General features: G+C 32.4%; 1 pseudogene; it reads left to right on the plus strand.

Moving 5' to 3' along the window:
* The first annotated feature begins 18,969 nt into the window (after nt 1–18,969).
* Nucleotides 18,970–30,204, plus strand: LOC143639286 (rab GDP dissociation inhibitor beta-like; annotated as a pseudogene).
* The last annotated feature ends 41,885 nt before the right edge of the window (nt 30,205–72,089 follow it).

Here is a 72,089-nt window from a genome sequence, read left to right on the forward strand (position 1 = left end):
CATCCTCGCCAGCACTTGTTGTTGTTTGACTTCCTAATGGCTGCCAATCTTACTGGAGTGAGATGGTATCTTAGGGTGGTTTTGATTTGCATTTCTCTGACTGCTAGAGATGGTGAGCATTTTTTCATGTACTTGTTGATTGATTGTATGTCCTACTCTGAGAAATGTCTGTTCAGGTCCTTGGCCCATTTGTTGATTGGGTTATTTGTTATCTTATTGTCTAATTTTTTTAGTTCTTTGTATATTCTGGATATTAGGGCTCTGTCTGAAGTGTGAGGAGTAAAGATTTGTTTCCAGGACATAGGCTCCCTATTTACCTCTCTCATTGTTTCTTTTGCTGAGAAAAAACTTTTTAGTTTGAGTAAGTCCCATTTGTTGATTCTAGTTATTAACACTTGTGCTATGGGTGTCCTATTGAGGAATTTGGAGCCCGACCCCACAGTATGTAGATCATAGCCAACTTTTTCTTCTATCAGACACCATGTCTCTGATTTGATATCAAGTTCCTTGATCCACTTTGAGTTAACTTTTGTGCATGGCAAGAGAAAGGGATTCAGTTTCATTTTGTTGCATATGGATTTCCAGTTTTCCCAACACCATTTGTTGAAGATGCTATCCTTCCTCCATTGCATGCTTTTAGCCCCTTTATCAAATATAAGATAGTTGTAATTTTGTGGATTGGTTTCTGTGTCCTCTATTCTGTACCATTGGTCCACCCGCCTGTTTTGGTACCAGTACCACGCTGTTTTTGTTACTATTGCTCTGTAGTATAGTTTGAAGTCTGGTATAGCTATACCGCCTGATTCATACTTCCTGCTTAGCATTGTTTTTGCTATTCTGGGTCTTTTATTTTTCCATATGAATTTCATGATTGCTTTCTCTATTTCTACAAGAAATGCCGTTGGGAATTTGATTGGCATTGCATTAAACCTATAGAGAACTTTTGGTAATATCGCCATTTTGATGATGTTAGTTCTACCCATCCATGAACAGGGTATATTTTTCCATCTTCTAAAATCTTCTTCTATTTCTCTCTTTAGGGTTCTGTAGTTTTCATTGTATAAGTCTTTCACCTCTTTTGTTAGGTTGATTCCCAAGTATTTTATTTTTTTTTGAGGATATTGTGAATGGAGTGGTTGTCCTCATTTCCATTTCAGAGGATTTGTCGCTGATATACAGGAATGCCTTTGATTTATGCGTGTTGATTTTATATCCTGCCATTTTGCTGAATTCATTTATTAGCTCTAATAGTTTCTTTGTAGACCCTTTTGGGTCTGCTAGGTATAGAATCATGTCATCTGCAAATAGTGATAATTTGAGTTCTTCTTTTCCTATTTTTATGCCTTTAATTTCTTTCATCTGTCTAATTGCTCTGGCCAGTGATTCGAGAACTATGTTAAACAGAAGTGGTAAGAGAGGGCATCCCTGTCTTGTTCCAGATTTTGGAGGGAATGCCTTCAGTTTTTCTCCATTCAGAATGATGCTATCCTGAGGCTTAGCATAGACTGCTTTTACAATGTTGAGGTATGTTCCTGTTATCCCTAGTTTTGCTAGAGTTTTGAACATAAAGGGATGCTGTACTTTGTTGAATGCTTTTTCTGCATCTATCGAGATGATCATATGGTTCTTATTTTTAAGCCTATTGATGTGGTGAATAACATTTATTGATTTCCGTATATTGAACCAACCTTGCATCCCAGGGATAAATCCTACCTGATCATGGTGCACAATTTTTTTTGATATGTTTTTGTATCCGGTTCGCCAGAAGTTTATTGAGGATTTTTGCATCTAGGTTCATTAGAGATATTGGTCTGTAGTTTTCTTTCTTTGAAGTGTCTTTGTCTGGTTTAGGAATCAGGGTGATGTTGGCCTCGTAGAATGAATTTGGAAGTTCTCCCTCTTTTTCTATTTCCTGAAATAGCTTGAAAAGTATTGGTATTAGTTCCTCTTTAAAGGTTTTGTAAAACTCTGCTGTATACCCATCCGGTCCTGGGCTTTTCTTAGTTGGTAGTCTTTTGAGGGTTTCTTCTATTTCCGCAATTGATATTGGTCTGTTTAGGTTGTCAATATCCTCCTGACTCAATCTGGGCAGATCATATGACTTAAGAAATTTATCGATGCCTTCACTATCTTCTATTTTATTGGAGTATAAGGATTCAAAATAATTTCTGATAATCTTCTGTATTTCTGAAGTGTCTGTTGTGATATTGCCTTTTTCATCCCGTATGCTAGTAATTTGATTTCTCTCTCTTCTTCTCTTCGTTAGCATGGCTAAGGGTCTGTCGATTTTATTTATTTTTTCAAAGAACCAACTTTTAGTTTTGTCAATTTTTTCAATTGTTTCTTTTGTTTCGATTTCATTAATTTCAGCTCTGATTTTAATTATTTCTTGCCTTCTACTTCTTTTGCTGTTGTTTTGCTCTTCTTTTTCTAGGATTTTGAGATGAAGTATTAGATCATTTATTTGTTGGTTTTTTTCTTTTTTTAAGGAATGAACTCCAAGCAATAAATTTTCCTCTTAGAACTGCTTTCAATGTGTCCCATAGATTCCGATATGTTGTGTCTGTGTTTTCATTTATCTCTAAGAATTTTTTAATTTCCTCCTTGATGTCTTCTATAACCCATTGATCATTCAGTAACCTATTGTTCATTCTCCAAGTGATGCATGATTTTTCCTTACTTCTTTTATCATTGATTTTTAGTTTCATTCCATTATGATCAGATAAGATGCATGGTATTATCTCTACTCCTTTATATTGTCTAAGAGTTGCCCTGTGACATAATATATGATCTATTTTTGAGAAGGATCCATGTGCTACTGAGAAAAAAGTGTAACTGCTTGATGTTGGGTGGTATATTCTATATATGTCAATTAAGTCTAGGTTATTAATTATGTTATTGAGTTCTATAGTTTCCTTATTCAACTTTTGTTTTGAAGATCTGTCCAGTGGTGAGAGAGGTGTGTTGAAGTCTCCCATGATTATTCTATGGTGGTCTATTAAACTCTTGAACTTTAGAAGAGTTTGTTTGGTGAACATAGCTGCACCATTGTTAGGGGCATATATATTTATGATTGTTATGTCTTGTTGGTGTATGGTTCCTTGAGCAGTATGTAGTATCCCTCTTTATCCCTTTTGATTAACCTTGGCTTGAAATCTATTTTATTTGATATGAGTATGGACACTCCTGCTTGTTTCCGAAGTCCATATGAGTGATATGATTTTTCCCAACCTTTCACCTTCAGTCTATGTATGTCTTTTCCTATCAAATCCGTCTCCTGAAGGCAGCATATTGTTGGGTCTTGGTTTGTGATCCATTCTACTAGCCTGTGTCTCTTAATTGGTGAGTTTAAGCCATTAACATTTAGGGTTATTATTGAGATATGGGTTGTTCTTCCAGCCATATTTATTTGTGTTACTAAACATGGTTTGTTTTCCTCTTTGATTATTCCCCCCCCCTTTACTGTACTACCTCCCGCTGTTGGTTTTCATTGATATTTTCCCTTTCCTCTTTCTGTAATATTTTGCCGAGAATGTTTTGAAGAGATGGTTTTATAGCTGCAAATTCTTTTAACTTTTGTTTATCATGGAAGGTTTTAATTTCATCTTCCATCCTGAAGCTTAATTTCGCGGGATACACAATTCTTGGTTGGAACCCATTTTCTTTCAGTGTTTGAAATATGTTATTCCAGGATCTTCTAGCTTTCAGAGTCTGTGTTGAAAGATCAGCTGTTATCCTGATTGGTTTACCCCTAAATGTAATCTGCTTCCTTACTCTTGTAGCTTTTAAAATTCTCTCCTTATTCTGTATGTTGGGCATCTTCATTATAATGTGTCTAGGTGTGGATCTCTTATGATTTTGCACATTCGGCGTCCTGTAGGTTTCTAGGATTTGGGATTCTGTCTCATTCTTCAAGTCTGGGAAGTTTTCTCGTATTATTTCATTGAATAGATTGCTCATTCCTTTGGTTAGGACCTCTATACCTTCCTTTATCCCAGTGACTCTTAAGTTTGGTCTCTTTATGTTATCCTATATTTCTTGAATGTTCTGCTCATGGTTTCTTAACAGCTTTGCTGAGCTGTCTATGTTCCTCTCCAGTTGAAATACTTTGTCTTCATTGTCTGATGTTCTATCTTCTAAATGTTCTACTCTGCTGGTAGTATTCTCAGTTGAGTTTTTAAGTTGGTTTATTGCTTCCTGCATTTCCAGGATTTCTGCTTGTTTGTTTTTTATAACCTCTATCTCCCTGTATAATTGATCTTTTGCTTCTTGGATTTGTTTATGTAATTCATTGTCAAAGTTGTCGAAGTGGTCTTTCATTGTCTGATTTTGCTGTCTAATGTCTTCCTTGAGACTCCAGATCATCTGAAGCATGTATATCCTGAATTCTTTATCTGACATTCCATCTGCTGCAGATATTACCTCTTCTAAAGTTGAGTTGACCTGCGTTGCTTGTGGTCCTTTCTTTCCTTGTCTTTTCATACTGATCACGTTTCTTTCTGCTTGGTGAAACTGTTGTGTCATTGATATTTCCCCCTATATATTTATATTGCTCTTGTCTAGTTGCAAAGTCTCCCTCGCAGGCTTTGGCGGTGGTTCTGCCCCTCTTCCAATTGTGGCAATGTGCCTACCACGCTGGCAGGCCGCTGGGCCTGTACTTTCGGTGGGCCTGTTGTTTCGGTGGTCACAGGTCCGCCTACCTTGCAGGCGCGAGCCACGGCTCTGCCCCTCCGCTGGCCGCTAGGCCTGTTCTGTCTGTCGGTTGCAGGTCTGTCTACCTAGCAGGCACGTGGGGCAGCTGTGCCTCTCCTCGGGTTGCTGGGCCTGACCTGCCGGTGGGTGTCAGGTGCGCCTACCTTGCAGGCGTGGGGGGTGGCGCTGCCGCTCTGCGAATTGCTGTGCTTGTTCTGCTGGTGGGTCGCGGATCCGCCACCTTGCAGGCGCCCGGTAGCTCTGCCCCTCCCCCAACTTGGGCGATGTGTCTGGCGGGCCACTGAGCCTGTTTTGTCAGTGGTCACGGTTCCGCCTACCTTGCAGGTGCGTCGGGCAGCTGTGCCCCTCCGCAGGTTGCTGGGCCTGACCTGCCTGTGGGTCGCAGGTCCGCCTACCTTGCAGGCGCGGGGGTGGCTCTGCCCCTCCCCCAACCAGGGCAGGGCGATGTTTCTGGCTAGCCGCTGGGCCTGTTCTGTTGGTGGTCATGGTTCTGCCTACCTAACAGGCGCGTGGGGCAGCTGTGCCCCTCCTCGGGTTTCTGGGCCTGACCTGCTGGTGGGTGGCAGGTGCACCTACCTTGCAGGCGTGGGGGGTGGCTCTGCCGCTCTGCAGATTGCTGTGCTTGTTCTGCTGGTGGGTCGCGGGTCCGCCAACCTTGCAGGCGCCCGGCGGCTCTGCCCCTCCCCCAACCGGGGTGATGTGTCTGGCGGGCCACTGGGCCTGTTTTGTCGGTGGTCACGGTTCCGCCTACCTTGCAGGCGCGTGGAGCAGCTGTGCCCCTCCTCAGGTTGCTGGGCCTGACCTGCCGGTGGGTGTCAGTTGTGCCTACCTTGCAGGTGTGGGGGGTGGCTCTGCTGCTCCACGGGTCGCTGGGCCTGATCTGCTGGTGGGTCGCAGGTCTGCCTACCTTGCAGGCGCCCGGCGGCTCTGCCCCTCCCCCAACTGGGGCGATGTGTCTGGCCGGCCGCTGGGCCTGTTCTGTTGGTGGTCACGGTTCCGCCTACCTAGCAGGCGCGTGGGGCAGCTGTGCCCCTCCACAGGTTGCTGGGCCTGACCTGCCTGTGGGTCGCAGGTCTCTTGCTTATTTATTATTCGAATGGAATATTTATTTTATAGAAAGGCTAGAAAGGTATTGAATATATTTATACTGTGAGAATATACTCACAGGTTATTTATAGCTCAAAAACGTTAGCATTTACCCAGAATTGAATACTATTTGCCTTAGATCTTAAAGAGTCAATATTTAATTTGGATTTAAAATGTAAAACTTAAGTAATATACAGCATTTATTATCCAAAAACAGAATAAGAAATTCATTTCATTAAAAAAAATCTTCTTTGGCGCTAACCACTATTTTAACCTCTGCTTTTGATCATTAAATGTTGTTTTAGTGTCATGAAGGATGGACTACTAATCATGATCTAAAAACATCTACTCACCACCCAAAAAGAAGATAATGAGGGTATAAGATAAGAGTAATGAATTACCATAGTAATCCTTATGAAATAAACTTAAGTATTCTACAGAAATATAGCAAATCCACCTTTCCCGCTTTCTAAAATTGTAACTTTGCAGAAACATTGAGTATGAAGTTAGTAATGTGTCCGTTTTCTGGAAAGGCTGTTTTATAATCCACAACTGACACAGGATTTGGACCAAGGAATGATTCTCTAATAAGGATGATGAGAAATAGCCTCTACCACCATTACTTTTATGATTCACCTCATTAGGTGAAGTTGCCTTTAAGTCTTCCTATAAATTTTTTTACTTCTTATAAATTATTTTTCATATTACTATGCATTGTATTTTCAAAATTGCAGGAAGACAGTCTCACTATTGCACAAAAATACATTTCATATTCAATTTTATCCAGGAATCTTGCTGCATTTATATTAATTATAATCATTTGTTTGTAGATCATTGTTTTATGTAAAAGTACATTATTATCATCTGTGATTAATTAAATTTTATGCCTTCTTTATGTTCCTTATACTTTTCTTTTTCTTAATTTAGAACACAATGATAAATAGGAATAATAATAAGAGGCACATTTGCGTCTTTCCTGAAATTAAATAAAAGCTTTCAGTTTTGTTGTATTTATGTATGATAGTTACTGTAGGGAATTTTAAAATTTATCCATTATAAGTATATAGAAATTGTCTTTCATTTCTATTTTACTAAGAATTTTTCTGATATTTTTGCATTCACCCCCATCTAAGTGCCTGACACCACAACATGGATGATTCATATATTCATTTTTACATACACACACACACACACACACACACACCCCATATTCATGAAATTTGTTATGAGCTGAATTGTGCCACCACCTACAAATAAAGATATCTTGAAGTCCTAACACCTATGAATGTGATTGAATTTGAAGATAGGAATTTTAAAAAATAAGGTTAAATAAGATAATTGGATTGCTACCAAATCTAGAATGACTAAAGGGGAGATTAGGACACAAACATGTAGAGTGGAAATACCATATGCAAACACAGAATAACAGCCACCTAAAAGCAAAGGAGATAGGCCCAAGAGGAAAAATAAAACTCCTCTAAGTTTAATCTTGGACTTCAAACCTCTAGAAAAGTGAGAAAATAATTTCAGTTGATTAAACCACCCAGATTGTGGTACTCCATAACAGAAGTCCCAGAAAATTAATATGGATTCCTTGTGTAAAGGTTTGTCATTTCTGCACCCACATCAATGTTTATAGCAGCTCGACTCACAGTAGTCAAGCTATGAAAAAAACCTAGGTGTTCTTCAAAGGATGAACATAGAGAGAAAATGTGGTATATATACATAATGGAATGTTAGTCATAAAGAACAATGAAATAATGACATTTTACAGTAAATGGATGGAATTGGAGATTTCATGCTAAGTGAAATAAGCCAATCTCCAAAACCAAATGTTCTATCCAATTTGTGGATGCTAACCCAAAACAAGGGAGGTTGGGGAGGGGAATAATAAAAATCCATTGGATTAGACAAAGGGAAACAAAGGAAAGGGAGGAGGGGAAGAATAGGAAAGACAGTAGAATTAATTGGACATAACTTTCTTACCTTTGTATTTGAATACATGACCAAGGTAACTCTGCATCATGTACAACCACAATAGTGGAATCCTAAATAGAATAAGTTATACTCTATGTATATATAATTTGCCAAAATACATCCTCATTCATGTATAACTAAAAAGAACAAGTTTAAAAAACAATTTGTCACATCACCCTATTTTTAAAATTAAGCCACTGTTTTATACCAAAATACTCAATAAAAATATCAATGTTGCACTTTACACTCAGAGACCCTACTGATAGATAGCCATGGAAGTATTCTCCCTTTAGGAGAGTAAATAATATGCAGGTTTGTTTTCTTAAGAGATGTGATGATATATGTAATTCTACTATTTGATGACAAGTATTAGTGATTCACCATTATTGCTGAAATCAAGTACTATAATCCTTGCAACTTTGTCCCTCCCTTTGAAGTTCTTTTGCATGTTTTGCTTTCTCAATGATATTTTATAGTTACATTGAATGATTCTGTTCATTCTATAGAATATTTGGAGAAAACAGTGTGAGAAGAGAGTAGAGGGAAAGGTAGAAATTGTTGAGACGAAAAAAAACATAAAGCTAGAATTGTGTACTCTGAAAGTGTCCTTCAGAAGTGAAATGGAAATAATAACTTTATCAAACAAAACTTAAGTAAATGTAGGTCTGTCTCACAAGCAATATTAAAAGAAATTCTTCTTCTGAAAGAATATGATATAGTTCAGCAATACTAGAGGCATTACAATACCAAACTTCAAATTATATTACATAACTAGTAACAAAACTTGATGATTCTGACATTAAAACAAACTCATAGACTAAAGGAACATAATAGAAGACTCAGAGATGAACCCACACAGATATAGTCATCTGATCCATGGCAAAGGTGCCCAAAACACACATTGGCAAAAAGAAAGTACTCTCAAAAAATGGTGCTGGGAAAACTAGATATCCAAATGTAGAAGAATTAAACTAGATCCTTATCTCTCATCCTACACACAACTCAACTCAAAATGGAACAAAGATCTAGGAATTTGACCAGATGCTTTGCAAATTATTGAAGAAAGCACAGGATCAACATTTGAAAATATGGCACAGGCAATGGCTTTTTTAATAGTATTCCTTAAACTCAGGATATATTGCCAATAATTACTAAATTTAATGGCATCAAATTAAAAACGTTTTGGCAAAAACAAAAGATACAAGCATGAAGAAAGAACCTATAAAACGGGAGAAAATTTTTTCCAGATACTCTTCTGACAGAGAATTAATATTTAGAATATATAAAGAACTAATAACAACAACAAAAGGTATATAATCCAATCAATAAATAAGCAAAAGAATTAAACAGATATTTCTCAAAAGATGTAAATGTGATCAACAAATATAAGAAAAGATGTTCAAAATCTTTAGGGAAATGCAAATCAAAACTACATTGAGATTTCATCTTACTTGAGTTGGGATGGAAACTGTTAGGAATAAAAATAACAATAAATACTGGAGAATATGTTGGAAGAAAGAAACACTTGTTACATCATTGTTGATACTGAAAATTAGTACACCCATTATGGAAATCATCTTGAAGATTCCTCAAAAGCCTAGGAATGGAACCACTGTATGATCAGGCCATATGACTCTTCAGTATTTATTCTAAAGAAAGAAAGCATACTATAGTGATGCATATATACTCAGGTTTATAACAATAAAATTCATAATTGCCAAATTATGAAACCAATCTAGGTGCCTGTCAATGAATGAATGAATAAGGAATATATATGTATGTGTATGTGTGTGTATATATATATATATATATCATTGAATTTTATCCAGCCATAAAAAATGAAACTATGCCATTTTCTGGTAAATTTATGGAACTGGAGAACATCATACTAAGTGAAATAAGTGAAACTCAGAAAGTGAAGTGTGATTTAGAGCAAAATAAGAAAGAAAGTGGAGAGATCCCACTAAAATCAGAAGGATATCAGTAGAGTAGAAGAAGGTGATTGAGAGGTATAGAGCAGGCGAGGGAAAGATGAGGTACTGGACAATTAAATTGACCAGATTATACTGTCATAGTACATTTATAAATGAATATGTAACAATGAATTCTACTGTCATGCATAATTATGATACATCAATAAAAAGAAGTATAATTATTTTTAGTATATTAATGTTACATTTTGTAACTTTGCTGAATTCATTTTATTCAACAGAATTATACAATTTCTAATTTTTATTATAGAATGCTTATTTGCTTATTTTATATATTCTATTAATTTGACTTTCATTCCTTTTTTTGTTTTCAAGGTTTATTTTTTCTCATTTTTGACTTCTTTGAAGTTTTTAAGGATTTTTTTATTGTTTGGAATTTCCCATTTAGAAATAGTCTTGCTGTCGACACATAAAGACAGATTTATTCTTCCCTTCATATCTGGATTCTTTTCACTTCTTTTGCTGGTTTCATTGTACTTGCTAAAACTTCTAGTCCAATGATAATAGAAGTGGCAAGAGCAGATATCCTTGCCTTATTTTTCACATTTGTGAGAAATGTGATATTCAGTCCTTTATTTAGGAAGTATTATTATAGCTGGGATATTTTAGGAAAAAAACCTCACTTTATTGGGTTGATAATGTTCCCTTCTATTCCTAAGTTGTAGACAGCTTTTAATATAAAAAGTAATTGAATATTATCAAATTATATTTTCTGTTTCCATTAAGTTTCTTGAACATCATTCTATTAATATGAATTACACTAATTAATTTTAAATGTTAAATTAATCTTTTATTCCTGGGCTTGATCCAATTATATATGGGTGTATAAGGGTGTATAATCCTTTTTATACAGTGCTAGATCATATTTGTTATTTTTATAAGAGCTAAGAGCATTATTGAGATAAATTCACATACAAAATCTCTCAGTTTTTTTTTTTTTTTTTTTTTGTACTGGGGATTGAATCCAGGGATTAGTGGATGCTCTGCCACTGAAATAAATAAATAAATTCATTGTGTTCTAGTGTATACAGAATTGTGTATATCAATAACTTGTTTTAATATTACTTTAGCCTCATTTCAATTGGATTATTTGTCTTTTATGATTGAGTATTAAGAGTTCTTTTTTTATATATCCTACATAAATCTCCATATAATATATGTATTACAAGTGATTTTTACCTTTCTGTGGATTATCCTTATGCTTTCTTGATGGGGTTCCTTGAAGCACAAAAGCTTTAATTTTGATGAAATCCAATTTATTCTTTTGATTTTGTCACTTGCACTATTTCATTTTAAGAAATTATTATATACTCAACAATGATAAATATTTACTCCTATGATTTCTACTATTTTCATACTTTTAGCTCTTATATTTGAGTTTTTCATCCAGTGTGAGTTAGCCTTTTTATTGGAACATTATAGTTACACACAGTAGTTCAGTTCATTGACAAAATCATACATGCATGAAATTTGATTTCAACCCTCATATCCCCCTTTTACTGCCCTCCTGCGTCTCCCTATTCTTTCTCCCCTCCCCCACTCTGCTGCTATTCCTTATGCCCATTTATTTATTTATTTAGGACTGGTAATTTCTATGTATATATAAAGGTGAAATTACCTGTGATATATTTATGTATGCATATAACATGATTTTGTTAGAGTTATCCCATATGTCCTCCCTTTTCTTTCCTTCCCCCCTACAGCTCTATTGAGTTAGCTTTTGTATATTGTGTCATATAAGGATCCAATTTCATTCTTGGATATATAAAACTCCATCCATAATTGTGGACCTTTTCATCATCCTTGTAGGGTTTTTAAAAATATCTTTATTTTTATGTGGTGCTGAGAATCAAACCCAGTTCCTCATGCATGCTAGGCGACCACTTTACCACTGAGCCACAACCCAAGTACCTCTTGTAGTTTTTAACAATATTTTTATTATAATCACAAATTATTAGGATACTAACAAAATTATAAAACTTTTGCATCTGATATTAGTATATCTGCAATTGTTTTCACTTCTTTAGAATTTCCTGGGACATGTTAGATTTTGATCTGTTTGTTAAACACATTGTTAATCTGCATGCATCTGGTAGTTACTATATACATTTGCGAGTCTGGTTGTTATTTAATTTTTCATCTGAATCTTCATGAGTTTTCTTATAGTGTTATTACCCTTGTAAGCTCATATTCATTGGCCTATTAATGGGAAGAACATTTGTGTCAGATGTCTGGAGACAATAAAACTCTGGAAGACTTCATATGAAACGTTTATCTTGCAATGTTTCATAACATTTAGGCAATCTTAATTTGCATTAAAACCCTAATGAGGAACATATATTTGGTCATAGATTTTCAGGGTAAATGATTATAATTTCCATCAATGCCAAGCCTTAAAACTTACAGAAAATACTACCTTCTTTAAGACGTGGCACTATTAGAAGTAATATATTTAATTTAGTAATTAGCTCTGTGAAGAGGATTTCAAGGCCCCTTTTGTGTGTTCTCTAAGCTTTCTGTCCTATAATAATTTTCTCTTGAAACTCTGACAAGTAACTCTAAATTTCACATGGGTCAACAAATGTACTTCTCTTGACTCTTTGATTCACTGTTTTCTGCTTGTAGTGTTGGGTTTAATTTCTCATTAAATATTTTACCATATTAGGTATGCATTTTTTATTATTATAAAATATGCATAGTATAAAATTTACCATTTTATCCATTTTAAGTCCATAATTCTAGGCATTAAATACATTAACATTGCTGTGAAAACATCACCAATTATTTCCAGAATTTTTCATCTTCTCCTATTAAATCTTAATATAATTAAACACTGACTCCCAAATCTCCAGCCCCAGTCCCTAGCAATCAATTGTCTACTTTGTATCCCTATGAATTTAATAATTCTAGGTTTGCATATAAGTGGATCATATGATATTTATCCTCTTGTGGTCATGTTATTTCATTTAGCATTATGTCTTCAAGGTTGATATATATTGTAACACATGCAGGAATTTCTTTCCTTCTTAAGTCTGAATTGTATTCAATTTTGTGCATATATAATATATACAATACCTAATTTATTCACCTGTTTATGAACTAATGGATTGTTTACACATTTGGTTACAGTAAATATTGCTAATGTAAACATGAATTTACTAATATTTCTTTGTATTCCTGCTTTCATATTTTTGACAATAGCTGAAAGTAGAATTTCTGAGTCAGATGGTAATTTACATTTTTAATTTTGTAACTGTCACACCTTTCTCCACAGTGGTTTCACCAGCAACATAACACATACAAAGGTTCCAGTTTCTCTACATTCTTGCTAACATGTGTTTTGTTTAGTAATAGTAATTCTAATGGGTATTAAGTTATATCTTATAGTTTTAATGGTTTTAATTTATATTTCTCTAATGAATGTTTTTCTAATGTAATATTGAACATTGTTTCTTGTGTATATCATTGGTCACTATCATAATATCTTTGGAGACATGACCATTCAAGGCTTTTCATCATTTTTCAATCAGTTTTTTTTATGAAGTCATGATATAGGAAATTTGTACATACTTTGGATGTCAAAATCCTGAGCAAATGTATTATCTGCAAACATCTTCTGTTATTTTGGTTAATTTTCACTCTGTTGATAGTGCTATTTAATATTAAAAGTTTTTTTTTATTTTGATAAATTTATCTCTGTTATTGCCTTTGCCTTTGGTATTAAATTCAAGGAATTGTTGTTAAATCCAATGACAAAACTTGTTTCCCATTTTTTTGAGTTTTATTACTTTTATTGCTATTACACATTGGATCTATTTTAGTTTTATTTATGTTATATGGTAAGGTTTCTATTTCACGTTTCTATATGTGGATGTTCATGTCTCCAAATATCATTTGTCAAAAAGAGTGTTCTTTCACTATCTGAGACAGGCAAACTAAAGTCAATAACTACTTTTCTAGTAGTCAAATAACTCAGAAGAATGTAGATAATGGATTGAATTGCTTTCTATCTTTTAAAAAATATTTTAGGATAACTTTAGTGTAGAGTGACTTACAGACACCATGTAGTTTTTCTTATTGCTAAGGAAAAGTTGGTGGTAAATATAAATTGTTAGAACTATTCTTATTTGCCTTCTTCTGAACCTATTAACTATAGCAGTGATAATTTTATTTAGACATTTTACATTTTATATTTCTGTATCATATTCTTACTGAAGAATGGGATGGGAAATTTTGTTGAAGATTATGAGTCTTTGTGATATACTTACTTCTGAACTATTCCACATAGATGATAAAATCATGCATCCTAAACTTGAATGAATTGTGTTTCTTATATTTTATGGATATACATGATGTACCTAGCCCCAATATGTACATAGGTTGCAAGAGAGACACAATAAATATGGAAGAATCATTATAAGCCTATGCCTACAATTTTTAGAATAGTTGAATGCTCTTTTGTGTTTGGATCAAATTGATGCTCATATTTTAAATGCTTATCAAGGAATAGATTTAGGTCTATAATTTGTAAATGTCAGATTATTTTGGCTGCATCAGAATTTCTCAGGATACATTTGAAACAACAAAAATAAAAAAAATAATTCAAAGAAAAATTCAAAGAAAAAACAAAAATAGTATAAGGAACAAAATCCAGCAGACCTATTTATTCAAAATCAGAGAGAGTAGACCCTGTGAACCTGTAACTTAATAAGTTCCTAGAACTATCTTGATAATATGCCAAGTATTGGAAGTACTTATTTAAAGACTAGAACTTGAGAAATGGGAAGATCTAAATGAATGTACATTATTTTCTCTTACTCACCAGTATCTTGGTAATAAAATGGATTTGAAAGCAGGAATATAAGAAGAGTTTCAACTATAATGGTAAAGATAATGAAGAGTGATACCATGTCAGAAAAATGTGACTATTTTGAATATTGTAGTAGATAATAAGTTGTACTTTCAACACCCTACACTTCAGTGCAAATGTATTCACTTCCCAGTTTCCAGGAGTATTATCTGCTTGGAATTCACAGCTGAATCTCTCCCCAGGAACTGTCCTCAGTTAAAGGTTGATGACATGGTTAAGATTGTGCTGACTCCTCAAGTACAGTTCACATCCAATGAATGACTAAAGGTAAAAGATTTCCACAGTGGGAGTTTGTTGCCCTGGCTCCATATACCACAGTTCAACTTAGGAATATGTCCAATTTTTATTCCCTCATTCCCTCCCAACTATTGGCTCCCAATAGCACTCACAAAAATACTTCCTGCATGAAAGTATCTCTCTTAATGTTTTTCTCCTAGGCTCCCAGGGAACATAACATAAAAGAATTGTTCCCCTGAGAAGTCTGCAGAAGCAGAACTTAAAACTTGATTTTTATATAAATCATTCACAACCCCAGTGTCAAGGAAGACCCCGTAGGTAGCATCTGACATGTTATGGAGTTTTTACATTTTTTTAATCACCATTGTTGAGTTGTAATCAGACACACCAATGAGACATAATACACTGCATGAGTATTATATCTCAGAGATATGAGAGATTTGGAAAAGTATAATTTAAAAGATAATGGAATTTTATGGCTCTTGCCAAGTGACAGAAGTCCTCTGAAGAAAAATGGTGAAATGTGATAACTCAATAATACCAGGCAAAGGGCAAAATCATTAGCCTTTTTGATTAGCATATAAGGAAATGCATTTATTGATAACCAGGCAAAAATAAATGTCAGGTTCAAAATTTAACTACAAGGGTAGTGGAGTTCCAGGTATGTTTGAATTCTCAGTGCATGCATGACATCTATGCCACTGTCAAGGCCCTGACTAGGAAGAAGAAGAACACTGAGATATTTAGGACAGAGGTATTCAAGGAAATGAACTTATAATTTTAGAATTTCCATATTGCAACTTAAACCTCTGGTTCTATAGAGGTGTTTCATTTTTCAGTGTTAAATGGTAGCACCATTAAGACAATATAGATATTTCTGCACTGAAAGACTACAAAGGTCCTTTCAGGATTGATCTATACCACTGCTTTAAGCCACCAGGTAAATAACTGTAGTCACATCATGACATCATTTATCCAGGGAAGGGTTGAATATACTAATACATCTAAACCTAATTTTGTAGAAAATTTGCATAAATCAATAGGACCAGAAAATTATTCAAATTTGTATTTTCTTCTATAGACAAATAAAATTAATTTGTTCTTTCACCAATTAAATATTTCCACCTCATATGGAGGCCAGATATTTCTCCCTACTCACAATAGCACAATATTATTTAAATATTCATTCTTTGTCTTCTTTATTGGCAAAGAATTCAAAATAAATTGTGTTTAGAAAGCTCAATGTACTTTGAGAAAAACAATTCAAAGAAATTATGAAAACAGTAAATTTTCAAGCCTAAAGATTTAATGTAGAAATAAAAATTACATAAAAAACAATTAATAGAGTGAAGAGACACTGTATGGACTGGGAGAAAGTATTTGCTAACTGTATATCTGAAAAGGAGTTAATGTCCAAAATATACAGGAAACTCAAACAACAGTAAGAAAACAAATAACCCAATTTAAAAAGTGGACAAAGGACCTGAATATACATTTCTGAAAAGAAGATATATAAATATTTATATATAAATATATAAACATTTGAAAAAATGTTCAGTATCACTAATTATCAGGAAAATTAAACCATAATTAGGTATTGACTCAGACATTTAGAATGGCTATTACCAAAATAATAAAGATAATTAATGTTGGAAAGTATTTGGAGAAAAGGAAGACTTCTACACCAGTGAACAGAATGTAAAATAGTAGAATCTTTATGGAAACCATTTTTAAGGTTCCTCAAAACATTAAAAACATTGACTCAGACATTTAGAATGGCTATTACCAAAATAATAAAGATAATTAATGTTGGAAAGTATTTGGAGAAAAGGAAGACTTCTACACCAGTGAACAGAATGTAAAATAGTAGAATCTTTATGGAAACCATTTTTAAGGTTCCTCAAAACATTAAAAGTGGAAGTAAAATATGATCCATCAATCCTATAGCTGGGCACATATCCAAAGATTGTTGAAGAGATGCTTACACTTCCATGTTCACTGTAACAATACTCACAAGAGCTCAGATATGGAATCAAATTAAGTGTTCATCAGTAGAAGAACTAATAAAGAAAATACAGTATATATTCACAATATAATGCTATTTCCACTGAATAAAAGATATCCTATCATTAGCAATAACATGAATGAACTTAAAGGACAATATTTTAGGTGAAATTAGCCAGAAATAGAAACACAAATATTGTACAATGCCACTTATATGTGGAATGTAGAAAAGTCAAACTGATAGAAAAAGAGGTAAAATGGTGATTACCAAAGGATACAAGGTAGGAAAATTGGTGAGACACTACACAAAGGACATCACATATCAATTAAACAGGAGGAATAAGTTTAAGAGGTCTATTGTATATCATGATGAGTATAATTAATAACAGTATATTGTATATTGGAAAACCGATAAGGGAGTATATTTTTAGTTTTCTTCTAAAAAATTAGTATGTAAGTTAAAGCATGTGTTAACTAGCTTTAGATGGCATTTCCACAATATAGACATATGTCAAATCATCATGTCATATACCATACACACACACACACACACACACACACACACACACACACGATTTTTATTTGTCAATTTAAGAAAAAAAAAGAAATGAAGAAGATTAAAAAGGGGATAAAGAACCTGAATAAGTATTAATCAAAAAAAGATGAACCGTCAATAAAATCATAAAAAGGTATTCAACATCACTAGCAATTATGGAAATACTAATTGAAATCACAATGAGATAGCCCTTCACACCTATTAGGATGGCTATTATGAAGGACCAAACAAACAAAAAGCTACAAAACAACAAGTTTTGGGAAGCAAGTGAAGAAATTGTAATGTTTTTGTGTTCCTGGTAGTAATATAAAATGAAAAAGCATACACTAGGGAAAATGATATGGTGGTTTCCCCACAATTAAACATATATTTATCATATGATGTAGCCATTCCATTCCTGGATATATACATAAAAGAAGTATAAATAGAATTTAAACATATTTATATAGCAGAAAATTTTTCATAATAGCATCCACCTAACCCTAATCCAAATGTTCATTGATGGACAACTGAATAAACAAAGTCATGGTATAAATACAGTAAATGAATATTATTCAGTCTTAATAAGGAAGGAAACCTGGCATATGCCACAAAATAAATGATTTTTTAAAACAAAATGGTAAGTAAAAAGAACAAAAGAATACAAATATTATATGATTACATTCATATGAAGGGTTTGAAATGTGTAAAATCACAGAAATTGAAACTAGAATCATGTTTTCCAGAGCCCTGAATTGAGGATAATGGAAACACAGGCTTTAACACAAATGGAGCTTCAGTTTGGGAAAATTAAGTAGTTCTGGAGATGAATGGTTGTGATGTTCACACAATGAAATTTGTGATAATTTTTATATAAGTAAATGTTAATACTTAATGCCACAGAATTGTATATAATACTCCCTCTTTACATGTGGTTTCACTTTCAAGTTTCAGTTACCCACTGTCAACCTGAGTTCAAAAATATTAAATAGAATGTTTCAGAAGTAACAATTGATAAGTTTTAAGATTCCAAGTATTCACCATTCTGAGTAGTATGATGAACTCTCACACTATCCTTCTCTGTCCAGCATGAACATTATTCATCCCTTTGTCCAGTGTTTTCTCCCTATAAGTGTTACCAGCCTGTTAGTCACTTAGTCAACATTCTGGTTCTTGAATCAACTGTTGCAGTATTGCAGTGCATGTGTTCAATCAACACTTCTTTTACTTAAGAAGGGCCCTAAAGCACAAGAGTAGTGATGCAAAGGAGTCACCAGGACATAAAACCTGAAAGGACAGGTTAACTCTGGAACTACATAGCAACACTGCACAGTATATAGGAAAAACACAGAGGAAAAAAATCATCATTGATGGGATTAGGCAACAATTCCTTGCTTGTGACACCTAAAGCACAGGCAATAAAAGGACAATCATTGTAGTGAGAAGTCTGTCTACAAAAATTCTATAACTCATATATCTGTTAAAGGATTAATATCCACAATGTAGAAATTACTCCTACAACTCAACAACAAAATAATCAAATAACAAATTTAAAAATGGGCAAAGAGTTTGAATATATATTTCTCCTATGTGGATATACAGATGGCCAAAATGCAGATGAAAAGATGCTAACTACACTAATCATCAGAGATATGCAAACCAAAACCAAAATAATATCACTTAACTCTTTTTATATTGGCTCCAATTTTGTAAAACACAGGAAATAAAAGTATTGATAGGGATGTAGAAAATGTTACATTTTCTAATCCATTAATATAAAATATATATTATATTTATTTACATCTTCTTTAGCTCATTTCTGCAATGATTTCTAGTTTTTAATGTATAAGTCTTTCACCTCCTTGGTTAGTATCTATGTATTTTATTCTTTAACATGCTATTATACTGGGATTATCAAATACTCTTTGTGAGGTTGTAAAATGGTGCACTTGTTATGGAAAACAATAGCAGTTGTGCCAAAACACTGAAGAACTGACCTATTATACAGAAAACCCACTTCTTGGTATATATCCAAAATAATCGAAAGCAAGTTTTCACAGTATTATTTTTACACAATGTATACATAGCATCACTGTTTTCAACAGCCAAGAGGTGGAATAAAAATCAGTGTCCATTGACAAATGAGCAAATAAACAAAATGTCATATAGACATGCAACAGAATATTGTGTACCATTAAAGAGTAATGAAATGTTGCCACATGCTACAACATGGATGAATCTTGAGAATGTTATGCTAAGGGAAATAGATCACTCCACCAAAGAACAAATACTGTATGATTCTACTTATATGGGGTAGCTGAAGTAGTAAAATTTGTAGAAATAGAAAATAGTTTTATCTCTGATTGTTCATTCCAATTGTTTAGAAATACAACTAACTTTTGCATGCTAGTTTTGTTTCTCACAACTTAGCTCAATCTATTTTGTTAGTTATAACAGCTGTGTGTATATGTTGAAAATATTTAGAGTTTTCTACAAATAAAAACAAGTCATCTGTGGAGAGAGAGAATTCTATACTTTTTGTTCCAATATTGATGACTTACTTTCACTGTCTTGCCAAATTTGTTTGGATATGACTATAAAAATTATTCTGAGGTAGAGTGACAAAGCATATTGTTTCGCCTTCTTTCTGATCTTACAAACTTTGGGTCTTTTACCATTGAATATGATGTTAGCTATGAGCTTTCCACATATAGCCTTGATTATATTAAGATAGTTTCTTTCTATTCCCAGTTTGATGAAAGTTTTTATCATGAAAGGGTGTTGAACATTGCTAAATGTGTTTTCTGTGTCAATGGAGAAGATGACATGTTTTTGTCCTCCATTCTTTTATGTGATATGTTACATTTATTGATTTTTGTATGTTTTATCATTATTTCATTTCAGGAATAAATTTCCCTTAGTCATAATGTCTATCTTTTTAACGTGTTGTTGAATTTCATTTTTAAGAATTTTATGAGGATTTTTGCATTAATATTCATCAGAAATAATTCATAGTTTTATTCTAGAGTCTTTGATTTTAATATTAGGGTAATAATGGTCTCAGGGAGTATGCTTGAAAATACATTGTACTCCAGTTTTGGGGATGACTTTTAGAAAGATTGATGTTCATTCTTCTTAAAAATATGGTAGAATTTTCCATTGAAACCATCAGGTCTAGGACTTCTCATTATTAAAAGGATTTTAATTCCTGATTCAATCAACTTACTATTTATTCATATATTCATTCTGTGTTTCTTTATTATTCCTTCTTTGTAGGTTATGTGTTTCAAAGAATTTACTATTTTCCCAGCTTATTATTTATTGAGCATACAATTGTTCATAGTATTCTCTTATAATTACTTCTATTTCTGTCATAAATTGTAAAATCTCCTTTTTCATTTCTTATTTTAATTGCTTGAGTTTTCTTTCTTTGCTTTCATAGTTTCTCTGGCTAAGTGTTTGTAAATTTTGATGACTTAAAAAACCTTAAATTTTATTGGTTGTACATTGTTTTTCTTTATTTCTTCAAATTCTGCTTTAAATCTTATTGTATTATTCCACTTGTTCTTAGTTCAGTTCCTTAAGTTTGAAAGTTAGGATATTAACTAACATCCTCCTTTAAACTTAATTACTTCTTTAATAGCCCATTCTCCAAATACAGCCACATTCTGAGACACTGGGGGTTAGGGCTTCAACATATGACTTTGAGAAGACTGAAGTGAGTGCACAATATTTAATTAATGTTGTTCACCTAACAAAAAAGTTACATACATATAACTTATACACAAAACTTCATTTATGTAAATACATTTCTTAATTTACACTTATTATTATTTTCTATAATAGAAATACTTTACTGTTACTTAAAGTTTTAAATTTTCTACTTGTCCTAAGCCTAAATCTAATAAATCTACTGATTTGCTCCAAAGTATAAGAATCACTGATTTAAAAAAAATAAAATGATCTTCCATTTAAATGTATGAAAAGAATATGCACTGAGCTTATTGATCTACTAATTGTTTTTAAAACTTTTTAATGGATATATTACAAGTGTTTAACCTCATGTGCTTTAACAGTACACATTATAGTAATAATACTTCCTCATTAGTCATAGAACTCTCATTCACAAAGCTGAACCTTGAAAATATTTAAAATATGTTGGATTTAGCAACCCAAGTGATAAACAGCTCTGTATTATACTTGCTTTATGCAGGTCTTGTGGATCTTCATACAGAAAGATTACCTAGTAAAACATGGATATGAAACAAGAATCCAAAGCCTCACTGAAAATTTCTCACTTGTGAATATTTCTAAGCAAGTAGGTCATTCTATAATGGTGATGCTTTCCTTCCATAAAATGGATATGTTAAACTGTGACTACTCTGAAGATAAAATTTTATTTGTGTGGCTTTAAAAATAAATGAAAAAAATGTGCTCTATTTTCATTTTTCTTTGAAAAGAGTAGGCCAAACTGCCACTCAGAATTTTTAGAATATGGAATAGGATCACCTTTTGTCCATTTCTTATATTTAATTGTACAGCTGAATATGAATAATTTAGGATTTTTATTATATTGGTTATTTGGGATGAAAGAATATTCCATGGCATCTCTGAGTTTATTTCAGTAAGCCAAATAATTTTATAATTGCATATTAAATTAATTAGCTCACCCCTGTAATTAACCCTTCCAATATATTTATGTAATTATTTGCCATTGGTCCTTACATGATTGATATATGTATATCTGAGAAAGATCTACAACTAGGAAGAGACTATAATCCAATTAGAAGGTAGTCATATGAGTAAGAAAAGTATGATTATACAGTAACATGTACTTGTAGTATAAATGATGCTGTCATGTGCGAAAAAGACTGATACTAAGATAATGAATGGAGTAAGATGAGGGTTGTCAACTCTGATGGAAGTAGTAATGTTCTAAATAGTGTCTTAAATAGTGGTTTAGAAAAGACATGAAATTAAATTACCATGGAGGAAGAAGGCATTTTCAACGAGTACACACTTGTGAGCTAAAGCTTGAATATTAGAATTAGAAATATATGAGATATTTCAAAGGTTTTCTTGGTTATGACAGAGTCTTATATTTCATGTGTATTAAAAGAAAGTTGGAGGCCTCTGACTAATTAGCATATAAAGTCAAATATTGTAACATATATGAATAACCAAACATAGCTACAAATTTTAGAGGGATTTGGGAGCTGAGACACTATAAACTCAAAATTTTCACTGATCACTACGGTTAAATAATGTAAACATTTATAACTACTATTAATTAGTTCACTTGTACATTAAGTTCTTTGCCTTTTTCTCCTTGAAAAGAAATTGTGAGTAACTAATCTGTAAAGTTCATTATGTAGGCGATATTGCATATGAAAACAATCAAAATGACTATTTCAAATAACTGTACTTTACTATGTGATAAAATTTATAGTGACAACACAATTTCCTAAATGTAAGCATTTAATAGTCAAAAAAACCAAAAACTATTTTTACTTGTCATGAAATGAAATAAGAGGTGATAATAATTCTGTTAATATCATCTATGAAGATATATCAGCTATTTCAGACCCCAAAATGCAGTGCAGATTTTTAAAATCCATATTGCTGTTTTAGTTCTTTACCAAGAAAATTTAAAACTTGAGCTTACATTCATGTGCATGTACATTCTTGACATTAGACACTTACATTTGAATTTTACTGAAACAAATAGTTTGCTTTTGGGTAGAGGGAAAAACAACAGAGGACCTTTGAATATGAAGATTCCATTATATCGTTATTACTGGTCATTGATGTACTTCTCCTATCGTTGAGTTATACCTTTGAATCAAATGGCTTAAATTTTTTCTAATTCCTAAAAATAATTTTAGTTTTTTTATGAAAATAATTTTCTAAATATATAAGAAATATAGATTTTGCCTTTTAATAAGGACCTAGACTCATTTAATAATTTATTACAATGACTTAAGTGTTTAAGGTAGAATATTTTTAAAAACATTTTTCATAATATAATTTAAAATTGGTCTCTGGTGTCATCTTTTAAAAAACTAACTTTATCTTTAACTATAAATTCAACATACATGATAATATGACTTTAATAAAATGCTAGACATCTGATAAACAAGTGGAATTAACATATTGATATATTTTACCTGAATTGTCCACGCTGCTTTAAACAACAACCCTTTAAATGATTTTGTTTACCCTGATTGGTGTCCATTTGAATATCACATATCAGAGGTTCGGGTTGTGGCTCAGCAGTAGAGTGCTCGCCTAACACCTGCAAGGCGCTGGGTTGGATCCTCAGCACCACATAAGAATAAATAAATAAAATAAAGGTATTATGTTTAACTACAACTTAAAAAATTTAAGAAAAGAATATAAAATATCAATTGGAATATCCAAAAATAAAGATATTGTAAATTATATGTCTAATACATAATATACTTATAAATTTTTATAAATTAATTCATAAAATCCACATAAGTTTATGATATGTCTACACTTTACTTTTTAAAAATGGGAAAGAATGCATACTTGGTTCATGATTGAAAAAAAGTCAGTACTGATTAATTAATTTAAACCTAAATTTAATTTAACCTGATTTAATTTAAGCCTAAAACTAATTTGTTGAAAATATGTAAATTAGCTTATGAATAATCTGGAATGTGGGAAAATAAAATAAACAAAGGCATACTCAGTTTTTTTTCCAAAAAATACCACCTGGGATGGTATTAATGGTGCCACTTTCAATGGATATTCACTGCCTCCATTTACTCTATTGTCCATGGAAACTCAAGGATATTCCATTAGATTATCCAACCACTAACAACATGATTGATTTCTAATTGGGCCATGATATTTGTATCAAAATCTCATTCCCTGTATGTTCCATAAGTTTTCTGTTGATGGTATCATACCTGCTGTCAAATTTGATTTCCTATTGGAAACAGAAGCTCCAGGAGTTCCACAAAGATAAATGCAAAGAGAATACAATGCATGCTAAGAGATATCATAGAGAAAATGCTGAGAACTAGAAATATCTTGAAATCGGAAAAAAATGAATCATTCATTATATACATCAAAACATAAATGAGAATAAAAGCTGACTCCTAATCAGAAATAATGGAGGCCAGAAGACATTGGAATGATATATTCAAAAACCTAGAAGTAAGGAAACAAACTGTAAACAGTGAATCATTTATTCAGAAGGGTGAGCTATAACAATTCAAGCTAAGCAAAACCAGAATATTTTTGTTAGTAGACTTACCTTAAAACAACTACTGAAGATATTTTTTAGTTTGAATCCTTGACATTAATTCAGATACACAAAATAAAATAAAGAGCATCAGTATAAGTAATAAATAAAATATATATTTACATTTATTCTATTTTTATCTTGACTGATTGCAAAAGTAATTATATGCAACAAAATGTATACAATTATATTATTGGACCCAAAACATGTTGGAATGTGTCATATCCAACAATGATATCACAAAGGAAGTAAGTGCAAGCAGAGCTGTGTTAATATAAGAAAATGACACAAGGTGATAACAAATCAACAGGAAAACATAAAGAAGACTAAAAAAAGTAAGTATACAAACTCCTTTAATAAAATAGGCTTTTAGTTTCCCTTTTACCTTCTTTAGTTCACATAGAAATTTACAAGAAATCATAACAATGCAATGCTTGGAATTAAAATGTAAAGGTATAATATGCACAACAAAGTTGAAGGCTGAACACTAAAGGAGTAATATTTCTACTTCTTACTGAAATTAAATTTATATTAATCTGATAGATTCTGATGCACTAGTATGTATATGTGGTAAAACACAGAGTAAGCAACAAGAAATCAACTCTAATAACAGTAAATAATCACTGAAGAAATGAAAATATTACACAATAAAATATTACCTTGATGCAAAAAATGCAGGAAAATACAATAATAAAAATGAATTTATACATATAGAAAATGAAAATTATAATTTTAGACATATATCTATCAATAAAATTAAATGAAAATGGATTAAAAACTACGATCTAGAGTAGATTTTAAAATTCCACAATCATGTTAAGCATAGGAGATACATTTTCCCTAAAATTTACTGTTTAAAAGAAAAAATTTGCATGCTATTTTTTATAGAAAAAATATCATGCAAATGGTACCATAATTTAAGTGGTTATATTAAAAAAACAAATATTATGTCACTACAGATAAATATATTTTAGAAGAGCAAAATAATGAATATATTAGAAAATATAATCATAAACACATATATCTCACCATATATATATATAGATATATAGATATGTGCACACACCTAATAACAGAACCCCAAAATACATGAAATAAAATCCAAGAGAATAAAAAGGAGAAATAAAAAATTCAACAATAATAGAAGCTTGAATGTGCCATTATTAATCATGAAAAGAACATGGCAGAGGATGAACAAGAAACCTTTTATAGTCAGATTTTCATTGCAGTGACAAAATACCCAATATAAACAAATTAAAAGGAAGAAAGATTTTATGTCATGGTTGTATAGGTTTCAGTCCATGGTCAGCTGGCTGTATTGTTTCTATGCCTGTTGGGAAGCAGAATATTATGGCAGAAAGCTGAGACAGAGGAATGCTTCTCACTTTGTAGCATTCAGGAAACAGAGTGGGGAACTGAGGAAGGGGCTAGGGCCAAAATACAGAATTCCAGGGCATGCCCCTAGTGACCTACTTCCTCCAACGGAATATATATATATAGTTTATATAGCATATAGTTTCCACAATCTCCCTATAATATCGTGAAATTTTTAATCCATCAATATATTAACCCACCAATGAGGTGAGGGCCCTCATGATCCAATCCCTTCCCAAGAGCTCCACCTCTGAAAACTGTTCTACTAGGGAAAAGCTCTTAACATATGAATCTTTAGAGGACACTCCAGATTCAAACCATGAGAGAAACAGATGTCTTGTACAATACTATACACCAACTAGACCTAATGAATATGTATATGCCACTTGCCAACAGGAAAACGAATTTTTTAATTGATTTTTTAAAAAAATAAATGACTGTGGAATGCATTACAATTCTTATCACATGTATACAACACAATTTTTCATATCTCTGGTTGTATATAAAGTATGTTGATACTAATTTGTGTCTTCATACATGTACTTTAGATAATGATATCTATCACATTCCACCATCCCTGCTAACCCCCTGTCCCCTTCCTTGCCCTCCCACCACTCTGGCCTATCTCAAGTTCTTCTATTCCTCCCATGATGCTCCTCCCTATTGCACTATGAATCATCCTCCTTATATCAGACAAAACATTCAGCATTAGGAAAACACAAATTCTTTTGAAGTGCACATAAAACATTCTCTAGGAGAGATCACACACTTGGCCATAAATAATTTTCAATAAATTTAAAAATATAAAAATCATAGAGTAAATGCTCCAATGAAAATGAGTGAAATTGGAAATTAAAAACATACATTTGGAATATTAAAAATTATGTAGAAATAAAAGAATACAGTCCTAAGTATTTGAAAGAAGAAATGACAAAGATAATTTGAAAATACATTGAGATGAATGAAAATGAAGATACAACATAACAAAACTGACAGGAGGCAGAAAAAAGAAGTCCATAGAGAAAAATTGAAATGGGAATTTCCTACATTAAAAAGAGAAAAAAAGATCTAAAAGTAATAGGCTAACATTATGACACTGAAGAAACAAATGTAAACTAAACTCAAAGTAATTGAAATTAACCAGAGAACAGAAAAGCAGAAAAATAATGTAATTAAAAGTTGGTTCTTTGAAAAGATGACAAAATTGATAAAACTTTATTTATATTTATAAATAGAGCAAGAAAAAATCAAAGTGCAAATTTTGTAAATGAAATAAAAGAGGGGGCATTAATAATGGTGTTAGAGAAATTTTTAAAAAAATTATAAGGGAATACTAGAAATAGAAATAAGTCAACTAATTAAATGAGTTGAAAAGGCACAAACTTCCTATAGTGACTCAGAAAGAAAAACAAAAGCTAAATAGTCTTATAATAATTAAAGACACTAAAATATCAATTAAAAAAAACTTCTAAAAAAGAAAAATCCAGGCCATGTGACTTCACTAGTGAAATTTAGCCATATTAAAAATAACTAAATCTAATTCTTCACAAACTTCCTCATATAATAGGATAGTAAGTAATGTTTTGCAACATGCTTTATGAGTTGAGTACTAATTTAATGTTAAAATCAGAAAAAAAACAACACAAGAAAAGAGCATGACAAATTAGTAACTCTTATGAATAGAAAGGCAAAAGTCATTTTAAAAATACTTGCATACCAAAACATTTATTTATATATGTGTGTATGTATGTATATATATGTATGTATCTGTATATGTATGTATATATACATATATGTATTATGTATATATACAAACACACATATTACATACCACAAGCAATTGGGTTCTATTTTAAAAATTCAAGGTTATTTTAACATTTCAAATCATTGGTGTAATATACCATAGCAACTGGGAGAAAAAGGACCAGAGTACTATTGCAATGGATGTAAAATGTATATTTGACAAATTCAGTAATCCCTCATGAAAAAAAAAGTCAATGAACCAGAAATAAAAAGCAATTTTCTCAACCTGATAAGGTTCATTATTATGTCTACAACTTAATAGTCATACTTTATCATGAAAGTTTACATGTCACTCCCTAAAGTCAGGCACAAGTTGAGGATATCCCTTTTTACAACCTCTATTCAACATTTCACAGGAGATTCTAGCAGGGCAGTTAGACATGCAAATAATAAATAATGCAGATGAGTTTATCTTACTTAAAGAAAATCAATTATATATCTCTAAGATGAAAATGAGTGAAATCAGTCCACAAAACTTGTTCTGGTACCAGCCCTCCCCTCCCTTCCCAGTTGTTCTCTTTCCTTGCCTCATAGTCAGCTCCATTTTACCTCTTTTTAGTATTCCTGGTTCCTTAGGGCCCCAAATGGCCTGAGTACCTTTCTGTTTCCTTAGTTTTTTTGCATGTATTCTGTCCAGTATAATGTCAGTGAATGGAAAAAAAAAGTTCTTCACATGCATCAAAACCCACATTATGGGGGGTAAAGTGCTTCTATAACACCACTGACTCAGTATCAGTATCAATGGGGAGAGGAAGAGACTGGAATGTTGACATAATTTCCAAGTTCCTCTGGCTAATGATCAGCTGGTTAATATGCTGCTTTATACAGAAGTGACTCGCTATCTGGATTTCAAAGTGACCCAAGGAAGCTTTGTGTATAAAGGAGGAAAACATGCATTTTAGTTATTTCCACTGAAACAGAAGCCCTGGTGTCTAGCTTAATGGAACAGATTGAAAAATGTCGCTTCAGAAAATTCCTAGTCATATGTTGCCAACTTTGATGAAAAAGATCGTAGAACTTTTTAAAGTATTGATTCTAAGAACACCATAATTTAAGATTTGTATTAGAAATCTGATTTGGGCCATGAAATTATAGATTTTACTGGTCATACTCCTATACTTTACAGAATTGTTGACTACTTAGATCAAACATGTTGTGAAACCATTAATAGAATTAAACTTTACAGTGAGTCTTTGGCAAGATATGGCAAAAATTCATACTTTTATCTACTCTATGGCCATGGATGCCACAGTCTGGCTGGGCACAAAATCACGAGCCATTCACAGCCTTGAAGATTCAAACAGCAATTCTTTATTCCCGAACTCTCACCGGCACTCTACACGCACGTTCTGGGGAAAATCCACACCTCCACCGGGCTCTGCATCCCAAATACTCTTTGAATCCGAGAACTCAATGGGAACTCAAGGAGCGGGTGGGCGCCTGAGGCAGCAGGATACGCCCTATTCCCAGCAGGATACAACTAAACCTGGAACCGCCCTAAACCCGAATCCGCCCTGGTCCTTGAGCAGGGTCACCTTTCTCAAACATTCATGCAATGTCACTGCAAATGACCTGGGTCCAAGGCAAGCCCATTTCCACAATGGAGAGTCCTCCCTCTAAGCAACATTGGGTAGGCTGACAAGGAAATTGCCATGTGTCATTCCTACTTGGCTATGGCTCTCAGCACTTGGAAAACTGCTACAAGGATTTGCAAGGCTGAATGATATTTATGGAGGTACTTAGATGTTGAATAAACAAATTCTAAGAAACTTTGTCATGCAAAATGGAAAAGAGGTTGTTGTAAAGTCTGAAGGAGAGATTGCTCACTGTTAGCAGCTCATTTATGACTCCAGCTATGTAAACGACCTGGTAGAAGAAGTAGGCCAGCTGATCAGAGTTCTATGCATACTTTCAGCCTCCCCATCAAGAACACCAAAGATGCCAACTGCTGTCAGATCATTATTCTACAGAACAATGTCAATAGAAAATCAAATATCTATGTCTGCATGACCTCCTCTGCACATAATGTGACAGCACAAGGGAAGAACATTGTTATCATTAGTACAACTGTGGAAACTAAGGAATGTGAAAAAAAGATCAGCATTGGAGCTCTTGGAACCAATTATACATAAATCTGTTAGCATAAGTCACCTTCTTGTAGCAAAAGATTTGGGAAAAGAGAGCCAGATCTTTATCTCCCACATATATGATGACACAACTCACTTTGGGACAATCTGTCATGACATTAAAGATATCTAGTCAGATATCTCAGGATGACAGAATCTGAGACTTATTTGAGGAAATGAGGTGCAAGGAAAATGACATCAACAGAGAAGACTAAGAATAGTACATGTTAATATCTAATTTGGATGAATTTAAAATTTGATAATACATATTATATGAAATCAATATTATAAGGCCTGTTTTTATAATCAAAATAGAGAGATTGAAGAGTACAGTGACAGTAAATATAGTTCCTCTTCATCTTTCTAACATCACATATTAACTTGTTTTCATGGAATGGTTATTCAGAATTAGCCAGTTACCATATTCTCTTCAATTTCACTGAACTGGCTTTTTTTCTAATGAAAGATTCAAACAAACATTGTCTTACCAATATAGTGAACTTTGTACAGTATTTGTATCTTTTACTCAGTGTAGCCTTTGAAGTTGTGTGCTTCTGCTGCCCAAGAGATGGATTCATAAAATTTGTGTGCCTTCTTGACATTAAGGAGATTATAAATTGAATATTTCATAGTTTGGGACAATATCCCTATGTGTTTCCCTATAACTACATTTTGTGGTGTTAAGTATTATGGTAGGGCCCACACAACAGAGCCAAACATTTGGTTTATGTGGGCATAAACTTCTAATCAAACTCCAGACTTAGTAATTCATTTGGAGGAAGCCAGTATGTGGTGTTTTAACCTAATAAAATTGATGAGAAATAGGGATAGGACTCTATCATAAAAGAGCAGGTAAAAATGTGGAAGCATCTTTTGTGTCCCAGGTGTGACTTCTTCAATGGACCAAGCTGCAATGCAGTATGGATTTGACAGAGCCTCTACTTCGATGATGTTTTTCCCAAAATGGTTCCAAATGATTTCTGTACTACAAAATAAGGCCAAACTCTGGAACCCACAAAAATGATTCTGCTCTTTTTCAAGATTGTTTTTACGATTCTGTGTCCCTTATATTTCTATATTAATTTTAGAATCAAATTATTAAAAATTATAAGGAATATATTAAAATTATTAGATATAATATACAATTATAGCAATGTTAAAAGATACAAAATTGATAGCAATGATTCAAAAATGAAATTAAAAATTAATTCCATTTATAATAGCACCAAAAGTTAAAATACTTAGAAATAAATTTAACAAAAGAAATGCAAAATTAATACCATGAAAACTACAAAACATTTTTGAAAAACATTAATGAAAATCAAAATGAATGGAATGCAATTGAATGCTAATTAGTTAGAAAAAATAATACTGTTAAAATAGTAATACTCTCAAAGTTAACTTCAGGTTCAATGCAATCACTTCTAAAACACACACTGCATTTTTAAGTAAATAAATTATCTGATTTCAAAGTTTCTTGCAAAGTGACATTAATGAAGACAATTTGGTACTTTGATTTCATAAGGATAGACATGTAGGGCAATGGAACAGAATTGAGCACTCAGAAATGAATGCTCATGATCATGGACAATTGATTTTAAAAATGGTTGCCAAGAAAATTCAATTATTTGCTCCAAATTCGCTGATACAATTATATATCCACATGTAAAATAATTAAGATGGACAGTTTTAGTCAGCTTTTTCTCCCTATGACCCAAAGACCTGACAAGAACAACTTAGAAGAGGAAAAGTTACTTTGTCACAAAATTCCAGAGCTTCAGTCCATAGTTGGCTAATTCTATACCTCTGGGACCAAGATGAGGCAGAATATAGTGGCAGAGGGTGGAGTAAAAGAAAACTGATCAGGAAATCACAACCAGGAAGGTGGGGGGAACATCCCCGGTGACCTACTTCCTCCAGTCACACTCTACCTGCTTATAGTCACCACTCAGAATAGTAGTCTTTTCAAATCATTAATCCACAAAACGGATTAATTCACTAATTATGTTATAGTTTTTTTTTGAGAGAGAGAGAGAGAGAGAATTTTTAATATTTATTTCTTAGTTTTCGGCGGACATAACATCTTTGTTTGTATGTAGTGCTAAGGATCGAACCCGGGCCAAACGCACGCCAGGCGAGCGAGCGTGCTACCACTTAAGCCACATCCCCAGCCCATGTTATAGTTCTTATAATGCAATCATATCACCTCTGAACACTCCTGCACTTTTTTTACACGTGAGCTTTCAGGGAACAGCTCATATCCAAACTGTAATAGACTCCTACTTTAAAACATATACAAGAATTAAAATGGATGACAAATATAACCTCTAAAGCCATACAATTCTAGGATGATAGATCTTGAGCTATGGAACATTTTCTTAGATATAACACTATAAACAAAAGCAACAGAAGAAAGAATTCATATGCAAGATGACATCAAAATTGCAACCCTCTTGGTTCCAAATGCCACCAAAAAGAAAATAAAAAGACAACCAAAAAATAGGAGAAAAATATTATAAATTATGTATCTGAAAAGATAATTAGAAAATTAATAGACATTTTTTCCAAGAAAAATACACAAATGGATAATAAGAACACAAAAAGATATTCATCACATTGTGCATCAAAAACACACTGGAGCTGGGCATGGTGGTGCATGCCTGTAATCCTACCAGTTCAGAAGTCTGAGGCAGGAGGATCACCAGTTCAAAGCCAGCCTCAGCAATGGTGAGGTGCTAAGCAACTCAGTGAGACCCTGTCTCTAAATAAAATACAAAATAGGGCTGGGGATGTGGCTCAGTGGCCAAGAGCCCCTAGGTTCAATCCCTGGTACTGCCTGTTCCAAAAAATAACCACACACACACACACACACACACACACACACACACACACAATGGAATACAACCTTATAACTACTAGGATGGCTATAATCAAAATACTGATAATAACAAATATTGACATGGATGCAGAAAATTTCTGGTAGGAATATAAATAAAACAACCATTTTAAAGGAAGCCCATCTGTCAGTTCCTCAGACTTTAAACAAAATTACAATATAATCCAGAAATTTCTTTCCGAGGTACATAACCAAGAGAAATAAATTTATTATTATTATACAAACACTTGTATAGGAATGTTTGTAGTATTATTGATATCCAAAAAGATATGCTAAGCAACAGATATATTACAATTTTGTAATTATCTATACAAATTGTATAGATTTGTAATATATCTATACAAATAGTCAATTATTTAATTTATAATTTATTCTTTTTTAATTTTAATTTTTATTATTTTAGTCACACATGACAGCAGAATGTATTTTGACATATAATACATACATGGAATGTACATACATCAATCATATTGTCTATTCTATTCTGCTGCCCTTCTTATCGCCCCTACTCCTCCCCTCCCTTCCCATCCTTTCTCTCTATTCAATCTAATGTGACACACTTTTTTTTCTTTTTCTCATTACAGCATCATATATGTATTCTGTATAACAATGAGGTTCTCCTTCCATATTCTGTGCAACTCCCCTTCACCCTCTTTTTCCCTCCCACCTCTCTTCCCTATTTAGTGGTAGTTTTCTTCTCATGCTCTTCCTCCCTATCCCATTTTGAGTCACCCCCCCCCCCCCCCCGCCTTATATCAGAGAAGACATTTGGTATTTGTTTTTTAGGAACTGGCTAACTTCACTTAGCATAATCTGCTCTAATGCCATCCATTTGCCTGAAAATGCCATGATCTTGTTATTTTTTAGTGCTGAGTTAATATTCCATTGTGTATAAATGCCACATTTTTTTAAATCCATTCATCTTTTGAAGGGCATCTAGGTTGGTTCCACATTCTAGCTATCATGAATTGTTCTGCTATAAACATTGATGTGGCTGTGTCCCTGTAGTATGCTCTTTTTAGGTCTTTTGGGTATAGTCCAAGAAGGGGAATAGCTGGGTCAAATGGTGGTTCCATTCCCAGCTTTCCAAGGAATCTCCATACTGCTTTCCAAATTGGCTGCACCAATTTGCAGTCCCACCAGCAATGTATGAGTGTACCTTTCCCCCCACCCATCCTTGCCAGCACTCACTATTGTTTGACTTCATAATGGCTGCCATTCTTATTGGAGTGAGATGGTATCTTAGAGTAGTTTTAATTTGCATTTCTCTGATTGCTAGAGATCGTGAGCATTTTTTCATGTATTTGTTGATTGATTGTATATCCTCTTCTGAGAAGTTTCTGTTCAAGTCCTTGGCCCATTTGTTGATTGGGTTATTTGCTTTTTTGTTGTTTAACTTTTTGAGTTCTTTGTATACTCTAGAAATTAGAGCTCTATCTGATGTTTGAGGGGTAAAAGAAGAAGACCTTAGAAGATGGAAGGATTTACCTTGCTCATGGATTGGTAGAATTAATATTATTAAGATGGCCATACCACCAAAAGCACTTTACAGATTCAATGCAATTCCCATCAAAAAGCCCAATGACATTCCTTGAAGAAATAGAAGAAGCAATCATGAAATTCATCTGGAAAAATAAGAGACCCAGAATAGCTAAAGTAATTCTAAGCAGGAAGAGTAAAATTGGTGGTATCACGATTCCAGGTTTTTAACTATACTATAGAGCAATAGTAACAAAAACAGCATGGTATTGGCACCAAAAGATGCTGGTAGACCAATGGTACAAAATAGAGGACACAGAGACAGATCCATAAAATTACAACTACCTTATATTAGACAAAGGTGCTAAAACTATGCAATGGAGAAAGGAGAGCATCTTCAACAAATGGTGCTGGGAAAACTGGAAATCCATATGCAACAAAATGAAATTGAATCCCTTTCTCTCACCATGTACAAAGGTCAACTCAAAATGGATCAAAGAGCTAGGAATCAGACCAGAGACTCTGAGTCTAATAGAAGATAAAGTTGGCCCTAATCTTCATCATGTTGGGGCAGGCCCTAAATTCCTTAATAAGACACCTATAGCACAAGAGTTAAAACCAAGAATCAACAAATGGGACGAATTCAAACTAAAAAGGTTTTTCTCAGCAAGAGAAATAATATGCAAGGTGAATAGGGAGCCTACATCCTGGGAACAAATTTTTAATTTATAATTATTAATCACTATAAAATTCTACGACATGGATGGACTTTTAATATTAAGTGAAAGAAGCCAGTCAGAAAGAATAATAAACTGCATGATTGTATTTATATGAAATTTACATAATAGACAACTCTATAGAGACTGAGAGTAAATGTATATTTTTCTACGACTGAGGAGATTGAGGGAATGAGAGTACAGGCCAAGGATTGTGGTATTTGGGGGGGGGGGAGATGACATATTCTAAAATCAAATGTCATGATATTTGCTCAACTCCATATGAATTGTATTTTAGTAAAGGTGTTTCAAAAAATCTGTCCTCTAAATAAAAATCTTATGGTTCCCATCATCCTCTTATCATAATAGGGCTTATAAATTTCCCTACTACAAATTGTTTGATGAAAGAGAAGGTTTAATATGATTGAACCTGATATAAAATCATACATATATTGAAACATCCCATTATGCCATTTATATGTATAATTTTTATGCTTTTATGGACCACTAAAAATAAATTTAATTTCAATTAAAAAATTGAAAAAAAAGATTTGATAGTATTCTGAGTAGTATGGATATTCACATTAACTTCATGGACCAGAACACAATATGAGCTTTCTGTAAAGTCTCTGGATAGATGATTCTGTTAATAACAAAGTATTTTCCTTTTCTTGGCCTCAGTGGGTTTTTTTTTCAGTAAAATAGTTTAATTACTTATGCATGTTTTCATAAATAAATTATACAAGATTTTGTTCTATTTTTCTTTCTTAATCTAACCAGTATATTGTCTCTCCTGTAAAATTAGTTATCTCTTAAACATAATTTTTCTATATTTTCATAAGATTCTAGTAATCATGCATTCGTGTTCATCCTGAAGTGACACATCAAATTTCTATAAATTGGAATATAAAATGAGTCCAACATACTTATTTTTAAAGCAAGATTTGTAGATCACGACTAGTTTTTTGGAGGATTATTTTTAGAAACATCTTTGAAGGGAATCAAAACCAAAGTGGTAGCATCTGTCTCTAGGATACCTATAGGAAATAGATTCCCTTTTAACATATTTTCAGGAAAATATTTAAGAGCTTTATAAAATATTGTCAAAATTATCACATAAATAGAACATTCAACAAATATCATATTAATTTTCTCTGATTTATTCCCATGGAAATTTTTCAGATTATATTTATTACCTGAAGATCTCTACAGATAAAACATCAGACTCAAAACATTATTTAATTCCAAACCTCTAAATCATGAAACTCTTACATAAATCCTGCCAAACACAAAAGTAAAGACTATTAAAACTATTGTATTTATATGAACATACACAATAAAACACTCTACTATAAAACTATCACAGAAGAATTATTGACACCAGCAAATCACATTAAAATACACTTAATGTTATGGTCACAAATGTTATCAAAATATAGTCATCAAGAAATATAATATCTACAGGGAGATTTTGCTCCTATTTATGGCCCTTGTCCATAAGCAGTAATGGATTATTTTTACAAGGATCAATTCAACAGCAACCATGACTATAAATATCAACTTGAAAGAGTCAATTTTAAATATAGCTATCCTAATGGAATGCTTTAGATGCATTACTATATTTTTTCTGAAGACCTATTGATTTGACTTCCAGATCTTTGAATGTACTGCATAATATGGTCACTAGCTAAAACAGTTTAAGTCTTATAATTATGTAATGATAGGATGTCATTTAGGTAGGAACATTACCATAGAGATTGGTCAGATAATGTTTAGGTACTTGAGAAAAGAAAGTGGGGATATATAAGATGACTTAAGGCACAGTGGAAAGCAATTCCTAACCAACACTGCAACATTCTTAAAATACATTTCTTGTCAAATTATAAATATAATCTAACATCATATGTATGGCTTAATGTAAATTTTATACTTAATAATTTAATGCAGATGTATGGCCAAATTTTTACCAGGAAAAATAGTGACACAATAGAAACAAATAATGATTATTTTACATTCATACTGAATTGATCTAAGCTTCAGACTTAATCCCAAGGGCCAGTTAAGAGATACTGAAATCTTCTGTTGATAATAATAAGACCAAATGGTAACCTCTTATCACATAAAATTTGTTCAGATATTTCTCGCATTATTAATGGGTTAATGTCCAAAATAGATAAGAAGTTTTTAAACTCAGTAGCAAAAAAAAAGAACTTGATTTAAATATGTGTAAAAATATTTATTAGTCTTTGTATTTCTCCAAAGATATACAGATGGCCACCAGGTATATGAAAGGATGCTCAACATTACTAATTACAAGAGAAGTGTAGATCAAAGACATAATGACATAAAAAAAGAAAAGAAATAACAAGTGTTGGGAAGGATGTATACAAAATTTTAACCCTTATATACTATTAGTGTGAATTCACCTGCTATGGAAAAGAGTACTGGTTACTGCTTCTGGGTATATATGCAAAATACTTGAAATCAGAATATCAAAGAGATAGCTACACTCCAAAGTTTTATTGAAGCATGATTCATAATAGATAAGAGATAGAAACAACACAGATATCCATTCTCAGATAAAGAGATTAATAGACTAAAATGGTGGTATATGCATTAAAATATAATATTATTAAATTTTTACAAAGAAGGAAATCCTGACATTTGAGACACCATGGATGAATCTGGAATACTTATGCTGAGTAAACTAAGCCATCAAAGAAAGATAAACATCACATGATTGCTTTTCATTGAGGTATCTAAAAGAGTAAATTGCATAAAACCAGAGAATAAAATGGTAGTTACCATGGATTAGAGGGAGGAAGAAATGGGGAATTATTTGCTACAAAATGCCTATAAACTTTCAGTATGCAAGAAGAATAGTTCTAAGACAATGCTGCACAATGTAGTACCTGCAGTTTTTAATAATGTTATTCATTTTATAATATGTTAACTGAATAAATGTAAGTTCTCTTATTTCCCTCCCCCTTCAAAACACACACACACACACACACACACACACACACACACAAAAGAACATAATAAAAGAATGTTTTGGAGGGATATGGATATATTTACTACCTTGATTTCACTAATGGACCACAGAGAGTATATATTTGTCAAAGTCATCAGAATGCATAAAATTAAATATGGACAATATTTTGGGTATCAAATATACTCCAATAAAGCTTATAAAAAATGGCTAGACAGAATGTTATATAAAATATTTTGAGTAATTTAGACTTTCAGTAATATATGTATATTTAGGTAATATATAAAATATCCTAATCAATAAAATGAATATATCTATTTTCAAATTTTATGAGCACCTATTTTTATAGTTCCATATGTAATGAATTTAAAATATGCTACTTGTTTAGATTTAGTACTATAATATGAACTACCTATGCTAAGCTCATTATCAAATAACTTAAATTTTTACCTTCCCTTCTGATCCATGAAATGTGATTAAGAATATTACCCTGATATGTCAAGAGCTTTGTAATGTTTTGAACAACTAATAATAAAAAAAGAATATTACCCTGAATATATACCATAAAAATATGATGACAAAAATACTAACTGAATATTTTATGAAGATATGCTTTTAGTATCCAAGAATTATATACATATTAATGACATAATGATTAAAATATTGACCCAGTTGTTAATTTTTCAGTAGTAAATATTCAGATAATTAGTAACATTTATTTATTGGGTTCCTATAATACTCAAGATGTATATTAGGTTCTAGATATACTTAAGGTAAAGATGATGAATAAATGTCTTGAATTTCAGGGAACTTGTATTTTATGGATCCTAGAGATAAATAAGGAAGCACAATAGAGTATAAGTGTTAAGTGAAGTATAAGGTGGAAATACAGAACTGAAATATCAAGGCTAGATTAATGAGATTCCTACAAGAGGAATCATCTAGATCTAATTCTGTAGAAAGTATGACTGAAGAAGAATGGAAACAAGGTGTACAAAGACCAGAGAAAGAAAACAAAATAGTAAATATTAAGCACCTTAAATAATATTTATGGTTATAGATTAGATAATGGGGAGGGATGTATATTCAATATTGATGTTAATTTTTATTTACTGATATTATGTTTCCCTGATTCTAGTATTATGGAAGCAATTGGAAGTTACATTTTTATGCAAACAATACATTTTGAAGTATTGAATTAGAATAGGCAGATGATTAAGTTAAATAATCATTTCATCAAAGTATGTTACTTACAAAGCTTCTAAATGATGGATTAGGTAAATATTGAAAGCAGTTTTATTAAGTATACAAAGATATTCAAGATGACCTAAAATTTAGTGCATATTTATGCATATTCATAGCATTCAGTCATTTATTTATCATGAAATTGTGTCTGTTGGAAATTTAGTCAGAGATATGGAGCCTGGAAAGTAACAATACTACTTCAAAGGAATCTCTAACCTGAAAAACTATAATAAATTGTGTTGAGGCCAAAGTGGAAGACTACTGCCATAAAAAAGTGAACCACAAGTATAATACCAGTACTTTGTGTTAAAGTGATGTTGAAACAAGTTTTTGCACAATTATCTCTATTCATAAGATAACATCCCATTGCAGGAAAAAGGGGATTATATGCCAATTACATTTTTAAGTTTGAATGAATAATTAAAAATGATTAGTATCTTTATGAAAACAACAGAACAAGATTGGTTTCTCTCTAAATGAAGAAGGTAACTGCCTAAATAGAAAATTGAAAATGATGCACACAGATTTAATTTGTTGTCTAAAATTGTCAGGATTATAATTGTACTTTCAGATTTAGTTATTCCTCCTAGAAATTACCTGTAAAAGCAAACAGTTTACCAGACACAGGTAATTTATTAACTCTGAAAATTATTAATTATATTACCTAACTCACACTAGTAAACAGAATAAATAGAACAATGCATTTCATAAGAAATCAAATACTACGTGTTAAAATCAGATATAGAAAGAAGGTTTTAAGTGACATTATTTTACAAAACATTGAAATCAATCATAAATAAATTATAACCAGCCAATGTACTGCACAGAATTTGCTTATTTTCAATAATCCTGTGTATTAAAGGCCTTTATAATCACAAAATTATGAATGTATACATAAAATTTAAATTTGGAAAAATTTAAATTTGGGAGAGAATGAAAATGTTATTTTTCCTGCAATGAACTTACAGATAAGCTCATCCAAGATAAAGTCTATGATTTATAGTCCTCTATTTTCTTAGGTATGGTAGTTGAACAAAAGAAGTACAACCAGATGTGGCATTATCTATTTGAAATTAAAAAGTATTTAAATATCTTTAGGAATACTTTTGTGAAAAATGAATACTAACGAATGGCATTAGTAAGTATACAAACAATTGGTTGCTTGTGATTTTATTGATTACTTTTTGAATAATAATACAACTCTAATCCATGACTTTGTCCTTAATATGCCATGAAGCATAAAAAATAAAATGTAGATGGATCCCTTATTTTTTAGTTCAAACCAATGAAATAATATTAGCTTCTATTGATGAAGTGAGAAAACCATACATTTCAAACTAGGCAGTTCATACATATTTATTGAGTAAATTTTCCTTGTACAGAATACAGGACTAGGCATGTAAAAGAGGTCAAGTAACTAACAATTAGATTGATGAAAAAGGCATTATATAATATGGGATATTTCTCATGTAAATATAGAGATAATATAGTAAGGAATGGCCGAGGAACAGATCAATTACTGTGGCAAGGATACTTTATCATATTCCAATATTCATTCTTCTTTTTTCTGAGGAATACAAATAACAATTTTATTTGGACACATGACTCCCTAAAATAGTGTATTTATGAACTTGCATTCTAAGTAAATTTAGCCATACAACCAGATTTTTGAAAAGGTGGTTAATGAGAATTTGTATGTGTACTTTCTGGAAACTTTCCACAAAGGTAAAGAGGTGACCTTATCTTTTATTTTTTTAAATATTTTTTTAATTGTTGGTGGACCTTTATTTTATTTATTTATTTTTATGTGGTGCTGAGCATTGAACCCAGTACCTCACAAATGCAGGCAAGTGCTGTACCAATGAGCCATAACTCCAGCCCCTCTTTTTCTTTTTATAGATGGCTAGAATACAGACTTAATAAGTGAAACTTATTAAGTCTTTTACAAGCCATGTATTGGAATTGCAATAGAACCATGTGAAAAAAGCACATTTACCTAGAAATCTCAGAATTCCTATCCCGTCACTAAATATAAATATTTGGGGTTTCTTTATATTAGAAAAAAAATTATTTTATATGATAGGAAATAATAAGCTTGATTTTTTTTTGTTACAGTCATTTCAACCTTATAGTAAAGCAGTTTTCAAGTACTTTACAGGCAATTATGCAGATATTTTCAATGTAGCTACAGGAGATTAATTTGTATTAGTAGGTGAAATTTATATGGAACATGCTTGACTGACAGTAAGAATGTTCTCTAATGCAGAGTCTTCTCAATAAAAGAGGTATAGAAGCCAGGCATGGTGGCACATGCCTATAACTTCAGTGGCTCAGGAGGCTGAGGATTGCAAGTTCAAAGACAGCCTCAGCAACAACTAGGCATTCAGCTACTTAAGGAGACCCTGTCTTTAAATAAAATACAAAATAGGGCTGGGGATGTGGCTCAGTGGTTAAGTGCCCCTGAATATTCAATCCACAGTACCTGCCCCCCAAAAAGAATATATCTTTTTATCTACTAATATACAGATATTAGTGATAGTGTTTGTAATATGTGTTTTAAAAGTCCAATATAGAAAAAGATCTAGAAAAGATGGGCACATTATTCTAAAAACCCGTTGAAAAGCATATGTGAGCAAAATAATAATAATAACAATAACAACAACAATAATGGTAAATACTTATGTGTTTAAGATCTGGAAGGAAATTGGAACTCAATGTTTTAAGAACCTATGATTCTAAGAGATATAAGTGGCAAACATATTGAGAAAAGACTGTAGGATGTTCACATAGCTAAAGAGGGCAAAAAGAGGGTAGTATGCTGGGATCAGTAGCACATGCCTATAATCCTAGTGGCTTGGGAGGATGAGACAGGAAGATCTCAAGTTCAAAACCAGCCTCAGTAAAAGTGATGTGCTAAGCAACGCAATGAGACCCTATCTCTAAATAAAATACAATATAGAGCTTGGGGTGAGGCTCAGTGGTTGAGTACCCCTGGATTCAATCCCTGGTACTAAGTAAATAAATAGTTAAATAACTATAAAAAGAGGGTAGTACTGAGGATTAAAATGGAGAAAATTATATTATATACATTGATAAATATGCCAAAATAAACTCCATTAGTATGCATAATTACAAAGCACTAAAAGTAAAAATAATTTAAAAAAATAGAATTAAATCTAATCAAGGAGACAGCACTATGGCAAATTTCCCATATTTTATAATAAGACTATAAAGATGTCCATCCTACAAAGGAAATAATCCTTCCCTTTCAATGAGGGGAGCACAGTACCAAATCATCTCAAACTTCATAATTGAATTTAGGTAATTAGAGATTACAAGTGCCCCAACGATTTCCCAGAAGCAAAAGTAAATTTCTCCAGAGGAAAAAACTATTCTTATTTGACCTGAAATTAGTGTTATAATAGTTTTTTTTCATGTGTAAAATCCTAAACTAAATAAAAAAACTCAAAATAGAACACAAAAAGTTTGTAGCCCAAATTGTAGAACATATAGAAAGAAATGTAGGAAAACAGTTTAGAACACTGTCTTAGCAAAGTATTTTTAATGTGACCCCAAACAAAAGAAAAAATTGAGTCAGGAATGATGGGATATGGTTGTAATCCCAGAGACTTGGAAGGCTGGGTCAGGAGCATCTCAAGTTCAAGACCAGCTTCTGCAATTTAGTGAGGCCCCATCTCATAAAATAATGATAAAAAAATAATTATGATGATGATGATGATGATGATAATAATAATAATAATAATAATAATAATAATAATAATAATACCTAAAAAGGACTTGAGGAGCTCGGATGTAGCTCAACTGTTAACAAACCCTGGGTTCAATGACAAGTACAAAAAAAAATATATAATTCCCAGCAAAAATTGATAAAATGTATCACATAAAACTAAAAAAAAATGATAAAGTATTACATAAAATATCAAAGGAAACAATTAAGTGAGTGACGATGACAAATTTATAGTTCAGTAGAAAATATCTGTAAATCTTTATGTGAAGAGAGATTAATTTCAAAAAATATATAAGGGACTAAACACCAAAAATATATCTGATTTTAAAATGGGCAAAAAAACATGTTAGATATCTCTCAAAAGATGGTATACAAATATCCAAAAGTTATTTCTTAAAAAGTGCTCAATATCACTAATCATCAGAGAATTGCAAATCAAAATGGCAATGATATCCCACCCCAGTTAGATAAAAAAATACAAAAAAAAAAAAATGCTGGTAAGACAATGAAGTAATGGGAACTCTAATCACCTGTGGTAGAAAGGTAAATTAGTAGAGACTTTATGGAAAACAGTATGCAGTTTCCTATAAAAATTAGAAATTAAACTACTGTATAATCCCACAATTACAATACTTATGTAGTGGGATTAAAATGAGTATTGTAATTTTAAAATCAGCCATCTAAATATCAATTATAATACTAAATACACTCTCCAAGATATGAAATCAACTTGGATGTTCATCAATGGATGAAAGGGTAAATATACTACTATACAGATCCAAGATGGTAGAATAGAGGAGGTCCTGTTTCTGGCTGCTCTGTGGCATGAAACCAAGAAAGCATACAGGTAGCTTCTCCACAAGGTCTCTCCTAGATGTAATACAACATCACAGAGAGTGTGAAAAGACCCCTATACAATGGATTTTCGCAGAAATAACCAGCGCTGCGATCACCCACGCAGAAATGACAGCCTCTGTGTTCGAGTAAGTCTCTGGACTCTGGACCCAAAGCCAGCAGTCCTAGTTAATGGAGAGCTCACAAGTGGCTTAGCAGAAATGACCTATCAGTACCTCTGCAGAACTCCAGACTGTGCTTCGCTCTCACTCAGGTCACTGGGTTACTACCTATCAATGGCACAAGGCCATTGCCCAGCTCCCTCCACCTCACCAGGTACCCCGGCACTGGAAGCAGACCAACTCCATCTTGGAAAACAATTTATCGCCATTTTTTGGAGGGTGTAGCTATCAGATTGAATCTCCAATTGAGCAGGAGAGATCTTGGAACCCAACAAGAGCACTACAAATGTATAGGGTAAAAAAAAATATCACACCAGATCCATAGAGCTGGAAAGGAAGACACATGAGCAATATGAAAAAACAAGGGAAGAAAGTACCACAAACAAATAAAGAACACATAATTAGAAGCATTTGCAGAAAAAATGACAGAGAAAGATGTCAGGATATACATGGGTAAGATGTTTTGGGATCACAATAAAGCCATAAGAAAACAAATACAGACAGTGAAAGATCACTTTGACAATGAGCTACATAAACAAATGCAAAAAGCAAAAGATCACCTCAACAGGAAGATAGAGGTTATAAAAAAAAGAAAACCTTGAAATGAAAGAAATAATAAACCAAACTAAAAACTCAAATGAAAGCATCACCAACAGAGTAGACCACTTAGAAGATAGGACATCAGACAATGAAGATAAAATATATCATCTTGAAAAAAACATAGAACACACAGGAAAAATGATAAGAAACCATGACCACAACATTCAAGAAATATGGGATAGAATAAAAAGAGGAAATTTAAGAGTTATTTGGAAGGGCTGGGAGGCGCTGGGATTGGCTCAGAGGTAGAACGTTTGCCTAGCATGTGTGAGGCACAGGGTTCGAACCCTAGAACCACATAAAAATAAAATAAAGGTGTTGTGTCTACCCACAACTAAAACATAAAGTGTTAAAAAAGTTATTGGGATAGAGGAAGGCATAGAGGTCTAAACCAAAGGAATGAACAATCTATTCAATGAAATAATATTAGAAAACTTTCCAAACATAAAGAATAAACTGGAAATCCAAATTCAAGAAGCCTACAGGACGCCGAATGTACAAAACCACAAGAGATCCACACCAAGGTGAATTATAATGAAAATTCTCAATATACAGAATAAGGAAAGAATTTTAAAAGCCACATGAGAAAGAAATCAGATTACACATAGAGGTAACCAATTAGAATAACAGCAAATTTTTCAACACAGACCCTGAAAGCTAGAAGATCCTGGAACAACATATTCCAAGCTCTTAAAAATAATGGGTGCCAACCAAGAATCTTGTATCCAGCAAAATTAAACTTTAGATTTGAAGATAAAATAAAAACCTTCCATGATAAACAAAAGTTAAAAGAATTTATAGCTAGAAAACTGACACTACAAAACATCCTTGGAAAAATATTTCATGAAGAGAAAATGAAAAACAACAATGAGAATCAGCAGAGAGAGGTAGTACACTAAAGGAAAAACTAATCAAAGAGGAAAACTGAGTCAAGTTAAGTAACAAAAATAAAATTATACTCCAAAAAAAAAAAAAAAATAGGGCTGGACATACAAACCATGTCTCAATAATAACCATGAATCCTAATGGCTTAAAATTACCAATCAAAACACATAGACTAGCAGATTGGATTAAAAAAAGACCCAACAATATGCTGCCTTGAGGAGACTCATTTGATAGGAAAAGATATATACAGACTGAAGGTGAAAGGTTGGGAAACATCATACCACTGCGGAAGCAAGCAGAGGTTTTCATATTATATAAAATAAAGTAGACTTCAAGCTAAAGTTAATCAAAAGGGATAAAGATGAACATTACATACTGCTCAAGGGAATCATACACCAATAAGACATAACAATCATAAATATTCATGTCCCAAACAATGGTGCAGCTATGTTCATCAAACTCTTCTGAAGTTCAAGAGTCAAATTGACCAAAACACAATAATCTTGTGGGATTTTAACACACCTCTCCCACCACTGGATAGATCTTCCAAATAGAAGTTGAATAAAGAAACTACCGGGACTGAGGTTGTGGCTCAGCTGTAGAGTGCTCACCTAGCAAGCGTGAGGCTCTGTGTTCGATCCACAGCATCACATAAAAATAAATAAATACAATAAAGGCATTGTGTCTAACCAAAAAAAATCTTAAAAAAAGAAACTATAGAATACAATAACACAATCAATAACTTAGACTTAATTGAAATATATAGAATATTTCAACCTGCATCAAGTGGGTACACTTTCTTATCAGCAGCACATAGATCCTTCTCTAAAATAGACCATATACCATGCCACAAAGCAACTCTTAGCAAATACAAAAAAGTAGAGATACTACCCTGTATTTTATCAGATCATAATGAAATGAAATTGGAAATCAACAACAAAATAAAAAATAAAAATTTCCATCACCAGGAGAATAAACAATATGCTACTGAATGAACAATGGGTCAAACAAGACATCAAGGAGATTTTAAAAAATTCTTAGAGGTATATGAGAACACAGACACAACATATGAAAATCTCTGGGACACTATGAAAGCAATACTAAGAGGAAAATTCATTGCATGGAGTTCATTCCTTAAAAGAAGGAAAAAGTCAACAAATAAATGACCTCACACTACATTTCAAAGCCCTAGAAAAAGAAGAACAGATGAGCAGCAAAATCATTAGAAAGCAAGAAATAATTTATATTAGAGCTGAAATCAATGAAATGGAAACAAAAGAAATAATTGAAAAAATTGACAAAACAAAAAGTTGGTTCTTTGAAAAAATAAATAAAATTGACAGACCTTTAGTCATACTAGTGAAGAGAAGGAGAGAGAGAACTCAAATTACCAGCATACGTGATGAAAAAGGAAATATCACAACAGACATTACAGAAATACAGAGGATAATTAGAAATAATTTTGAAATCTTATACTCCAATAAAATAGAAGACATTGAAGGCATCGACAAATTTCTTAAGTCATATGATTTGCACAGATTGAGTCAGGAAGATATAAACAATTTAAACAGACCAATATCAATGAAGAAATAGAAGAAGCCATCAGAATCTTACCAACCATGGAAAGCCCAGGACCAGATGGATACACAGCTGAGTTCTACAAGACCTTTAAAGAAGACCTAATACCAATACTCTTCAATTTATTTCAGGAAATAGAAAAAGAGGCAGTTATTCCAAACTCATTCTATGAGGCCAATATCACCCTGATCCCGAAACCAGGCAAAGCCACATCGATGAAAGAAAATGAATATATCCAAAGAACATAGATGCAAAAATTCTCAATTCTGGCAAATCGAATACAAAATCATATCAAAAAGATTGTGCACCATGATCAAATGGGATTCATCCCAGAGATGCAAGGTTGGTTCAACATATGGAAATCAATAAATGTAATTTATCACATCAATAGACTTAAAGATGAGAATCATATGATCATATCTCAATAGTCGCAGAAAAAACATTTGACAAAATACAGCACCCCTTTATGTTCAAATCACTAGAAAAACTAGGGATAACAGGAACATATCTCAACATCATAAAGGCTATCTAAGCTAAGCCTCAGGCCAGCATCATTCTAAACAGAGAAAAATTGAAGGTGTTCCCTCTAAAATCTGGAACAATACAGGGATGCCCTCTTTCACCACTTCTATTCAACATAGTTCTTGAAATACTGGCCAGAGCAATTAGACAGACAAAATAAATTAAATGGGTATGTATAGTAAAAGAAGAACTTAAATTAGCACTATTTGTTGACAATATGATTCTATTCCTAGAAGACTCAAAAACTCCACCAGAAAACTTCTAGAACTTGTAAATGAATTTAGCAGGATATGAAATCAATACCCATAAGTCAAAGGCATTTATGTATATCAGTGACAAAGCCTCTGAGAGGGAAATGAGGAAAACAACCCAATTCATAATAACCTCAAAAAAATTAGATACTCGAGAATCAACTTAATGAAAGAGATGAAAGATCTATACAATGAAAACTACAGAACCTAAAGAGAGAAATCAAAGAAGACCTTAGAAGATGGAAAGATCTACCTTGCTCTTGGATAGGCAGAATTAATGTTATCAAAATGGCCATACTACCAAAAGCACTATACAGATTTAATGCAATTCTGGTCAAAATCCCAATGGCATTCCTCATAGAAATAGAAAAAGCAATCATGCAATTCATCTGGAAAATAAGAGACCCAGAATAGCTAAAGAAATCCTTAGCAAGAAGAGTGAATCAGGTGGCATCACTATACCAGAACTTAAACTAGACTACAGAACAATAGTAACAAAACCAGCATGGTATTGGCACCAAAACAGACTGGTAGACCAATGGTGCAGAATAGAGGACACAGAGATTGAGCCACAAAGTTACAATTACCTTATATTAGACAAAGGTGCCAAAAACATGCACTGGAGAAAAGATAGCATCTTCAACAAACGGTGCTGAGAAAACTGGAAATACATATGCAACAAAATGAAATTAAACCCCTATCTCTCACCATGCACAAAACTCAACTCAAAATGGATAAAGGACCTAGGAATTAAACCAGAGACACTGTGTCTAATAGAAAAAAAACGTAGGCTCTAATTTTCATCATGTTGGATTAGGCCCCAACTTCCTTAATAAGACTCCTATAGCACAAGAATTAAAACCAAGAATCAATAAATGGGATGGAATCAAACTAAAAAGTCTCTTCTCAGCAAAAGAAACAATCTGTGAGGTGAACAGAGAGCCTACATCCTGGGAGCAAATTTTTACCCCTCACACATCAGATAGAACATTAATCTCTAGGGTATGTAAAGAACACAAACAGCTAAGCACCAAAAAAACAAACAAAAAAAAAAATCAACAAATGGGCCTAGGACATGAACAGACACTTCTCAGAAGAGGATATATAATCAATCAACAAATATATGAAAAAATGCTCATCATCTCTAGCAATCAGAGAAATGCAAATCAAAACTACTCTAAGATATCATCTCACTCCAGTCAGAATGGCAGCTATCATGAAGACAAACAACAATAAGTGTTGGCGAGGATGTAGTGAAAAAGGTACATTCATACATTGCTGGTAGGACTGCAAATTGGTGCAGCCAATATGGAAAGCAGTATGGAGATTCCTTGAAAATCTGGGAATGGAATCACCATTTTACCCAGCTATCCCACTCCTTAGTTTATACACAAATGACTTAAAAACAGCATACTACAGGGACATAGCCATATTGATGTTTATAGCAGCACAATTCACAATAGCTAAACTGTGAAGCCAAACTAGATGTCTTTCAGTGGATGAATGGATTAAAAACAATGTAGCATTTATGCAAAATGGAATTTTACTCAGCATTAAAAGAGAATAAAAATCATGAAATTTGTAGTTAAATGGATGGTGCTGGAGAAAATAATGCTAAGTGAAGTTAGCCAATCCCAAAAAAACAAATGCTGAATTTTCTCTGATATAAGGAGGCTGACTCATAGTGGAGTAGGGAAGGGGAGTATGGGAGGATTAGATGAATTCTAGATAGGGAAGAGGGGTGGGAGAGAAAGGGAGGCAGCAGGGGATTATCAAGGATGGTGGATTATCAAGGATGATGGACATCATTAATCAAAGTACATGTATGAAGACTCAAATTGGGTGTCAACATACTTTATATACAAATAGATATATGAAAAATGGTGGTATATATGTGTAATAAGAATTGTAATGCAAAAAAAGAACAAAGTACATATATAAATGCATGAATTGGCATGAACATACTCTATATACAAAGATATGAAAAACTGTGCTCTATATGTGTAATAAGAATTGTAATGCATTCTGCTGTCATGTATTTAAAAAATAAAATTTTATATATATATATATATATATATATATATATATATATATATATACATATACATATATATACACACACACATACATATATATATATATACATACATATATATACATATATACTACTATACACACACATAATGGAATATTGCTTTATCCATCAAGAAACAATGATATTTTTGTTATTTGCAGTAATATAAATAGAACAGAAATAGAAATACCACGTTTTCATTTATATATGGAAGAAACATTGTTCCCAAAGCAATTGAACAGAATAGTACTTACCAGAGCCTGGGAAGTGTGTAGGGATGGAAGGCATGTAAACAGGATGGCATATGTGTGATATACTTGGATAAAAATATTATCTTCTAAATGTTTTAAAGCATAATAGGGTAGCCATGGTTGATGAAAACTGTGTATTTAAAAATAGGTGGCAGAGAGGATTTGGAAATGTTTCTAGTACATGGACATAATAGATATTTGAGATAATGGGTTGTGCCAATCACACTGATCAGATGATTATATATTGTACACATGTTTCAAAGTATCACCCTTTACCTCATAAATATGTATAACAACTATCTGTCAATTGAAAGTAACATAATATTTTTCAAAATGTCATTATCTCTAAACAATTATCCCTAAAATCTATAACAGAGACTACATCATAAATACCATAAATATATCTACATATATAACACTAGAACTGTAGCACTATAACAATAATACAATAACTAAAATGTGTCACTATAACTAAAATTGTAGCACTATCATTATATAATGACTGTAACTACATAATAATGACAATAAAACTATAAGTATACCTGTAACTAGATTGGAGGCTTAAGGTTCTAAACTAAGTATAATTTAAATTAACAATAACCTTATAGATATGATAATACAATCACTATTACTGTAACAGTATATATAACACAGGAATTATTACACTACCACTATAACTATAGCACTAACACTCTAACTATAGGAATAATAGTTCAATATGATACTTTTTATTATAAAATATAATAATAATCTATAAATATGATATTAAAAATAATTCCATCATTAGCAGTATAATATACTTGATCTACAACTATACCACTAGAATTATAGTGCTTATGCTAGAATTATAATACTTGAACTATAATTCTATTATCACAATTATGATGACAGTGATATAATTATAATGCTAAACTCCAATACTGTAAAAAATTCTGTAAATATAAATTTAGAATACTATATCACCAACCATGAAACTATAAATAACTAAATATTACTGGAAAACAATTGTAATTGTAATATATAATATAAACATAAAACTTTAACAATATAACTATAGGTATAACACTAGTGACAGTGATACTTATGTCATTACAATTTTTACGTTATTGCTATAAATATTATAATTTCACTATATATATAGCAGTATACCACAGCTATAGCATTATAAGAATAAATAACTAGAGTTCTTAATAATAACTTGATAAGAGTAAATTTCACTATAAAAATAATTATAGCATGATGATTAGAATTATAATCTATAATAGGAAATATTAAATTATAATTATTTCACTCTATAACTATAGTTATAGCACTATAACAAAATTATTTTAATTATATTAATACCTCTATCACTATAGAATAAACTTATGATGAATTTACTGTCAATATATGCTAAGATCAAAATTATAACATTATAATCATATGTAAAGTTTATATTTATAACATTATGTCACCATATTGTTAGTATAACATTATCATTATTACTTCAGCAATAACCTGTAATAATAACACAGATTTCATGTTAGAGATTTATAATTATATTTCTATAATTACAATCCTAAAATTATAGTATTGTGCTATAATGTTAATATTATAGCTATCATTATAATGAGAACATGATAACTACAATAGCTTTCTGTGTATAACTGGAGCAATATCCCTATAACTTTATAACATTATCATTATCATTACACTTCTAACACTGTAAAATAACTATAGCACCGAAATTATATATGATAACTATAATTCTAATTATAGCATGAAAACTAAAGACTAGTACTAGATTTATAATTAATGCATATAAAACATAATGATAACCTAACTATGATGGAGCAGTAAGACTATGGTTTAATAAGCTAAACATTACTATAACAGTGAAAATATAATATCATAATTTCATTAATATGTCTACTGTGAATATAGTCCTATAGTATAACATTAAAGCATCTTATAGTATAACAATATAGCTATAATGATAATTACAATAAAAGTGCAATCACTATGATCTATCTACACTCCAATATTGCTCTAACTATATAACTGTAGTTATAATTATAACTATAAAAGTATAACTATACCATATAATTATACATTTTATTGTAAATTATACATATAAACCATTTTAATTATACCTAAGACATTATAAACAAACCCAGAACTCTATAATTAAACTTGGCAATCATAATACTATAAGTATAACACTCTAACACTAAGCTATACAACATAAAAAGTATGACTATCACAATATAACTATAATGATAACATTGTAACTATAATCAAACTATTAGCACTACAATCATCAAATTGAAACGAAACTATAAAAATGTAATTATAATAGTACAACTATACCATTATAATAATAATTATAATTCTATAAGTATATCATCATCAATATAATATTAAGACTATAACTTTATTAATAATTCCATAACAATATCTCTATCATTATGTTTTTTATACTAGCAGTATACCAATAACTACAGGATAAAAACTATAACTGTGAACACAGATCTATAATAATATATATATAATTCTGTAACTATAAACACTAAGAATTGTTATTCCTTAACTAAAATGATAAACTTTTAACAGTATGATGATTCTATAATTGAAACACTAAGTATAACTAAAACTCTATAACTATATTAAAATGTATAATAATATAACAACTTAACTCTGACTATAACATTGTAACTAAAGCAGTATAACTGTAACACTACAATTTTAACTATAATACTACTTCTAAATCAAACCAATGATAACAATATCAGCTTCATAATGTTAACAATGTACCTATAACCTTAATGCAATAATGCAACACTACAACCATAATAACAATTATAAGTCTATAACACAATCACAGAACATTATATTGAAACTATAACACACTACACTACAATTATAAAACTAATATTGCGACTCTAAGTATAGAACTATAAATGTAACTATATTACAATACTGGATCATTAGTACTACCATAGTGATGTAACTTTATATAATTAAAATAATAATTACCAATATAATTAAGAGATTGTCACTGCATATAAAACAGTAAAATGATTAACCATACAATTATAACTGTAACATTACAACTATAACACTCATTAAAATAGAATATAACTACAACAGTACAACTATTACTGTAACACTGTAACTTTAAAAGTATTACTATAATTCTTTAAATATAAACCTATAATTCCATTTCTAACAATTTAAGTAAGGTTCAATCTCTATAACTATGTAACTATAACATCATATCTCTGGTTCTATAATTATTAATATAACTATTAGTCTATTGCCATGCCAGTATTATACTTCTATGATAATTATAACCATATAGCTATAACTATTAGTCCAACTATAACTATAAATTTAACTCTATCTGGATGTGGCTCAATAGTAAAGTGCTTGCCTAGCTTGCAAAAGGCCCCAGGTTCAATTTCCCACACTGCAATAAATAAATCAATTAATTAAACTTTGCATCTGTAATCAATTAATTAAACTAACTATATGACACTATCATTATAACTTCTCCTCTGACTCTACAATTCCATCTTTATAACTAATACTCTAAGTCTTATTCTGAAGTTATCTTTAATTCAATTTCTTAATATCTAAATTTACACAAAACTATGCACTATGAGTATTTATATATTTGTATATATATGTATGTGTATATATATATATATATATATATATGTGTGTGTGTGTGTGTGTATGTATACATACACATATACACATACACATTCAAGAGCACAAATATTGATATTTAAATATTTTCCAGATAAAGGAATCAAGGACCAGAGTTTCTCAAAAACAATGACTTACTCCATTTTCGACATAAGCAGTGTTTGATTTATAGCTGTGAATTATTATCATATCAAATCAGAAAATTTCAAATATTATTTGAATTGAATCAAGCCTTTAGCACTTTCATGTGATTGATAGAAACTATGAAGCACAGAAAAGCAAGTTAAATATTGTAATAAAGAAGCGAACCATCTTATTCAGAATGTTGGTCATTCTGAATCACTAATGTTAGTAAATTCAGTAAATGTCATGGCAACAAAATTAAGTGGCCTCTGTTCTAAATTAAACAAGGCATAAGAAACACAATTGAGCACATTTTGTGGAGAAAATTTGAATTTTATTTCAAACAAGTCAAGTGAAATTAATAATTTGAGATTATAATGGAAATTTGAATATGGTTTTGGTATTAGATAAAACCAAGGAATATTTTTTAATTTATTAGATGCTGTTATCGACATGAAGATGTTATAAATAAATAAAATTTCACAGTTTTAGAGATGAAATGCAAAATACTTATAGATAAATGATGTTAGGTATTTTCCTTGAAATTCTTCAGGGAAAAATAAGTCAATGAGAGCTGGCTGGCAAAATCTTAATTTTCTTTTCCTTATTTTATTTTATTTTTTTTGTACCAGGGATTGAATCTGGGCACATTTAATCACTGAGACACATCCCTAGTCCTTTTTATTTTGAGACAGGGTCTCACTTTTGCTTAGGGCCTTACTAAATTGATAAAGGTGACTTCGAACTTGCTTTCCTTCTGTCTCAGCCTGCTGGGATTATATATATGAGGCATCTTGCCCAGTCAAGTCTTGATAATCTTGAAAATCTTAGATAACTGTGTTTGTCACAATGTTCTACACATTTATGTAAGTTTGAAAGGTGCTAACATTAAAATTTTTGAAAACATAACATTACGGTATTCTGAACAACTTAATGAGTATATGTTTAAATTTTTTTATGGAAAGAGCAATGTTGAAACAAATTAATAATCAAATTATACTTCCCCAAAGGTGATCTCTCCTGTTCAGTCAGGTTCATGTTAAGGAGTCTAGACACCATCTGATTCTCCATTTTTTTTTCTTCTGGCCATGTTCTTATAAGATAGATAAGAATAGGCCTGTGTGATGGGCTGGATATAGTCATAGTGTCAGATGACTGAGAAGGTTTATTCAGAAATTATTTTCAGAGTTTGGAGGATTCTTCCCCCTTTCTTGTACCTGTATTCAAATCAAGTCTGTTAGAAGATATAACTTTCATAAAAGAAGTTTAAGTTATTCATTTAACAATAAGTTCTGCTTTAAGATTCTTAAAATTTGTCTCAAGCTGACCTACATTTCCTTCTGGAAATTCCTTGGTCACATTGCATCATACACCTGGGGTAAATATAGTGTTGGCTCAGTGAGACAGTTCTGTTAGTGTTATGGCTATCATTAATCCTATAGTAAAAATATTCCTCTTCTAAAATATTTTGACAGGCCCATGAAGAAATATGAAACATGAAAAATAATTTCATTATTAAATAATAAAACAGTAGTCAAAATAATTTTCCACAAACTGAACTTCAGGCTTAGCTGTCTCTACCAATGAATTCTAACAAATAAATGGGAAACAAACAATTTAGTCTTAAACTTTCCTGTAGAATAGAGATATATCCACTATTCTTCAACTGATTATAAGTTAGGAAAACATTAATATTTATCAAGGATATTATAAGACAAAAAATCCAGACTAATCACAGATATTGACACATAAATGAACAAACTATGTTAAGATGAATGCAGACACTTTTTAATTTATGATGAGGTTACATCCTGATAAAATAATTATAATTTTAAAATATTATAAGTATAAAGTTCATTAATTTTGGCTTGATCACCAACATGGCAAAGAAAGAACTTAATACACCTAATCTATCAAACATCATAGTTTAGCAACAAACTACACTATATAATATCAGTTATTTATCTTTCAGATCACATTACTGACTAGGAGCTACTGCCCCATGTCCCAAAAAGTGTATTGCTAGACACATCAATGTTTATAGCAGCTCAATTCACAGTAGCTAAACTGTGGAACCAACCTGGATGCCCTTCAATAGATGAATGGATAAAGAAAATGTGGTATATATGCATGGTGAAATATTACTCAACCTTAAAGAAGAATGAAATTATGGCATTTGCAGGTAAATGGATAGAGTTGGAGAATATCACGCTAAGCAAAATAAGCCAATCCCCAAAACCAAATGCCAAATGTCTTTTCTGACATGTGGGTACTGATCCATAATGGGGTGGGGGGTGGCAAGGGAAGAATGGAAGCACTTTGGATTGGGCAGAGTGAGAAAGTAATAAGCAGAAAATAAGAAACTGACATCAAAATCTCCAGTATACATAGAAGTTAAAGGATGAAACAAGATATATCAATTAGAAATTAATCAAGCATGAACAGCCATATTAACATCAGATAAAGAAAACAGAGCAAAGATTACTACTAGAGACCAATAAGAATAATAAATACTAATAAAATAATCAATCTATAATGAAGACATAATGATCATAAATTTGTGCAAACCAAACAATAGATCCTCAAAATATATGATATGAAAATGGAGTAAAAGAAATAGACAAATCCACAATTTGTAATTGATGATTTCAAAATCCCATCTCAGCAATTGATATAACTATTAAACAAAATCAGCAGTGTTATGGAACAGCTGTTCAAATCCATCAACCAACAGGAATTATTTGGCATATATAGAGCACTCCGAACATTAGAATGCATATGAGAGGGATTAAGTGTAAAGAACATCTACAAGAACCTATACCTAGGGAGCTGGGGTTATGGCTCAGCAGTAGAGTGCTTGGCTAGCATGGATGAGGCTCTGGGTTTGATCCTCAGCACCACATAATAATAAATAAGTAAAAATAAAGGCATTGTGTCCACCTACAACTAAATTTTAAAAAACCTAATGACATGTAAATGTGAAAGATTAAATACTTTGCTCTTATAATCATGAATGAGATAAAGATGTCTAATTACTTCACTATTATTCAATAAGAGTGAATATCTCATGATTCTAAAAGAAAGTTTCAATATGCTTTTAAATAAAAAACAAAAATATGTAGACGACAGATAATGTAGGGCTGTACCTGGAATTTTACTCACAGCAAGAAAAATAATTAAGTCATACAGATGAGTAAGGAAAAATAAAACTAACACAATTTGCAAATGAAATGATTGTTTACATAGAAAATATTGAAGAATCAGTGGGCATGGTGGTGTATGCCTTTAATCCCAGCAACTTGAGTCTAAGGCAGGAGGATCAGAAATTCAAGGCCACCCTCAGCAACTTGGCAAGGCCCTAAGCAACTTAGTGAGACCCTTTATCAAACTAAAATATAAAAGGGTTAGAACGTTTCTCAGTGGTTAAGCACTTCTGGTTCAATTGCTGGTTCAAGAAAGAAAGAAAATATTAAAAAATTTGTGCAAGACTACTACAACTAATCAATGCATGAACTTAAAGACTCTAAAATCAAATCACAATACTATTTGAAACCACTTAAAAGGAAATGAAACACTAAGCATATACTTTTAAAATAATGTACTAGATCTTTATTTGAAAAAAATTAAACTATAAATATTTAAAGGAAAAAAATTCAAAAATTCAATAAATGAACAGACACACTACTGCATGGGTTGGAAGATTCAACATGTTAAAGAAGATAATTCACCTTCAATTTATCTGTAGGTTTACTTTACTCTGAATAAAATCTTAAGCGATAGTTTATAAGAGTTCCCTTTTTCTATATCCTTGTGAAGACTTTTTTATCTTTATTCTTTTAGAAAATAGCCTTTGTAATGAATGTGAGGTCATATTTTGTTGTGGCATCAATTTTCAATTCTCTGATGATTAATGCTGTTGAACATTTTTTTTTTCACACACCTATTGGCCATTTGCACGGTTTTTTAGGAGCTATCTCTTTAGGTCATGGTGGTACATGCTTATAATCCCAGCAGCTCAGAAGGCTGAGGCAGGAGAATCCAAGTTCAAAGCCAGTCAACAATGATGGAAAACAGTATGGAGGTTCCTCACAAAATTAAATGGAAAACCACCATATGATCCAGCGATTTCACTTCTGTGTATATATCCATAGCATATGAAATCAGTGTGTTGAAGGAACATGTACACTCCACGCGAATGCAGCATTATTCACAATATCCAACATAAGAATCAACCTAATTATATCAACAGATGAATGGTTAAAGAAAATGTAGTATGTATACACACACACACACAGAGAGAGAGAGAGAGAGAGAGAGAGAGAGAGAGAGAGAGAGAGAGTAGAATACTATTCAACTTAAAAAAGAAGAGAATCTGGGCTGGGGATGTGACTCAAGCGGTAGCGCGCTCACCTGACATGCGTGTGGCCCGGGTTCAATCCTCAGCACCACATACAAAAACAAAGATGTTGTGTCCGCCGAGAACTAAAAAATACATAAAAAAAAAGAAGAGAATCTTGTCACTAGTGATAATATGGATGAACCTAGAGAATTTTATATTACCTTTAATAATCCAGGACAGGAGACAAATATCATATAATCTCAGTCATATTACAATCTAAAAAAATGTTGAACTCATCAAAGTAAACAGTAAAATTATGGTTACCAGGAGATGCAGGGAGTAAAAGGTTAAGGATACATTGATCAATGGATACAAAAATATTTATTATATTGGAAAAATAAGTTCAAGAGATCTATCGTGCAACTTGGTGACTATAGTTAACAGCAATTTATCATATTTTGGTAATTGCTAATCGTACATTATGAGTGTTCTCACTGAAAAAATGAATATGAGACAAAACATAAAATTAGCTATACTGACTCATTTCATTATGTATTCATATTTCAAAACATGTTATATATTAAAAATAAAACTATTATTACAAAATAAAACTACTATTACAGATTTATAATTCTAAAACCACTATACACATATAGTGAGTTAAAGATAAGAATAAATTATGTCACACAATATATTTATGTACATGTATGTATGAATTTATTTATAGGTGTGTGTATGTGCACAGGTTAGAGTACATTCATATATTTCCTAGTTATGTCATCTGAGAGGGACTAAGAGCAAAATGCCACTCTAGTGTGTTGTCTAGGGTTCCATATGGATAGGAATTGACATCTTACACCAACAGTTGATCTATCAGATTATCTATACTTGGGGGCATTATTTGGTGTTTGTCTCATCTGTGTGCCTTTTCTACATACTATAGATTTTCTCCAAATCTATAGTCACCAAACACATCCTATGTGATCCCTGAGAAACCGTAACAAATTTAAATTTCATGATTTATGCCACAGAATGGGTACTTTAAGGGTTATATTCCTTGCCATTGTTTCATGTGATGGATTCAAATGCCATGTAGATAATGCTATTTCCTGTCTAATAATTCTGTATGATTCATTCTAACTATAGGCCATAGAGATACTCAATTGAGGATTGAAATGTTGGGATCCTTTTCTTGCAAACATTGGCATTTCATAAATGATCTTCACTTCCTTGACTACTGGAAGAAAGATCAAATAAGGGCTAATCCCTTTTTGGCTACTATGTACCCTTTTGCCTCAGCATATACTATTTTATAGGTTTTCATTTTTTTCTTCTTTTAAATTTTATTTGTTATTTTGGGATATATATCACAGTAGAGTATATACTCACATTATTTTTTTTATTTTAGGAGGGTACTAGGGATTGAACTCAGGGGCACTCGACCATTGAGCCACATTTCCAGCTCTATTTTGTATTTTATTTACAGACAGGGTCTCACTGAGTTGCTTAGTGCTTATCTATTGCTTAGGTTGGCTTTGAACTAGAGACCCTTCTGCCTCAGCCTCCTGAACCCCTGGGATAACAGGCATACACCATTGCACTCAGCTGAGTATATATTGAGATATTTATACAAACATGGAATATATCTTATTCTAATTAGGATCCCAGTCTTGTGGTTGTACATGATGTGGAGTATTCACTGTGGCGTGTTCATATATGTACATAGGAAAATTGTGTCAGATTCATTCCACTGTCTTTCCTATTCCCATCCCTCCACCCTTCACTTCATTACCCTTTGTCTAATCTACTGAACTTCCATTCTTTCCATCCCCCCTTCATTGTGGGTTAGCTTCCAAATATCAGAGAAAATATCCAACCTTTCATTTTCTATTATTGGCTTATTTCACTTAGCATTACAGTCTGCAGTTCCATCCACTTTCTGGCAAGTGCCATAATTGCATTCTTCTTTATGGCTTAATAATATTCCCTTGTTAAAAATAATATATCGTATTTTCTTTTTCCATTCATCTGTTGAAGTGCACATAGATTGGTTCCATAGCTTAGCTATTGTGAATTGAGCTGCTATAAACACATAATTGTGTCACTACTATGCTGATTTTTAACTTCTTTGGCTATACACTGAGGAGTGGGATAACTGGGTCAAATGGTGGTTACATTCCTAGTTTTTTGAGGAATATCCAGACTGTTTCCCACAATAGTTGCACCAATTTTCAGTCCGACCAGCAATGTATCAGTGTATTCTTTTCTCCACACCACTCACCAATGTTTATTGTTGCTTCTATTCTTAATAATTGAAATTCTGACTGGAATGATATGGAATCTCAGCATAGTTTTAATTTGTGTTTCTCTAATTGATAGATATGATGAACATTTTTTTGTATATTTGTTCCCCATCTGTATTTTCTTCTATGAAGTGCTTATTTCGTTCCTTTTCCCATTTATTGATTGGTTAGTTGTTATTTTTGTTGTTAAGTTATTTTACAGATTTGCAAGGTAAGAGGGAGGAGGGAGCAGGCAGATAAGTTGGAGTCAAACTGTTTTAATCAGCTTTGTTACTGCTGTGACTAAAAGATTTGACCAGAAGAATTGTAAAGGAGGAAAAGTTTATTTGAGTGCTCATGGTTTCAGAGTTCTCAGTCCATGGCACACAGCTCCAGTTCTTCAGCCTTGAGGTGAGGCAGAACATCATAGTGGAAGAGTGTGGTAGAGGGAAGCAGCTCACATAGTGATCAGATGTCAGAGAAAGATTCCATTCACCAGATTTAGAACATATACTATAAGTCCAGGCCTCCAGGAACCCTCCTTCTCCAGCCACACCCTATCTGCCTTCAGTTACCACTCAGGTAATCCTCGTCAGGGGACTAATTCACTGATTGGATTAAGCCTCTTATAATGCAATCATTTCTCCCTCTTGTATTATCTCACAACCCTCTTGTATTATCTCACACATGAGTTTTTGGGGAACATCTCACATCCAAACCATAATATAAACAAAATACTGCTCTACAAATTTTAACTTTATTTCAATTAATCTTGCATTTAAGTATGGTCTTGCTAGAAAGCAGTTACATAAACAAGTGTTTAGAAAGGTACGATTTAATGTGGTAGAATATTAAAAATACCTTTCTTAGAAAGGTATTTTCAAATATTTTTGTGTTGATGATATGGTAAAGATACTCTATTGTCAAAATTGATCTGTTTTTTCAGATGTAGAACATTGAAGGTTCAACAATCTTTATTATTATTACCATTGTTATTATGGCTTTATAGTGGTATACTGTAGATGGGTTCATCTCAACAGACTCATACATTCATCAAAATCAATTTCAGTTCATGATACTCCTTTTCCCTCCACCTTTTCTCATTTATCCCCCATTCTCCTTCCTCTACTAGACTTAGTTTGGTCCTCTATTAATTTATATGAGATTGGTTCTTTATGTTATTCTGTCTTTCTCTCCCCTTTTCCTTTATTTTACTGTAGCTTGCACATATGAGAGAAAATATTCAATCCTTCAGTTTGTGTGTTAGGCTTATTTCATTTAGCATGATATTCTCCATTTCCATCCATTTACCAGTAAATGCCATAATTTCATTATTTTTTATGGCTGAGTAGAACTATATCTGGGTTTGTGTGTGTGCTTGTGTGTCACAGTTTCTTAATCCATTCATCTATTGACAGGCATCTGGGTTGATTCCATATTTTAGCTACTGTGAATTGTACTGCTATAAACATTGATGAGGAACTTTCTCCCACTCCAATACATATCTTGATTACTGTTTAACTGTTTTCCCTGGAAAACTGTCCACCTTGTAAAGGAAAAGAATATAATATCTTTCTGTGTATTCAGCTGCAAGTACAGGGTCAAAATATATGGCTGTTTTTACACTTATTGAAAAATTGTTTTAAAATCCTTAATAATAGGAGTTGTCTTTATGTCACTATCCCTTTAATCAAGATGTTATATATATATATATATATATATATATATATTGTATTGACTCTTAGACCAGGAGTTAGGATATTAAAAAATCTTTTATGCATATAAGAAAGAAAATATAATTGATCGGTATAATTAACATTTATAAATTGTGATTAACTAGTGAGCACTATTAAAGCAAGATTCTAAGGAGAGTCTAAGGCTAGAATTACAGATAGAGTTGAAGTGATCACCTTAGTTTCAAATGTAAACTATTTTAACATGCTTTTCACTTTATAAAAATAAGCAACAGAGAACAAGTATTTAAGTTTTACTTTCTCATATAGTTCAGCATAATGCGTCATCTACTTTAAGTTTTAGTCTTACACAAATAACTTCATTACCTTAACATCTTTTCCTATACCCTTATACATTTCTCTGGTTTGTTTTAAAATTTGAATATTGATTTAGATTTTAAATTATGCAAATTTATTTATAAACAACATAGTACATCAATCTTTCAATTACCCTGATTTATAAAGGTCTATGGACTCCAGAATGGCTGAGAAGTTCCATGCCTCAATGAGTAATGAACCATGGTTACATATGAAGTTAAGTAACTTTCTCTGAAGTGATGTCATAAGAACCCACTAAAACATCACTAAAGCATTATATAATATTACCCTTTCAAAGACAATGTAGGCACTGTTAACAATCACTTATGGTTAACTCCAACAAACAGAAGAGGTCAGATAAGATCATTAATGGAGCCATTATGGAGTAGATTCAAATTCTGTCATGTGAAACATTGGTTCTTAAAAATTATCCATGGTTTATTATAAAAAAATTAAGGCATCATATTATATGAGGAGAAAGGATAAAAAATGCACTTTTCTTTTCTCTAACATTCTACCAGGAGTATTATTACTGTAATGATACCTTTTATTGAATTTCACTTATACCTTTTACAAAGTGCTTTTATCTATTTCAAGTTTCTTTATAACAATCTCATGAGCAAAACAATCTCATGAGCATTCTAGTGCAGATTTATCACATAATCAGTAATAACTTAATGAGAATCTGTTGTGTACCCAAAATTGTGCTAGAAGTTCTAGGTGTTTTAAGGAAGTGTATTTTTTTAAAAAAAATATATATATATATTTTAGTTTTAGGTGGACACAATATCTTTATTTTATTTTTATGTGATGTTGAGGATCAAACCCAGTGCCTTGCACATGCCAGGCAGGCACACTACCACTTGAGCCACATCCCCAGTCCAAAGTATAAATATAGTTCTATAATCCAGAGTAATAGGAGGCAGTCATTTAGGTGATGTTTTGTTACCAATAACCCATTTTCAATTATACCTAGGTGTAACTATGACTCAGTTCAGACTATATCTATCTACTCTTGTACTACAAGAAAGAACCTTCTTTCATGACAATTTACAAACTGTTATAGAGGAGGCAAAACTTTACTTCTACCCTCTTAAGTTCCCCCAGTTGGGTCTGAGATTTAAGTTGAAATAAATAGATTAGCAAGATAAAATCCTACAAATCAAACATCAACTTTATCTAATGGAGGATTTCTTATAAGAAAATCAGAACAAAAATTTTATTTTTGGGGGGATGGGGGCATTACCAGGGATTAAACTCAGGGGCACTGGACCACTGAGCCACATCCCCAACCCTATTTTGCATTTTGTTTTGAGACAGGGTCTCACTGAGTTGCTAAGCACCGTGTCTTTGCTGAGGCTGGGTTTGAACTCACAATCCTCCTGCCTCAGCCTGCTGAGCCACTGAGATTACAGGTATGTGCCACTATGCCCAGCCTCAAAACCAAAAATTTGCATGGTGAGATTTAAGAGGCAGATTAGAAGAAGGCCACATTACTAGTTGCTCTGTGGTTTGGGATTCAAGCACAGGGATTACTATTCCTCAGTAAAGAGGTGAAATAGAGATTTCACTAAAATTAAATTAGGAGAGTCAGAGTATCCTAGAGACTCAGAAATATAACCAAATTTGTTAGGTGCAGGACAGGCTGAATAAGTTGTCTGCAGGGCATGCCAAACAAAGTTAGCTGCAGGATGACCTGGTTTCTCAAACCCTCTGTCTGGTTCATTATCACCTGTTCGCTTCAAGCCCAAACGCCCAAGCCCCCATTCAAGGCTGAAAACTTTTCCCCCCTGCTCAAGGCTGAACACTTAACCCCCCTTGTGCCAACAAGGCAGCTTGCAGATCCAGAGACCCCGTTAGATTTGGGCTATAAAAACTCCCTCCTGCCAGGCCCCCCTCTCTTGCTCTCTTGCTCTCTCTGTCTCCCTTGCACGCGTGCTGTGCTCTCTTCTCTCTCTCTCTCTCTCTCTCTCTCTCTCTCTCTCTCTCTTTTCTCCTCTGTTGCACTGCTGCAATAAAAAATCTCTTGGTCACTTTCCTTTCAATATTGAACAAAGAAGAAAGAGTTCATTGGAACCAAGCTGGTTATGGCAGTGACAGTGGCATTGGCAGTAGTGCACAAAGGGGAAGGAGAACATAGTTGGAAAGATAATGGATGGATTTGGTAAGGAAAAATCTGAGATCAGAAAAGCATTCTGAATTTAGCTCACCCAGATGCCGCACTATGAACTGGTGCTTAAAAAGTACCCTGTGTTTCTCAACTGTCTGTGGAGAACTGAGGTAGGAGCCATCTTGAGTCAGCCACATTGCACGTGCTGCTGTGGAAGATGGGAGATCAGAACAAATATTGCCTACATCTACTAGAAGAAAATATATGTCCAACATTCCAACATATCAGCTTAGGAACCAATTTCCTTAAGAAGACTCCTACAATTCAAGAATTAATATAAAAATCAGTAAGTAGGATGGTACCAAAATAAAGGATTCTGCACAGCAAAGGAAACCATTAAGATTGTGAAGAGAGAGCCTACAGAAGGGGAGAATATCTTTGGTACCTGCACCTCAGATATGCATGAATTTCTAGGATATATGAAGAATCATAAAACGTAATACTGAAAAAGATAATAACCTAATTAATAAATGGGCAAAAGAACTAAACAGATAAAGAAATAATACTAATGGCCAAAAAATACATGAAAAAATGGTCAACATTTCTAGCACTTAGGGATATGTGAATCAAAACCACACTGAAATTTTCTCACTTCAGTCAGAAAGACATTTATCCAGAACAGAAATAATAGTTTTGGGAAGATGTGGGGGAAAATGTACACTCATATATTGCTGGTAGGACTGCAAATTGCAGCAAGCACTATGGAAAACAATATGAAGATTCCTCAAAAAACTTAGAATGGAACAAGCATTTGACTGAGTTATCCCACTCCTCAGTATATACCCAAAGGACTTTAAATCAACATATGACACTGATGTAACCCCCTTCAATATTTATAGCAACACAATTCACAAAAACCAGACCATTGAACCAACCTAGATGCCCTCCAGTGCATGAATAGATAAAGAATGTATGAAATGTGTGTGGGGGGAGGGGTTTCCACCAAAACAAAATTTAAAAAAACAGGGGACAAAAGAAGGGGACTTGTTGGGGGGGAGGATGCACAAGATATGCGGAAAACAATGGAATGAACCTGAATTAACTTTCCAATGTACATATATAAATATACTACACTGAAGCTCACAATAATGTATATCCCCAGCACATTAATTTTAAAAATGTAAATAAATACTGGAAGGGAAATGGGGGAGGGAGGAGGAGGATAATCTTAAGTACTAGGGTCTGAATTGGAGCAAATTACATTCCATGTATTTATAATTATGTCAAAATGAATTCTAATGTTATGTATAACAATTATGAATCAATAGAAAATAAAAACAAAGAGGATGTGAGGGGAAAGAAAAAAACAAGGGAGAGAAATGAATTACAGTAGATGGGGTAGAGAGAGAAGATAGGAAGGGAGGGGAGGGGGATAGTAGAGGATAGGAAAGGTAGCAGAATACAACAGACACTAGTATGGCAATATGTAAAAATGTGGATGTGTAACCGATGTGATTCTGCAATCTGTATATGGGGTAAAAATGGGAGTTCATAACCCACTTGAATCAAATGTATGAAATATGATATGTCAAGAGCTTTGTAATGTTTTGAACAACCAATAATTAAAAAAAGAAAAGAAAAACAAAAGAGTGTGAAATATCTTGTGCGATGAAGTGAGGAAATGCTAAAAGAATGATAGGATATTTTAAGAGGGCACAGGGACTAGCTTAAGGGGCTCCTACTGGTCAAATCTGGACAATTTGAATACAGAAATAAATAGTAACTAAAAATCTATTGAAAAAAAAGGAAAACTAGGCATGAAACTACCACATGACCCAGCTACAACACGTTAATTCTGAAGAATTAACATCATCTACCTTATGGAGATATATGCATACTGATATTTATAGCAGAACAATTCATTGAAGCCAAACTATGGGACCAGCCAAGGTGTCCATCAATGGATGAATGATAAAGAAAATGTGGTGCATATACACAATGCAGTTTTACTCAGCCATAATGAAAAATGAAATTATGGCATTTGCAGGAAAATGGATGGAACTAGAAACTATTATGTTAAGCAAAAAAGGCAAACTCAGAAGGTCAAAAGTCATATGTTTCCTCTCATATGTGGAAGTTAGAAAGGAAAAAGAAAAAGATGGGAGTGGGGATATCATGAAAATCAAGGCAAAAGAGTTGAGGAAAGGGACTGGTATGAGAGACAGTGAGGGAGGGGAAAGTGCTAGGGAGTGATATTAGTCAAATTATATTATTATATTGTGTGCATATATGAGTATGTAACAATAAATCTCATCATTAAATACAACTACAATGCACCAATAAAAATGTAGAAAGAAAATAAAAAATAGAACTAAAGAAATGTGAAAACTCAAATGCTTTTATATTATTTTGAATGAAGAGAAAAATTGTGTAAAGATATTTAAATTATGTGATGCTGCTAACAGAATTAATTAAGAACTACTTTAACAAGATCTGTTTGTACAGAATTCTCTCAGCTATGAGTTCCCACTGAAAAATGTTTCCTTTCTGCTAGTATTGGAAGAGTATCTTACACATAGAAGTTTTTATCTTCAGTTTTCAGAAATCAAAGAGGAGAGTATATTGACCTTGCATCTGCTGTTTTTCAAGTGTATTTAGCTCAAAATAATCCTTATACAAAGTGGTATATTTTGAGGTGGGTATTCTGCTACTCTTCATTGTATTCGTCAAGATAAAATTATAATTCTACTCTTTAGAGTAAGTCAACATATTTAAACACACACAATAGTTAAATAAGAAATAGCATAAAATATAAGAGATTGTAATGGTTCAATGCAAGCTCATATTATTATAATAAATATCTATCAGAAAGAAAAAGTAAATATATATTTTTCTGGAATGAAGCATAATTAAAATGTACATTAAAAGTCAGGGAAGATGGGTGGGAGGAAAAGAGAGGGGGCAGGGGATTAGCAAAGATTGTGGAATGTGATGCACATCATTATCCAAAGTATATGTATGAAGACACGAATTGGTGTCAACACACTTTATATACAAACAGAGGTATGAAAAATTGTGCTGTATACATGTAATAAGAATTGTAATGCAATCCACTGTCAAATATTTTTAAATCAATTAAAAAGTCACATAATTAAAAATGTAAAATGTATAGATTGTGTAGTTAATATATTTAAGTTTCAATATTTTACAAAATTAGTGCATATTATTTCTCAGAAAAATACCATTTAATGATTCTCAAATATTTTAATTAAAATTTTTAAATGTTAGTAGGAAAATCAGAATCCATAAACTACAAATGCTTTCTTTACATAAACACTTAAAATAAGCATAGCCTTCAGCAGTTAAAAGTTAAATAAATTAAGGAAAAATATTCTCTAGGCTTATCATGATAATCACATTTTAGAGAGGAAGACCTTTTATTGTAGATTACAACAAATAACCAGTGAAATACAAAGTTAATATGCACATTGCAACATAGATATAACTACAATAATGAAAGAAACATCATTTTACCCTAAAATTTTATAAACAATTTTATTTTTGAATCATGGTGATTGCCGTGAGATATATATTTTTATTTGTTCTATAAATTTCCTTTAGTACATATTTTCTTCAAGAAGATGCATTAGTCACAAAAATAATTGTTGTAATTCAATGCCAACATCAGTTTTTTGTGCAAATGGCAACTTATCTTAAGTAATTATGCAATAGGCTGTAACTAACTGAAATATGAATATTGCCCGTTTATGCCACTGCTCTTCAGATCTGCTACATGATTGTTAATGTTCACAACAGTGTAGTAATTGAATTACAGAACATTAGCTACATGATTAATATGATTATAAACTTCCATATAATGGAAGTCCATGAAATAAAATCCTAAACCCTGAGTTTATTTAGCAGTATTATAACATATTTTGCTCTCTTTTGTGCCTTTTATCTCAAAAAGCCTAAATTGGTGCCCACACTGCATTAAAAACAGTCCATTGAAATTCTTTATTCTTTTTTATTATTTAATATTTTTAGTTGTAGATGGACAAAAAAACTTATTTTGTTTGTTTATTTTTATGTAATGCTAAGTATTGAACCCAGTGCCTCATGTGTGCTAGGCAAGTGCTCTACCACTGAGCCACAACCCCAGCCCTTTATTCTTATTTTTAATGAAAGTTTTCAAATATTCCTGTTCCATTTTCCTGTCTTACTTATGTCATATCTTCAAACCAAGTTGTCTTGTGTCCATACCCCTCATCCTCAATTTTTTTTTAATTTAATCACACCATAATTGCAAAGATAACTCTGATTTTTCTCCTCCCTTTGGTGGTAGCTTAGTTTAGAGTGCTATGTGTGTGTTTTACATTGCTTTGCCATGATATGTTTTATTGGTTTTCAAGGTACAAGGTATCGGTTCCTACAAATTACCTACCATATTTCAAATTAATGGAGTGAATTTAGGCTTTCCAATAACTTATACAGAGATAAGTGAGTCTCTATTATATGATATACACAAAAACTTGAAATTTAGAAGTATAAATGTAAAATATGAAACTGAACAAGTATTAGAAGAAAACAGGCTAACCACTTTTTAAATGTTATGGAGGTAAAAGTTTTCTAACCATGAATAAAAATTTATGTACAGATACAGAATGGTTCCCAGTAAAGATAAAATATAAGTGAAAAATCAAAACTCAGGAGTATTCTATCCTTTGTATAAGAAATAAGAAGTTATTTAAAAATGGCAGGGTGTGGTACTCCATGGCTATAATCCCAGCAACTCGAGTGGCTGATTGAAAGTTCAAGATCAGCCGCAGCAACTTTGTGAGACCCTTAGCAATTCGATGATACCCTTTCTCAAAATAAAAATAAGTAGAGAAAAATTTAAAAGTTTTGTATGTAGCTAAGTGGTAAAGAGCCCCTGATTTCAATTCTCAGTACAAGAGAGAAAGAAAAACATCTTCTCCCTGAACAAATAAAAAGAAGAAAAATAAATAAATATAGACATATTTGTATTTATGAGTTTTATATATAATATATTATATATACACTCACACATATAATTTATTCCTGCTTGTATGATGAGAGTTTAGATGTAATCATCTCAGGAACAATGTGTTCATTTAGTACCTAGATCTTTGTATCTAAACATTATTTTCCAATACAGGAATGAAGGTCCTTAAGAAAAGTGGTAGTTGACCAAGGTCTGGGGCAGTGAAAATATACGATGGTTCAAATATTTTCTGCTTCCCAAATAGTATATGAGAAGGATATAATACACTAAAAATTAAGTAGATTGTTTACAAAAGGCAGCAGATAGAAAATAGATGGCAAGAAAGGAAGAATTAGAATTGGATAGCAGGTGTTAGGAAGGAATAACACATTTTTTCAAAGTCTGAATCTTAGAACCATATTACTATTTGACATATACTGCACATGCTACATTTATAAAAACTCTTAGAAAGAGGATTGTTGGGAGGGACCCAAATGGAATTTAAACACTGATGAATTAATCTAAATTATTATAAATGTGTAACAAAATCACACTGCAGAAATTGGAATAGAAATTAACTGATCTATGTAAATGTAATCCACAAGTAGACTGTACATAATAAACTTCATGTTTCCCACTGTTAGAAAAAAAGGTTACAAACAGAAAAGGGGGAAGGTTAAACTGAACTCTGTGGTGTGAGTTAAAATTTGACAAAGGTGCCAAAAATGTACATTGGAGAAATGTACATTGTTAGCACTCTTTAACAAATGGTGCTGGGAAAACTGGAAATCCATATGCAACAAAATGAAATTAAACCCCTATCTCTCACCATGAACAAACCTCAACTCAAAGTGAATCAAGGACGTAGAAATTAAACCAGAGACACTGTGTCTATTAGAAGAAAAAATAGGCCCAAATCTCCATCATGTCATATTAGGCCCCAATTTTCTTAATAAGACTCCTATAGTGCAAGAATTAATATCAAGAATTAATAAATGGGACAATTTCAAACTAAAAAGCTTCTTCTCAGCAAAAGAAACAATTTTAGAACCAAATTACCCAAGTGAGGTGAATAGAGAGCCTACTAATTGGGAACAAATTATTAATCACATGCAGATATAGCACTAATCTCTAGAATATATAAAGAACTCAAAAATTTCAACACCAAAAAAAAAATAATCCAATCAATAACTGGGCCAAGAAACTGAACAGACACTTCTCAGAAGAAGATATACAATCAATCAACAAATATATGAAAAAATGTTCAACATCTCTAGCAATTAGAGAAATGCAAATCAAAACTACTCTAAGATGCCGCAGTCCGGCTGCAGCAGAATAAATGGGGGGTGACGAGCAACTTGTGTAGATTGATACAGCAGGAGTGGGAGCCGTTTATTGTAGGACAGGAGGAGTATATATACATTCCACACAGCTTATCTTAATTAACATAGACTAGACACAGCAGTCAACCAATAAGGAATCTCCACACTTAATGGCTCACTGGTGTTACTTCACAAACCACTCCCTCTGCAAAATGCCAGGCGCCATCTTGACTTGTTTACAGACTCTAACACGAAAATTTCATCTCACTCCAGTCAGAATGGCAGCTATTAAGAATACAAACAGGGTTGGGAATGTTGCTCGAGCGGTAGCGCACTCGCCTGTGCGTGCGGCCAGGGTTCGATCCTCAGCACCACATACAAACAAAGATATTGTGTCCACCAAAAACTAAAAAATAAACATTTTAAAAATTCTCTCTCTCTCTCTCTCTCTCTCTCTCTCTCTCTCTCTCTCTCTCTCTCTGTCTCTCTCTCTTTGAAAAAAAGAATACCAACAACAGGGACTGGGGTTGTGGCTCAGCTGTAGAGCACTCGCCTAGCACTTGCAAGGTGCTGGTTTCGATTCTCAGCACCACATAAAATAAAATAAAGGTATTGTGTCCAACCCCAACTAAAAAAAAAATTTTAAAAAATACAAACAATAATAAGTATTGGTAAGGATGTGTGGGAAAAGGCACAATCAATCATACACTGCTGGTGGGACTGCAAATTGGTGCAGCCAATTTGGAAAGCAGTATGGAGATTCCTTGGAAAACATGGAATGGAGCCACTATTTGACCCAGCATTCCCACTTCTTGGTTTATACCCAAAAGACTTAAAAACATCATACTACAGGGACACAGCCACATCAATGTTTATAGCAGCAAAATTCACAATAGCTAAACTGTGGAACCAACCTAGATGCCCT

Source organism: Callospermophilus lateralis, chromosome X (genome assembly GCF_048772815.1).
Source record: "Callospermophilus lateralis isolate mCalLat2 chromosome X, mCalLat2.hap1, whole genome shotgun sequence".
Classification (NCBI taxonomy): Eukaryota; Metazoa; Chordata; class Mammalia; order Rodentia; family Sciuridae; genus Callospermophilus; species Callospermophilus lateralis.